This window comes from Haematobia irritans, chromosome 4, assembly GCF_050003625.1.
Source record: "Haematobia irritans isolate KBUSLIRL chromosome 4, ASM5000362v1, whole genome shotgun sequence".
Classification (NCBI taxonomy): domain Eukaryota; kingdom Metazoa; phylum Arthropoda; class Insecta; order Diptera; family Muscidae; genus Haematobia; species Haematobia irritans.
Window position 1 is genome coordinate 175,623,198 of NC_134400.1, and position 72,089 is coordinate 175,695,286.

Sequence of the window (72,089 nt, forward strand, 5' to 3'; positions counted from 1 at the left end):
TATGCCACATTTTTGAGAATGTGGCATACTTGATTAAAATTTTTTCATTTAAATCAAGAAACAATCTTCTACTTTGGGAAGTTTGCTCCAATTTGGATTTCTAAACAACATTTTTAAGGACAAAATTATTGTATCCAAACCAAATTTGTCATAATGCACATAGCCATAGTATAGGGTATCACAAAAATCTAGCAAAAATATATCATAAGAAAATCAACGCTGCCAACATCAATGAAGAAAACATCTGTAAAATTCTGAAAGGAGCAGTAAACTATTTCAGCTTTTAATACTTTTTATGAAGACCATGATGACAAAGACGGCGACGATGATGATGATGTCTATGAAAAGCAAAAAGTATTCTTTTATTTTTTGCCATCAGTTTCATTTCTATTCAAATTGGAAAAAGAAATAAAAGAAATGTTGTCATAATATTTTGTTACCAAATTTAGCATTTGTTCCTGTTTTGCGAATGCACGATATCTGTTGTGGACATTGTAGTGCATGAAAGGATACGAGTTGATAAGACAAATACAAAGTTGTCCTTATTTACATAAAATATAGACATTGGTCCTAACTAAAAAGGGATGGCCCAACCATAACGCGTACCTTAATGTGAAATTATTTGTATGTCTTAATTTAACATTTCTTTAATTTTTTGCTTTGTGTAGGTCGAAACTTTGAGACTTAGAAATGTCCCCGCAATAGGAGATAATCCACCGGTGAACATCTTTTTGGTGTTTAATCGAAACTGGGATATAACCCATGATCTATTGTATACAAGACGAGCATGCTAATCATTGCACCACAATGGCTCAGCTTACAAAATGTCATATAAGTGCTATCTTTTTTCAATTCGTAGTCCAATATTCGTGTTTTCAAGTGGAATTCAAGGGACCTGACTGCATATTCCCATATGCAATACTTTTAGGCGGTTGCATAGAAGACCAATCATTCGACATATCCTGAACTCGTTGTCCGATATAATTTGTCGTTTTGTCGCAGATTTTAGCCTTGATTGCAGGCCAATGAAGGCTAAACTACCATTTATCGGTAGTTTAGCTCTTCGCCACCAGCTGGTTGTGGTTTATGCTCAGTCCCATCAATGTCATTTAAAAATTTCAACAATCCCACTGCGGCGGGTTCTATGCACCGGATTAACCCGATGGGTCCAACTCATCGTCTAGCGGCTACCACATCAATTACGTGTTGTTTCGTTCGTATTTTTGTGTTGGACAAGGTACATTCCGGTGAGCCTTCTCCGTTTGTTATTGGTCCGAGCCGGGATAGAGAGAAACACGGACCATGGTACTGTTCGGTCTACCGAACAGTAACCAGTGCCGGCTTAACGTCGTTGCAGGAGTATAGTCATACTGACTACGTGGCATGATGCTGTGCCAACGACAGCAGGAATGGGTCATCAGACAATGCCCCTCCGACATCTCCTGTACAACAATATTCTCCATCATCTAACTCCCAATGTTGTTGTACCTGCTCCGGAAAGTGAATCGTTTTTGAAATTTAATTGCAACGGGATCCAAGGTAAGACTAGTCAGACAATCGCGGCAATCTAAGAGACGAAGCTGAATGAGGTAGCTTGCGCCATTGTTGTGGATACAATGTGGTCCGTAAGGATCGCACAAGAAGTGGAGGTGGGGGCCTGGCTTCCATATTACACCGTTCCCGTCACTATTGCCTCTGCCAGGCACTAGTGACCCTACGTGTATATATACCCCGGGTTGGTAGCTGTGCTCCAGATTATAGCCCAAACATTGGGTTCCCCATAATTCTCCCATTTGGCAGACCCACCGATTTCATAATCTTTGAATGCCGTACGTTTATCAACCAAAAGAAAGTCAGCTTGGGAGGCTTCAGAGAATCCACAGATCGCCGCTTCAGTGAGCTCCCGTTCCGCTCACATGTTCATGTTGCCCAGAGAGTATTCCGGGACATAATCAACGCAGCAGCCGCTCGCTTAAAACCCGCAGGTCAAATTCCCCAAGTGAAGCCCAACAACAAAATGAGAACCATTCGTCGCATTCATGGTCTCCGAACATCCAATACACCACAAATTACCACAGCCGAAGTTACCAATGTCACCAACAGGGTGAAACCATCCAAGGCACTGAGCCCTGACGGATTCTCAAATCTAATACTGAAGCATTTGTGAATACTAGGGGTTTAGTACTTTACCAAACTCCTCAATTTGTCCTTGGAATCGCTCATTATACCCGATGTCTGGTTACCATACTGAAGCCAGGCAAAGACTCGAGCAAGGTAAATCATAGACAATAGAATATACATAGACGATCCACTTGTCTTTAAAAAATGTGTCAGTTCCAAAATTTAATTTTCTGACATTTCGTTTTGATTTTTTTCGTAATGAGTCGGTCGCAAACATTAATTTTCGTGCATTTGCTTTTGTGTTGTTCGTGAAGAGTAATGCTGCTCAAAATTAAATTTCGTATTTTCGCGGTTTTGGTCACAATTTTTTTGTTCAAATATGAACTTTTAATATATTAATTTATTTATAAATCCTCTGATGCATCTTTAACGTTCTAATTTTGTGAAAAATTCGCAAACCACAAAAAGGGAAAACAAAAGAGAATGTAAGTGTGCTCTTATTTTCTTCGTTTAGGATGGTCCTCGTTGCAACGAGGACCATCCTATGAAACGGCTTGGGCTGACGAGATATATTCTATTGTCTATAGTAAATCGTACAGACCGAATTCTCTTCTCTCGTCAGTAGCCAAAACACTTGAGGTACTACTCCTACCCAGTCTTGTGGAGAATTTTCCAGCTGCCAATCATCGTCATGGATTCCGCAAAGTACATAGTACGACCACGGCTCTGCATGCCATTTCAGCTTACATAAATAGAGGACTCAATCAGCTCAAGTCGCGTCATAGGATGGTCCTCGTTGCACTTGACCTTCCGAAGGCATTATATAGGGTCAACCTATTCGAGGACATCGAGAATACATCTCTACCGGTAGGAACCATGCGTGGAATTTAGGAATAAAATGTCAAGATCCCGTAGAGTGAAACAGGGAGTTCCATTGGTAAACTATACAGCGCCATTGCAGACACCTCAGACAAGTGATACGCAGTGGAATAACATACGGACGTGCCAGAACGCTGACCTTAGAACTGCACTCCTTTGGATAATCTTTATGTGGAGACAAAGATCCGGTCTGTCTACTACCATCTCATAGATAAACAACCACCACACGGGACTGTAAAGGTTGATCTAGATTATATAGAGCGCGAGATCCAACGCTACAAAATAGAGCATGTAGATGCTTCAGCATTAGCATTGAAATTCCGCCGGGGCCCAGCGCCTTGGATGGTTTCGCGCTGTTGATGACATTGGTAACTTCGGCTGCAGTAAATTGTGGTGTGTCGTCGGCTCGGAGACCACGTATGCGACGAGTGGCTCTCTTTTTCGCTCTATCACTCTCGGGATGCTCAACAAACTGTCGTTTGAAGTATTTGGCGCATCTCTTCGGATCAGTCACAGTTACGTCGCCAAAGGTGACTGAAATCCCATCATCCCTTGTAGCGGGGTTCAAGAGGGCTCTAACTGTTGACCACAATTTACCAGTTCCTGTGCCTAAGTTACATTGCTTCAGGTGCTCTAACCAACTGTTCCGCTTATGCTCGTCGACTATCTTACTAATCTGTAGATTTAGTTCTCTGATTCTAGGATCAGCAGGGTTAGCACGACGGCGTTCATCACGCTCGTCTGCGAGTCCCGCCGCTTAGGCTGGGAAGTTGGGCCTCACAATTGGGCAATTCGACCAGCGGGTATGAAGCGAGCGGCTGCTGCGTTGATGATGTCCCGGAACGCCCTATGGGCAACATAAACATGAGAGGGGGACGGGAGCTCACTGAAGTGGCGATCGGTATATTCTCTGAAGCCTTCCCAGTTGGCTTTCTTTTGATTAATAAACGTCCGGCGTTCAGAGGTTATGAAATCGCAGGGTCGGTTGATGGTGAGAGTTATGGGGAGGTGGTCCGATCCCAATGAAATGACGGGTTGCCAGGAGACGTCATTTATCAGGCGACGCTAAAGATAAATCTGGCGGACTGATGCTGTCACCCATAATCCTCGTGGGGGCCTCTTCTTTCACCGTGCAAAATGTGGAGTCATCTATCTGCTCTGGTCATTACCTAGGAGAAAATGCCAAAGTTCATGGCGGGCATTAAAGTCTCCTAGAACCAATCGGTTATGCCCGCACAACAACCACTCAATGTTTGGGCTATAACCTGGAGCACAGCTACCAACCAGCGGTATATACACATTGTATAGCTCTATCTCGGCAGCCCCAGACTTGACTGCTACCCCCATACATTCCATATACGGGTCACTAGTGTATGGCACAAACGGGATAAAGGGTGATACGGTCAAATCAATATAAACTTGACGTATTTCTTTCAATTTTGCCTGAACACCCCTCATTTTGAAGGTGTGTGTGTATAGAATGTTGCTCCTATTTTGATTTTGGAATTAACTCTTCAGTTGTCAAAATGCCGTCCAAGCAAGAAGAGCAGCGTATCAAAATTTTGCTCGCGCATCGCGAATATCCGTGCTACTCGCACGCAAAGCTTGCAAAATCGCTAAAAGTTGCCAAATCAACCGTTGCAAATGTAATTAAAGTGTTTGGGGAACGTTTGTCGACAGCCAGGAAGTCTGAATCGGGGGGAAATCGAAAACCGGAAGCCGCTGAGACGACAAAGAGAGTTGCCGGTAGTTTCAAGCGAAACCCTAACCTCTCTCTCCGAGATGCCGCAAGTCTACAACCGTGCATCGAGCCAAAAAACGAGCTGAACTATCGACTTACAAGAATGTAGTGACTCCAAATCGCGATGATAAACAAAATACGACGGCCAAAGCGCGATCACGTCAAAGCCGACTACAAGCAGCTTCCGGGACAGGAGTTTTATACGGCAAAAGGAAGGGGAAAGGTAGCAGATATTTTCAAGCACATAAAACTGTCAAAGTTCGCAAAGAAATATCTGGTTTGGCAAGCCATCTGTACCTGTGGCTTGAAAAGCAGCATTTTCATAGCTTCCGGGACTGTCAACCAAGAAATTTACGTGAAAGAGTGTTTGAATAAACGTCTGCTGCCTTTCCTGAAGAAACACGGTTGTTCCGTACTGTTTTGGCCGGATTTGGCATCTTGCCATTACGGTAAAAAGGCGATGGAGTAGTACGCCGCCAACAACGTGCAGGTGGTTCCCAAGGACAAGAACCCTCCCAACACGCCAGAGCTCCGCCCAATTGAGAAATACTGGGCTATTGTCAAGCGGAACCTAAAGAAGACCAAAAAAACTGCTAAGGACGAGCAGCAGTTCAAGGCAAACAGGCTTTCTGCGGCGAAGAAGGTGGACAAGGTGGCTGTACAAAATCTGATGGCAGGTGTCAAGCGTGAGGCCCAGCAATTCGGATTTGGAAAAGCGAAAGCCTAACTGAATATTTTTTCTGAATTTTATACTAATTGAACTTGAAAAAGAAATTTAATTTGATTTTTTAAATAAACGATTTCACCGATTTACACGCGTTTTCCCTTGACCAAATTTTGACCATATCACCTTTTAGGTCTATACTGCACCGAACAGTGTAATATGAAAGCCAGATCACAATAGCGTAGGCTGCAGGTGGAATTCAGCTTAGTTTCCTGGATCGCCGCGACCCTTATCCTTTTCTGATTCATAAAGTCCACGATCTCGCTAATCTTACCCCGGAGCCCGTTGCAATTAAATTGCAAAAACGATGTACTATCCGGAACTGGAACAACAATATTGGGTGTGAGATGCTGCGGCGGAGTATATTGTTGTACGGGAGATGTCGGGGGAGTCGCATAGTCAGACGACCCGCTGCTGCTATCGCTGGCACAGCATCAGTATGACTATACTCCCGTAGCGATGTTAAGCCGGAGCAGTTCCGGAAGTGCATCCACTCCAAGCACCGCTTACACCTGACCGAAACCGAACGGTGGTGGATCAGGTTTCGGCAGACTGAACAATACCATGGTCCGGGGTTCTCCTCTATCCCGGCTCGGACCAACAGCAAACGGAGAAGGCTCCCCGGGATGCACCTTCTCCAACACAAAAAGACGGACGAAACAACACGTACACTGATGTGGCAGCCGCTGGCCAATGGATGGGGACCATCGGGTCGATCCGGTACACAGAACCCGCCGCCGTGGGATCTACGCTTCGATAACATAAAAATGGATGAAATCACAACAAACTGTTACAACAACAACAGAGCCTGTAGAACAGGCAACAAACCAGACAGGTCTAAACAGGATTCATGAGGATACTGTAGTTGAAGCAGTGAGAAGCTACTAGGTTAATCATATTCTCGGAGTCGACACAGCCTATAGCACCGGAGGAAAAGGACCTCCCACGGCAGACCAGGATAGTTTTGGCCTATCTAATATCAGACAAATGCAGCCGCCTCAATTCCTACCTATCAGTGATTGAACTTACCCGACTCACCACCAGATCATTCGGGACACATTCCAGCTTAGACGCAGAGTTCCTTGATCTAGATACAAACTGAAGTACCTAAGCGCATAACGAAAATTTGATGTAATCACAATAAACTCTTACAACAACAAAAATTTCAAATTAAATTTTACATATGTTATTTAAATAAAAATGTTTATTTGATTTTTTGACTTCGAATAAACGCCGTTAGACAGATGTTAATTATAAGCCATAACCGACTCCTGTTTCATATACTCTATCTTAGTAGTGGTTGTTATTTTCACATTTGCTGTAAAATGTACATAAAGTCACTGATGCAGCGTACAAACATAAAACAATTTGGAATTTCATCCTTTATTTCATTTGAGACACACCCATCGTTAAAAGGACGGGCAAGAGTGCAATTGATTTCAAGAAAAATAATTACCTGTCATTTTGGTGTCTTCGCCTTCTCCTCCTGGTTGCCAAACTGAAATCTGTCATAAACTGTTAACGATCACTTTTTTTGTTTGTCTGAAGTCAAAGGACTTCTTAGCACGCACAAACACACAGACACTTATACTATTAAAAACTCCCATACAAACTCAGAATCTCAAATTGTGGTGGTTCCCAATATTCTCGGGAAACAAGTTTTCCTGATAACGAACTAAAAACACAGAGAAAAAATAAGATATCTTAGGAAAGAAAAAAAGTGGTGACGGCAACAAAATTAACAAGAACAAAAACAAGATATTACACGCCAAACTTTCGTGCGAGCGTTCGTCCGTCTGTCCATTCATTCATCCATCCACGCTGCTATTAGGACCAAATTAAAACTACATTAAAAACTTTCACGTTTATAACCACTTTGGAAACTTCGAATGCCAGATGCTGACCAAAAGTAAACATTATCTTAAAACACGTTTCCAGTGATGTAAAATGAGGAGCGAAAATTGGGCAAGAGCTTTTATCCCTAAGATGTACACCCAGAAAAGGAATATGCTCAGCCCAAACATAAAGTTACTTTTTCACGGGGAACATGGAAAATTGTTGTCACAAAAATGTTGTTGTCTCCCCAAACATAACACGCTTGCATACATCATTTCCAAAACAAAAAACAAACATGTTACATGTTTCTATGCTTTTGAAATATGTTTGGAGTGATCATATTCCTTATCTGTGTGTAGTAAGCACAGGGTATCTGATATGTATTGCAACCAACTTCAGAATGATAAACCGCTTGTCTGACAGATTTATTCTACTGACAGTTCATTTTATCTTTTATAAGCTTATAAAAACAGTTTGATCTATTGCATTCAGATCAATAGGTATTTTTGATGTGGACGAAAAAACAGTAACAAAACCAGAAATTATCCGAAAAGTGCAGACCAGATTTAATAGAAATCCACGCCACAGTGGTAGAAAACTTTTTCGTGAGTTGAACATTACGTGAGAACCCACGAACACATATTGGAAAACCAGAAGCCATACCAAGCAACACCAGAACTCAAGCGCCTCCCATGGTAATGGCCTGGACCACCACCGTAACGGCCAACGGGGTCAAAATAAATGCCAAATATTATCGGAAAAGTGTATTGAAGCCCTGGGCACACAACGATTTCGGCCGCAAACCATGGACATTCCAAAAGGACTAAGTACGCCTCAACCATGGATGGTTTAAAACGGAGGTTCCTCGCTTCATTTCAACCGCACAATGGCCACTAAAATCTCCGTATACAATCCATTGGACTTTTGCGCCTGGAGCATTTTGGAGTGTAAGGTTGCGCTAAAAAATATCTAGGTTAGGTGGCAGCCCGATGTATCAGGCTCACTTAGACTATTCAATCCATTGTGATACCACATTGGTGAACTTCTCTCTTATCACTGAGTGCTGCCCTATTCCATGTTAAGCTCAATGACAAGAGACCTCCTTTTTATAGCCGTTCCACATTGCAGTGAAACCACTTAGAGAAGCTTTGAAATAGAGGTGTGCACGTGACACGAAATTGTCGTGATTCACGAAAATCTACGAGTTACACGTGAATCACGCCGATGGCAACGTCGTGAGTGTGCGTGAGCATGAATAACAAACCAAATGTTGTGCGTGAGCGTTAGTCACGAAAATAATTTCTTCGTGAGTGTGCGTGAGTAACGAATTTTGGAAAAACACGCTCACGAAAATAATCCCTCCCACGGACATTAAATGCTTACGAGTTAAATTCATTACATTTTTCGTGACACCTGGGATGTTAAGAGTTTAATAACGCTCTCGTTATTAAACTCTTAACTCTTAATCATGCTCATGTTTTCAGACACGTCGCTAAGGTAAATTACTAATAAAATTATTCGTGAGTCACGTCATTTTTCGTGAGGTACGATATTTTTCATGACTCACGGTATTTGCCATGAGTTACGACATTTTCGTGCGTGAGTACAAATTTTCTTTTCGAGAGTGTGCGTGAGCGTGTGTCCTACCAAACAATATCGTGCGTAAGTAAAATTTTTCCGTACACACCTCTACTGTGAAACACTCAGAAATTTCACCAGCATTACTGAGGCGGGATAATTCTCCGCTGAAAAACTTTTTGGTGTTCGGTCGAAGCAGGAATCGAACCCACGACCTTGTGTATGCAAGGCGGGGATGCTAACCAGTGCACCACGATGGCTCCCAAAAAAAAAAAATATCTGAGTGTCGATCATCTCAAGACTTCTCCGGAAATGGGCACAATAACGCAGAAACACGTTCGTGCAGCGTGTGATGCCTTTGTCGGGGAGACCTCACATTTCCCGGGAAAATGGCATACCATGATCACTACATGATCTGTATTGATTCTTTTTGACCAATATACAAATATCAGTACTGGCATTTTATATCCAAAAGTCGGACAAGGGTCAATAGACTACTAAACTTTTTTTCTTCTTGAAAATATATTTGTAATGGAAATACTACTTTCACCGAACATTCCAAACGATAATATTCGATATTTTTCTAAGGCATATTATCGGTAGGGCCTCCTAGTTCAAAACTTTTTGTTTCTTTCAATACAATTGAATTTATTTTCAAACTCACACATACCCACGTACAATCGCAAATAGCAACTCTTACGAATTAAAGTGGTCAACTTTAAAGGATATTCCAGATAAGAAGGAAAAAGGAAGAAACGGGAAATGAATGTAAAAGTAAAGTGGTTGCTTTCAGAGAATTTGTGCGTGTATTGCATGTACAAGCAACGTGCAAGAGGATGTGTATATGTGTAATACAGATGTAGTAAAGCTAAAAATAAAAGTTGCCAACTAAACATTAACCACAAACCCAAAAGGACCGACAAGCAAATACATTAAATTCCATTTGTCAGTTTAGAATGTGTTCGAACCAAATTTTAAGGACGAAGTTAAGTTTTGCCTAGGCCACTATAATAATATAGAAATTATAATGTAATTATAGCCTGAAATAAAATTTTTGGCATCAGGCACAAAATTTTCTTATAGAAAACCTTTCGGCGTCCGATATAAAATTTTCTTATCAACATTTTTTTCGGAATCCGAGATAAAATTGTCTTAAAGATTTTTTTTTTTTTGAATCCGACATAAAATTTTGTGTAAAAAAAACAATTTTTAGAAAATCTTTTGTCTTCCGACATAACATTTTCTTATAGAAAATTCTTCGGCGTCCGGCATAAAGTGTTCTTATCAAAAATTTTTTGGAATCTGAGATAAAATTGTCTTAAAGAATTTTTTTTTTGGAATCCGACATAAAATTTTCTGTAAAAAACAATTTTTTGAAAATCTTTTGTCTTCCGACATAAAATTCTCTTACAGAAAACTTTTTGGTTTTCGACATAAAATTTTCTTATAGAAAATTTTTTGGCGTCCCGCCGAGATAAAATTGTCTTAAAGAATTTTTTTTTGTTTTTGGAATCCGACATAAAATTTTCTGTAAAAAACAATTTTTAGAAAATCTTTTGTCTTCCGACATAAAATTTTCTTACAGAAAACTTCTTGGTTTTCGACATAAAATTTTCTTATAGAAAATTCTTTGGCGTTCCGCCATTTTCTTAAAGAATTTTTTTTGGAATCCGACATAAAATTTTCTGTAAAAAAACAATTTTTAGAAAATCTTTTGTCTTCCGACATAAAATTTTCTTATAGAAAATTTTTTGGCGTCCGGCATAAAATGTTCTTATCAAAAATTTTTTGGAATCTGACATAAAATTTTTGTGTAAAAAAAAAACAATTTTTAGAAAATCGTTTGGCGTCGGACATCGCATTTTCTTATAGAAAAATGTTTGTCGTCCGACATAACAAAAAATCTATAAGAAACATTTTTGGCGTACAACATAAAAAAATCTGTAAGAAAATTTTATGTTGGAAACCAAACAATTTTCTATGACAAAATTTAATGACATAAAATTTTCTTATATCAATACCAGATGCCCATAAATGAAAAAGAAACGCTTTCGTATATTATGGTAAACGACATATTTTCTTGTAGAATTTTTTTGTTTTGATGTCCCACATAAAATTGTCTGTAAAAAAATAGAAAATTGTTTCGCGTCCGACATAAAATTTTCTTATAGAAAATTCTTATTCTTATTTTCTTATAAAAAATTAAAAAAGAAAAAGTTTTGGTGTCCGACATAGATTGAAGTGGAAGTGCGATTTATTTTCAGGCTCACTAAGACCATTCAGTCCATTGCGATAAAAAAATCTATAAGAAAATTTTATGAGAATACCAGATGCCCAGAAATGAAAGAGGAACGCTTCCCCATTATCCTTCGTATATTAAACAGTTTAGATGTGTGTACCAAACACGGTGTACTCGCTAAGACAGAGTTAGTACATCAATCAATAATGGGCAAATGCTGTTGTTAGAATTCAATCGTTTGGATTTTATTATATTCAATTGGAGATTTTATTCAATGTCCAGCACTCCCACAGTCAATTACAATAGTACCATCACACAAAACTATAACCAAAAAGTTCGAAGAATATGAAGAACGAGAGAATAGAGAAAATCTGGATGGGGACTAGTCTTGGGCAAAATCGTTCACCGTAGTGATTCGGACTCATCGTTCCTTTTGTACAAAGGAACTAGTTCCTTCAAATCGTTCCATCGTTCCTTTTCGTTCCGGATTTTTATATTTGTCATCACTGTCGTCTACTAAAGGCAGACATGACATTGTTTGTTTACTTTATGTAACGAAGTTCGTGGTCAATTGAAAGATACAAAAATATGGAAAATTGAGTGAAATTACTTAAAATAGTTTATAGTAAGAAAAAATAATGAAAGGAATGAAAAATTGAAGGAAGCAAAATTATTCATTGCAAGTAATTAAAATTTTTTGTCGTTTTCAAAGAGCCTGAGATAGAATTAATGATTCTATTAAATATCAGCATATCAATCAATGATTTAAATACATACACGCCAAAAATGAATGAATTGGCAAATAGCTCAAACAGAAGTAAAAAAATCAAACTGCGATCCGCGGAACGAAGGAGCGTAAATTGAAAATAAAACTAAATGACAAAAGGAACGATGAGAACGAAAGAGATGGAACTAGTGACAGTCGTTCCTTTTAGTGAACCGTTCATTGGAACTAGTTCGTTCCGGAACGACACAAGACTAATGGGGACAAAACTCTCAAGAATCATACACTGAAGAAAGTATTGACCTAATACGGAAGATCATACAACCTATAGAAATAAAATTTTGACAAAATTTTCTATAGAAATAAAATTTGAACAAAATTTTCTACAGACATAAAATCTTGACAAAATTTTCTATAGAAGTAAAATTTTGAAAAAATTTTCTATAGAAATGAACTTTTGACAAAATTTTCTATAGAAGTGAAATTTTGACAATATTTTCGACAGAAATAAAATGTTCTATAGAAATAAAATTTTGACAAAGCTTTCTATAGAAATAAAATTTTGATAAAATTTCCTATAGAAATAAAATTTATACAAAATTTTTTATAAAATAAAATTTTGACAAACTTTTCTATAGAAATAAAATTTTGACAAAAGTTTCTAAAGAAATACAATTTTGACAAAATTTTCTAAAAAATAAAATTTGACAAAATTTTCTATATAAATTAAATTTTGACAAAATTTTCCATAGAAATATAATTTTGACAAAATTTTCTATAGAAATAAAATTTTACAATTTTGGGATTATTTGTTTGGCTTGAGGTCATGGACTAATGAAAAATGCTGGTGTTAATGTTTTTCATTACTTTTTTATTGAAATATTGCTGTTCTCGGATATTTCGATACACCATCGGTGATCATCTTCAGCGAGATATTATCTATAAATTGTAATAATTTAAATATTTTACAACATTAACTTTAACAACGTTTTGAAACAAAAATATAACATTAATTGTATTTACATTTTACAAAGTAATAGACTTTCTCCTTACAATGCTCATGTCTAACTGATTTATTATCTTAATTGTGTTTGTGATTTTGTATTAGATTTCTGTAAATCTGTGCACAGTGGTCTGTGTCGGCTTTGAAGTTTATGCGTTCCTCAGGGGGAGTATTTATTATATGTAGCATCTCCAATGTATATCTCCTCCTAGTATTCTCTTCCATTGTCAGTATTTCAACATTTTTGAAGTTTGGTATGTGTCCTGTGGTTTTGCAATGTCCCGTTTTTTGTTCTAAGGGCTTGTCTTTCATCTTTTGGTCGGATTTGTGGACAGAAAGTCTTGTTTTTGATTGGGTTTTAGTGGTGCCAACATTAGCCATCGGACATGGATTGTTTTCGTCCCCATCGCATTTTATTTTATATACTACATTTGATTTGTCTTCCATTTTTATCTTAGTCTTAGTTTTGCTGAAAAATATGACCTTTTCGTTTTGTTACATTTTGTAATTATCCTTGTTGTATATGTTTGATTTTTCAAATCTTTCGGAGAAACCTGGTACATATGTCATCTTTTTGAAAACCATAGAAGTGGCTTCCTGCTTGTCATCATTTGTATCTTTTTTTATTTTTCACATACTTTAGAAGATCGCTAATTGTCTTATTAATAAAATTTTGACAAAATATTATATAGAAATAAAATTTTGACAAAATTTTCTATAGAACTAAAATTTTGACAAAATTTTCTATAGAAATAAAATTTTGACAAAATTTTCTATAGAACTAAAATTTTGACAAAATTTTCTCTAGGAATAAAATTTTCTATAGAAATAAAATTTTGACCAAATTTTTTATAGAAATACAGTTTTGACAAAATTTTCTAAAAAAATAAAATTTTGACAAAATTTTCTATAGAAATTAAATTTTGACAAAATTTTCCATAGAAATATAATTTTGACAAAATTTTCTATAGAAATAAAATTTTGGCAAAATTTTCTATAGAAATACAATTTTGACAAAATTTTCTAAAAAAATAAAATTTTGACAAAATTTTCTATAGAAATAAATATTTGACAACATTTTCTATAGAAATAAAATTTTGACAAAATTTTCTATATAAATAAAATTTTGACAAAATTTTCTATAGAAATATTTGACAACATTTTCTATAAAAATAAAATATTGTTGAAATTTTCTATAGAAATAAACTTTTAACAAAATTTGCTATAGCAATAAAATTTTGACAAAATTTTCTATAGAAATAAAATTTTGACAAAATTTTCTATAGAAATAAAATTTTGACAAAATTTTCTATAGAAATAAAATTTTGACAAAATTTTCTATAGAAATAAAATTTTGACAAAATTTTCTATAGAAATAAAATTTTGACAAAATTTTCTATAGAAATAAAATTTTGACAAAAGTTTCTAATGGAATACAATTTTGACAAAATTTTCTATAGAAATTAAATTTAGACAAAATTTTCTGTAGAAATAAAATTTTCTATAGAAATAAAATTTTGACAAAGTTTTCTATAGAAATAAAATTTTGACAAAATTTTCTATAGAAATAGAATTTTGACAAAATTTTCTATAGAAATAAAATTTTGACAAAATTTTCTATAGAAATAAAATTTTGACAAAATTTTCTATAGAAATACAATTTTGACAAAATTTTCTAAAAAAATAAAATTTTGACAAAATTTTCTATAGAAATAAATATTTGACAACATTTTCTATAGAAATAAAATTTTGACAAAATTTTCTATATAAATAAAATTTTGACAAAATTTTCTATAGAAATATTTGACAACATTTTCTATAAAAATAAAATATTGTTGAAATTTTCTATAGAAATAAACTTTTAACAAAATTTGCTATAGCAATAAAATTTTGACAAAATTTTCTATAGAAATAAAATTTTGACAAAATTTTCTATAGAAATAAAATTTTGACAAAATTTTCTATAGAAATAAAATTTTGACAAAATTTTCTATAGAAATAAAATTTTGACAAAATTTTCTATAGAAATAAAATTTTGACAAAATTTTCTATAGAAATAAAATTTTGACAAAATTTTCTATAGAAATAAAATTTTGACAAAAGTTTCTAATGGAATACAATTTTGACAAAATTTTCTATAGAAATTAAATTTAGACAAAATTTTCTGTAGAAATAAAATTTTCTATAGAAATAAAATTTTGACAAAGTTTTCTATAGAAATAAAATTTTGACAAAATTTTCTATAGAAATAGAATTTTGACAAAATTTTCTATAGAAATAAAATTTTGACAAAATTTTCTATAGAAATAAAATTTTGACAAAATTTTCTATAGAAGTAAATATTTGACAACATTTTCTATAAACATAAAATTTTGACAAAATTTTCTATAGAAATAAAATTTTGACAGAAGTTTCTAAAGAAATACAAAATTAATAAACTGCCTGAATGCGGAATGTGGTAATTCCGAAACGTGCGTCCATCCAACCATCTTGCAGTCTATAGGGCTTTGCCCAAATAAATAAATTTGACAAATATTCTTTTCTCTGTTGGTTAAGCTACACTTGTAGTTTAGTCAATGTATGGTTTTAAGCTGCAATAAAAAACAAAAACAATGTTGAATTACAATTTTGACAAAATTTTCCATAGAAATATAATTTTGACAAAATTTTCTATAGAAATAAAATTTAGACAAAATTTTCTGTAGAAATAAAATTTTCTATAGAAATAAAATTTTGACAAAGTTTTCTATAGAAATAAAATTTTAACAAAATTTTCTATAGAAATAAAATTTTGATAAAATTTCCTATAGAAATAAAATTTTGACAAAATTTTTTATAAAATAAAATTTTGACAAATGTTCTATAGAAATAAAATTTTGACAAAATTTTCAATAGAAATAAAATTTTGAAAAATTTTTCAACAGATATAAAATTTTGACAAATTTTTCTATAGAAATAAAATTTTGACAAAATTTTCTATAGAAATAAAATTTTGACAAAATTTTCTATAGAAATAGAATTTTGACAAAATTTTCTATAGAAATAAAATTTTGACAAAATTTTCTATAGAAATAAAATTTTGACAAAATTTTCTATAGAAATACAATTTTGACAAAATTTTCTAAAAAAATAAAATTTTGACAAAATTTTCTATAGAAATAAATATTTGACAACATTTTCTATAGAAATAAAATTTTGACAAAATTTTCTATATAAATAAAATTTTGACAAAATTTTCTATAGAAATATTTGACAACATTTTCTATAAAAATAAAATATTGTTGAAATTTTCTATAGAAATAAACTTTTAACAAAATTTGCTATAGCAATAAAATTTTGACAAAATTTTCTATAGAAATAAAATTTTGACAAAATTTTCTATAGAAATAAAATTTTGACAAAATTTTCTATAGAAATAAAATTTTGACAAAATTTTCTATAGAAATAAAATTTTGACAAAATTTTCTATAGAAATAAAATTTTGACAAAATTTTCTATAGAAATAAAATTTTGACAAAATTTTCTATAGAAATAAAATTTTGACAAAAGTTTCTAATGGAATACAATTTTGACAAAATTTTCTATAGAAATTAAATTTAGACAAAATTTTCTGTAGAAATAAAATTTTCTATAGAAATAAAATTTTGACAAAGTTTTCTATAGAAATAAAATTTTGACAAAATTTTCTATAGAAATAGAATTTTGACAAAATTTTCTATAGAAATAAAATTTTGACAAAATTTTCTATAGAAATAAAATTTTGACAAAATTTTCTATAGAAGTAAATATTTGACAACATTTTCTATAAACATAAAATTTTGACAAAATTTTCTATAGAAATAAAATTTTGACAGAAGTTTCTAAAGAAATACAAAATTAATAAACTGCCTGAATGCGGAATGTGGTAATTCCGAAACGTGCGTCCATCCAACCATCTTGCAGTCTATAGGGCTTTGCCCAAATAAATAAATTTGACAAATATTCTTTTCTCTGTTGGTTAAGCTACACTTGTAGTTTAGTCAATGTATGGTTTTAAGCTGCAATAAAAAACAAAAACAATGTTGAATTACAATTTTGACAAAATTTTCCATAGAAATATAATTTTGACAAAATTTTCTATAGAAATAAAATTTAGACAAAATTTTCTGTAGAAATAAAATTTTCTATAGAAATAAAATTTTGACAAAGTTTTCTATAGAAATAAAATTTTAACAAAATTTTCTATAGAAATAAAATTTTGATAAAATTTCCTATAGAAATAAAATTTTGACAAAATTTTTTATAAAATAAAATTTTGACAAATGTTCTATAGAAATAAAATTTTGACAAAATTTTCAATAGAAATAAAATTTTGAAAAATTTTTCAACAGATATAAAATTTTGACAAATTTTTCTATAGAAATAAAATTTTGACAAAATTTTCTATAGAAATAAAATTTTGACAAAATTTTCTATAGAAATAAAATTTTGACAAATTTTTCTATAGAAATAACTATTTGACAAAATTTTCGATAGAAATAAAATGATGACAAAATTTTCTATCGAAATAAAATTTTGACAAAAGTTTCTAAAGAAATACAATTTTGACAAAATTTTCTAAAAAAATAAAATTTTTACAAAATTTTCCATAGAAATATAATTTTGACAAAATTTTCTATAGAAATAAATTTTTGACAAAATATTATATAGAAATAAAATTTTGACAAAATTTTCAATAGGAATAAAATTTTGAAAAATTTTTTATAGATTTAAAATGTTGAAAAAATTTGCTATCGAAATAAAGTTTTAACAAAATTTTCTATAGAAATAAAATTTTGACAAAATTTTCTGTAGAAATAAAATGTTGCAAAATAAGATTTTTTTGTTTGTTAGTTTTTTGGTAAATTTTTCTCACAAATTTGGTAGATTATTTTTGACTCGAGTGGCAAACGTTACAGAGAATCTAAAAATGACTGCAGAAAAATCAACATTAACTTAAAGATTGGATTCAGCCTTTTTAAACTGCTACAATAAAACGCCAAAAAATTCTATGGGCCAACGGTTTGAGTTTAATAAAAATAGATTAATAAAAACACGTTTATTTTTTTAAACATATTTGTGTATTGTAATAATTGCATTTATTTAAATCTGATTTAAAATTTATTGTGAATAATAGTAATAAATATTATATTGTAAGCTTACAAAACTATTTTTTTTGGTGTGAACATATATTATGAGTGTATTTATGTAGGTATGTAGATTATTTGTTTGTTTTCTTTTATGTGTATTTTTATAATATTATATGATAGATGTATATTTTTTGTTGTTCAAGTTGACATTAACCCCTAGGGTTAACAAATAAAATAAAATGTGTATGAGTGTGTAATAATATATAACTTAAATGAAGGACAAAAAATCCCCATACATATTCATGTATGCATGTTTACTTTATGTGTAAGTATAATAAATATAAATAAAAATAAATTAATTAAATTAAATAAAATAAAAATAATTCAACAAGGAAACAATTCATTATAAAATTGTCTTAGTCCATAGACTTTATTTTTTGGTATTTTGACTAGGAAAATGAAGTAACCTATACTTATGGTATTATGGTTTCAGTTTGCCATCTATGCCAAACTGTCATTTGATTTATTCCATCGAAAGATGTGGTCGTATCGTAAACTAGGTTTTTGTTAAAGATCTGTATGTAGGTTATTGCATGTAAATGTATCGTTTCGTTTTACATTTCGTATTTTACTTTTTTTTTGTTTTTATGCTGGCAAGTTTAAAAATTTTTTGGTTTAAATTTTTCTATTATTTTGGTAAATTAGCTATGTAAGACTAGTACTAGTATTGAGTATTATTGGCTCAATGCTTACTGGCTGGCTGTAAGATAGACATGGCACAGAAATCCTCCCAGACATCGTTAAGCTAGGCACATGCCTTTACTTCGTGGGGAACTCAGGCCAATAGTTGATATAATATCTGTGTGTTGAGCCTTCGAAAAGGCGATCCAACCAATTACTAAGGCCATCCAATAAATTACCTTCTAACAGAACCTTAGGCTCGTTATCCTCGGAATCATCTGAATTAGCAGGATTGAAAAATGCCCCTATTTCTGGATCATCGGGTCGCTGTATAAGTTGTCGGGTGATTTTTTCCATTCGTTTAACGCCACGTGTTGTTTCTGGATGTTTGGCATGATACATACAAAAATATTTACGATGACCATTCAATGCCAATACCGTACCCACACAATTACGAGGATTTATGTGTAGGGTCTTTGAATCACCCAGACCTTGACGCAGCAGTTCAGAATACCATGACAGACCCTTATCTATTAGCATATGGCCAAACATTAAGGTTTTATTTCTGCGATAGGGCCATACAGCCTTGTGGAAAGGCGGTATTAGCTTGGGTCTTGATTGTAAATCCGTAATGAGTATAATTGTTCTACAACCTGGCTTCAAGAGCCTTATAAGGCCATTGTATTTTTCTGCTCTCAATTCATGCAGTCTTAATTCGGGTTGTTGTTGGCATTTCGCCTTGGCACCTGCCTTGGGAGAAAGTTCCCCTTTGGCTTTTAGGTTCTCCTCTTCGGCACGAACAAAGTAGACCATGACATAGCCTACAGCAAACATAAATGCAATGGTACCCAGCAAAGAGAGTGCAGCCAATACATGCTGCTCCTCAATGGTATCCACTAAATAATCATAGATATTGAACACTTTGTTTATCCAGTTGTGTATGAAACCTTGGGCATGTTCATCTAGAAGGTTCTTCACAAATGCCTCATAGCTCAAGGCCTCCGATGTTTTCAAAAGCTTCTGTATGGTATGATCAATTTGTTGTTTGGTATGGTTTATGAGGTGATCAGATGATGGATGATCTTTTAGGTCCAAACTGGCATCGTGCACCCATTCATATTTGATATGCGAGGTATCGCGACGCCACAACACCACTATGCGCAATAATTTCTCATTATCCGACCCCTGCGATATGGCATTGATAAAGTCCAGTTGCTTCTCTTTGTATATGTAGGCAAATCGCACTTTTTCCAAGCTGTAAGCACTTTGCAGAGCTATATTGCGCAAAGCCCCACGAGCAAAGTTGTGCTCCTCTGAATTTTCTGTTATAAGAACAACACACAGCCTTTTACGTGGACGATTCCATTCCGCAGGGCAAATGCCTTCAAGAATTTCCTGGGAAGATAGGCGTGGCAGCATTAAATATTGATTTGAAGCTATAATGCTGTTCAAGGTCTGAGTCGGTATATCAGCCATAGAAACGCTGGCCACTGGCCTTTCCACATACTCATTAAATATCAACAAAGTATCTAGATTGGGATGAATTTGGAAACGTTCCCGAATTTCTTTGCAATTTGCATTATCCAAGTGGACCAAACCAAATTGTACACGATTGCGAAATTGAAAGGCTGCCAAGAGGTAACGGAGACGTGTTTGATTGCGTGGCTCCAAAATTAGAGCCCTTACTTTGTTATCCATCCAACCGTTAAGGAAATCATCAATATTGCTGTCATCAACTTTAATCGCCATTCGGTAAGGCAATTTTCTTCGTATAAAGTCCACTACTTTCTGTGGACTAATTGTGTTCTCTCTATACACATAGTTATGCCCATTCAATACAAACACCATGCTGGGCAAGTCATTAAGTCCTGCATTGCGGAAAAGTCTTTGCTCATGGGCAGCATTTACTGTGGCAAATTGTACTCCCAATGGCTCTAGGATGTCTATGAGTTTCTTGAAAGCACCCACTAGACGTGTGCATCGGAAACACCAGTCGTTATAGAACATTAATATATACGGCACACTACGGCTCTTCTCAAGTATGGTTTGCTCATAATAATTCGTAGTCACCGACAGCTTGTGATAGATACTAATGTCGTGGTCGAAGTGGAATTGCTTGCCAAAGAATTCCTCCAGTGGATCTGTAGCAAATCGACCATAATTGCTGTAATCGTGTTTTTGTTTGTACATATGCGAATCCTCGTTGGTCACACCATGTTGGTCATATAGCCTTCGCCGATCTGAGTCACTCAATAACTCGTAGGCCTTTTTAATTTTCACAAATTTCAATTCAGCATCCGGGTGACTATTTTTATCTGGGTGCCATTCTTTGGCCAGCTGCTTATATGCTTTGCGTATCTCTTGACTACTAGCGTGCCTAGTTAATCCCAGAACTTTATAAGGGTCCTCGGATGTTTGGGCTACTACGAAACTTACGATTATTATCAGTAAAAGTATAAAATGCTTGTGATCAATCTGGAAAAGAGCCATGACGGGCTATTTTCGGTGCAGAGAAAAAAAAATAATCCACCCAAAAAAAACCACTGCCAGTACGATGAATGAAAAAATTACTGAACAGAGTTGTATTTCAATTTATAGGTTTTGCAACATCCCTGTACTTAAATGGTATCTTTAACATGACATTCGTATTTGTTTTGATTTTAATTTTCGTAATTTATCTACCGATGTATTTATTGGAATTTTATTTTTCTCAACCACAAACAATGTATACTTGTTTTAAATTGTTCCGATTCTCAGAAAATTTGCGGAAAACTTGGAAACTAATCTTGGAACATCACATTTTCTTTTAGAAAGCGAAGAGCAAAACAAACAGTACATAAAACACCAACGCACATACACAATCAAACGAACATATTTGTTTACAGGTGAAAACGTATATGGGACGTTCAGACCAGGAGTTATAGAAAAATAAAGGGTGGTTAAATTGTAAGGGCCGATGTTGAATGTGAACCACACCTAAACGCCAAGCTTTTTTCCGAATTTTATTTGACATTTCTCTATTTCAGACTTACTCAATTTGAATCATGGAGAGATATACAATCCAACAACGTGTTAAAGTTATCCAGACTTATTATGAAAATGGGCGTTCATTTTCGAAGAAAATCATCTTCAGTGATGAGGCACATTTTCACCTCAGTGGATTCGTCAATAAACAGAATTGCCGCATTTGGGCGAATGAGAATCCAAGAGTGATTGTCGAAAAACCAATGCACCCACAAAGAGTGACTGTTTGGTGCGGTTTATGGGCTGGCGGCATCATCGGGCCGTATTTTTCCAAAATGAGGCCGGTCAGGCAGCTGCTGTGAATGGTGTTCGCTATCGTGAGATGATAACAATCTTTTTATGGCCGAATTGGAAGATATGGATGTGGACGATATGTGGTTTCAGCAGGACGGTGCCACTTGCCACACACCTAACGAAACAATGGCTCTTTTGCTCAACAAATTCAATCGCCGTGTTATCTCACGTAATGGCGATGTCAATTGGCCGCCAAGATCATGTGATTTGACTTTTTTCTTTGGAGTTATTTGAAAGAAATGGCCCTGCCAACATTTTTTGAATTTGGGGGCGCTTCTGAGAATCCCCACTACGTCGAAAACAATCATATACGATATCTAAAACTCCTCGGAAAAGCACCGTCACTATTGAGAAGTTGTACCACGCCAAGTTACTACAAAAAAGTATCGCATGAGTGCAATTATTAGGTGCCCTTCTGGATACATTCAGAAGGACGCCAATAAGAGCCCTTCAAACAATCAGACAAAGTGCATTTTAAGATAGTTGTAAAAGAATCATTGTGGTCAAGTAATAGATGTTTATTAATTTTATTAAACATTTATAAATTCTCAAAAATAAAACTTTTATACGACTATCATATCACATTTAACATATTTTTATGCATTTATAAAAGATTGATGTTGAGTTACAAGTTGCAATTTTCATGTTGTAGCGTCTATCAGCTAGTGCTTTTATTCCCAATGGAGGCAGCGTGTCTTGAAAAATATTTGAAAAACTATCACTTTATTCCATTTGGAAAGTCAAAAATTGTTCACCAATATACCTTTATCATTTTTATTTATTATCATTTTTATTTAAATAAATTATAGAAGCTAGTTGTGCTTGGTGTTTCACAAAATATAAAGTGGATCTTGTAACAATAGTGATGGCAAAATACTTTCATGCGAATAATGATGACGAAATACTATCACAGTTGGCGATTGTTGCAGTGTCACTTACGAGTCTGTGGTAGCGATGAGGATGAAATGGAACTTTGAAATGCTAGCAGGGGGTGTACGTCGATAAGCCAGCAACAATTCAAGTGCTAAAGGATGAGATAATTCGGCACATTAACGGCATAGAACCTCCATTATGCCTCAGCGTCATCGAAAATTTGGACCATCGGATGAAGGTGTGCCCCCGAGGTCGCGGCGCCCATTTGGCCGATATTTTGTTCCATACATAATTGAGTAATACCAATATATCATAATAAAACAAAATTACAATAATTTCCTAAATAGTTTGTGTTTTATTCAAAATCAACATCGGCCCTTGAAATTTTAACCACCCTTTATTTGAATACTACGCTCACACTACCCTCGAAAGGCAATTTACATTTCCATACAAAAGCGAGAAATGGCAAAAAAGGATATTTCATGTATAACAGATTGTTGCTGTATGTCGAACGAGCTCTATCGATCGACTGAAATCGAAGCAAACAGCTGAATTTATAACCAAAAGTCAGCTGCATTTCAGTCGATCGACAGGGCTCGTTCGACATACAGAGACTGGCAGTAATACTACGTTCGCACTAGGCACGAAATCTCGCCTTTAAGCGTAGTACTAAGATCACGTTTTCGCACGAAAAACTGTTATACTCCATATAAAAAATGTTAGCGCGGAATAAATGCGAAATATTTGTTTTAAGCATTTTAAAGCACATATTTATACAGCCCTGGATTTTTCGCACGAAAAAATAGGTAGGCATATTATTTCGCATAAATAAGGTAACATCCCTGGGTTTGAGATCCTACATACGGAGATAGATGAAGATATTCGTTTTTGGCAGATACGAACTTAGTACTAAGCACTAAAACTAAAATGTATTTACAAATCCCAAGTTGTTGTACCGACAAAATAACGAGATTTCGTTGATTCGAGGATTTAGCAGCTGTTTGTTGTTTACAAGTAGAAAAAGTAAACATTGGGACACTTGTCAGTTCATGGTGAATATTATGATTTTAACATAAAATTAACCGAATTCTTTTGACTTAAGATAAATATATAAAAACAAACACGAACCCATATGAGCACACGCACATATACACTCATCTACAATGAAAATTGGGACAGGGTTGCAAAAAGCGAGAGAAAGAGATTTTATTAAAATCCTCTACGAGCCAGCTGATATTTGATTTTTGCAAATCTACTGAAATCTAGGAAGATTTCGGCTAAAATCCCACTTTAAGGCCGGTACTCTGTTCGGTTTTCGCGTTAAAACTCCATATAAAATCAAAAAAAAAAAAATGCGAAAAACTAGCGAAATATTTTCCATTTGTTGTATTTTGTTTTTGTTTTTTTTTTAGTTGAAAAACTGACGTTTATAGAGTGGCGCCATTTGCAATGTGAATTAAGAAATAATTTATTTATTAAAACTATTTGTGTGGTTTCCCGGCCAACATTTTTTGAATTTGACGGCGCTTCTGAGAATCCCCACCACATCGAAAACAATCGTATATGACATCCATAACTCGTCGGAAAAGCGACGTCACTATTGAGAAGTTGTACCACGCCGAGTTACTATAAAAAAGTATCGCATGAGTGCAATTATTAGGTGCCTTTTTTAATAAATTTAGAACGACGCCAATAAGAGCCCCTTCAAACAATCAGAAAGAGTGTATTTTAAGATAGATGTAAAATAATCATTGCGGTCAAGTAAAACACGATTGTTTAGGATGTTTATTAATTTGATTAGACATTTATAAATTCTTATAAATATAACATTTATACCACTATCACAACACATTTAACATAATTTGTTTCATTAATAATTTACCGATTATTTAGTCATCGCCGACAATTCGTATCGAGTGGACACTCTGTAAGATTCTTAACAAACACAGACATTCCATCCGGAAAAACTTATAATCTGTAATGCGTCTTACAGAATATCAAAATTCCGTATGGATTGTCTGTGTTTGTAAAGAATCTTACAGTGTGTCCAATTGATACGACAATTCGTTGATGACTAAATAATCGACACGACCACTGTCGTCCGGATAAACTTATACAGCCGTATTCATAAAAAGTTGATTGACGTTTATGAACGATTGATAAATTATTTCGTGAAAAATAGCATTCATAAACGATTAATAGCTTACCAAACCTTTAACAAGTCTTTGGTAAATTGTCAAAATTTATTGTAGGATGTACCCTTCTTTAACTCTTTGATAAAATTGCAAAATGCTTTTTTTGGGCAATACCTATAAATTTATCGCTGTTTTATGCTATTTTGTATATATAATGAAATGATTAGTCAAGCTCGAGGTCTTTATGTTTTTATTTATTTATTTATTTGTCGATATTTCGCCTTAATATGTAAGGCATTTTCAAGGCAACATATCAAAATAACATAAAACAAATACGTAATAAGCCAAGCATGTTTACATTCTTTTACATTGAATTCTCTTTTTTCACTTACATTAACAATAGTACAAAAAACACAAACAAAACTTAAAGTTTATTTATCAACCTGTTCGGTCTCCGTTTGTTTTGTCACTGACGTCTTCTATGCGTTATTGGACTTTGTTCATTCGTTGAACCAACAAGCGATAGTTGCTTGCACATCCCTCTATGTCTGCTTTGTGGTTCATACGTTTTGTTGTTGTTGTGTTGATGATGTGTAATGTTTCTAATGTAAGTCTCTTATTGTAATTTATCTCGTTATCTATCACTCTCACTCCTTCTAAGTCTGGTTCATGCTTTTTTCTTGCACAGTGTTCTGCTAATGCCGTTTTTTGGTTTGCATTTCTGTTTCTTAATTTTATATCTGATTTGTGTCCTGCTAATCTAGATTTTAGTTTGTTCTTTGTGGTTCCAATATAAATTTTTGGACATTGTGTTAGGCCATCGCCGTTGCATTCTATTTTGTAAATAACATTTGATTTGTCCAGTTTGCCAACTTTTGATTTGGTGTTCGTAAATAGAGATTGAAGTGTATTTGAAGTCTTGTGGGCAATTTTATATTTTGATTTATCTATACATTCTGAATTTTCAAATCTTTCCGAAAGTTTAGGTACGTAAATGACCGATTTGTAAATTCGTGGTTCTTTGTCTTTTGGATGAAGTTATGTGCAGTATTTATGATAATTCGTTTCGGGTGTTTGGAATAATAATTCAGTAATCTTCCCGAAGATGTAGGTTTCTGGTACCAGTCAATTAGTATGTTATTCTTGTCTCTTGATAGCCGCATATCCAAATACGGTAGGGAGCCGTTTTCTTCTTTTTCTATTGTAAACTTAATATTTGCGTCAAAACTATTGAATTAGACTTCGAGCTTGACTAATCATTTCATTATATATTGATAAAAGGTCGAATAAAAAGAAAATTAATATTTTGTATATCATTATATGCCAATGCGTATAAAATGGGCGATCTTTTCTTATAAAATCCATATAATCCAAATAAGAGAACTGCAGAAATAGACGTACAAAATTCATACCAACCAATATTATGTAAATTTAACGTCATCTTAAACTTCCTTTTGTTACTTTAATGAAAAATGCGTCGAAAATTAGCTCGAGAAATTAAATAGATGAATTCCATTATATTTGTGATGTGTTTTTAATAACAATTAACTTTATAACTTTATATTCGAATACAATCCGGTTCGATTAATACTAATATTGATACTAACATATTGACTAATTATAAAATGATTGTATATTGTGAGTAATACATTCTGTATAAATTAATTTAGCCTGAAAAATTATGTTTCGCCACAAAATCATTAAAATGTTGAGACTTTATTTTTATTAAGATCAACCGGTTATAATTCGATCTTCATCACCACGATTAAAATGACAAGATGTAACGACATGTGTTGCCACCTGATCACTAAAAACGCATGATGACTATAATAGTGTTATTAATGATTAATGAATACCTATTTTTATATAAGGCTTATAGAATAAAAAGAGCGTGATAGCTATCACTGGTTTAGAGTGCACGTTAATGATTTTTTATGAATAAAGGTGGAATTACATACAATGCGGTCAAGCGTGCGTACGTTGTATTCGAATGCTTTGACGAATACGATTCTTCCATTGAGTTACACAGAATGCATCGGAACACCAATGAATTTGCTGATCATATTCCTTGTCCCTGTGCTTTTTATTATGATTTTGTATTCCACGCACTTTTTAATGTATAGAATATTATGTTAAAATACATATCAATCAATAATTCCTCGTCAATATTTTAGATTGACTTTCGGTTCTTGATTTGTTTACATGTTGTTTAATGTTGTCAACGCATTGAGAAGTTAAAAGTTCGTCAACTTTATGCGTCATATGCATACGTTACTTTTGTCGTGTGACTCAAACAACAGTAGTTTCCACATTTTAACTTTTTTTGACAATAATATATAACGTACGCACGCATGCTCGCATGGTATGTAATTCCACCTTAAGGCCGATAGACTGCAAGGCGCATGAGACGCATAATGTGAACGTAGTATCATTACCACCCTTTATGTTTTGTGTACGCAAAGCGATATGCTAAGCGTAGCGCATTTCACCGAAAACTATTTTCATTTAGTTGCTGTCATACATCTTGTACCCAAATCTAATGTTTGACAGTTCACAGTCATAAGAATCCGAAAAGAAGTCGAGTGTATTTTTGCCATTGCCTGAAATGTAGAAAACTTTTTAGAATTTTATACGAAAACGCGTTAAAATTATAGAAAAAAGTGCATGGTATCAGATAATCGAGAGTTTAGTTTGTATTTCTTAAACAGGAAGACACAAAATCATGTCGACGACATCGATTGTGCAACAATTCGTGACGGGACTCAAGTCCCGGAATCGCGGCATGCAGAGCAAAGCAGCACAGGACCTTTTCCTCTATGTCAAAACGGAACTTCGAGAAATGTCCCAGGAGGAATTGGTTCAATTCTTCGACGATTTCAATCACCAAATCTTTAGTATGGTGATGTCCACAGATATCAACGAAAAGAAGGGGGGTGTTTTGGCCATAAGTGAGTACAAAACGATATTTAGTCAGCATGGTGGTAAGCCGGTAAATTGTGAAATTACTTTCATGCCTCTTTTTATATTTCAGAGTGCCTAATTAGCGGTGATGTTGTAAATACCATGAAACGCATAACTCCTTACTATAATCACTTGCGGGATTTGCTGCCTTGCAATGATGTCTCTGTTATGGAAATTGCTGCTCGTACTTTGGTGAAATTAGCCAATTTGCCAGGTTCCAAGGGGGCTGAATCGTTTGAATTCGATATAAAAAGAGCATTTGAATGGCTTAGCGGTGATAGACATGAGGTAATTTTGAGTTTTGAGAAAATTTAAATCGTACCTAAAACGTATCCTTTCCCATTTCAGTATCGCCGTCATGCTGCTGTTTTTATTTTACGTGAATTGGCTGTGGCTATGCCCACATACTTTTACCAGCAAATTTCAACGTTTTTTGATCACATTTTTAATGCTATATTTGATCCTAAACCTGCTATACGTGAGTCGGCGGGAGAAGCTTTACGAGCTGCCCTTATTGTAACTTCACAACGTGAAAACACCAAACAATCAAGTGAACCACAGTGGTATAAAATATCCTATGCTGAAGCCTGCAAAAGTTTCAATGAAGATGTTGCAGTGCAACCAAAAGAATCCAAGGGTATGACACGCGATGATCGTATACATGGTAGTATGATTATATTCAATGAACTATTTCGCTGCTCCAATGCTGCTTGGGAGCGTCGCTACAATACTTTGAAGGCTTTATTACCAGATACATTATCGGGTAAACTTGGCGATGGTTCAGCAGCTTCATATGTGACAGTTGCCAATGGTAGCGGTAATTCTGGCATCAGCAGCCATCAGTTGACAACAATTGTACCACGTTTGAAAGCTCCTTTTATAAAGAAACTTGGTTCAACACGTTTGGTAGAATTAGGTGATGGTCAGCAAGGAGGTGGACACAAATTTAATGGGGTAAGAAATATCTCTGCCTATGAAAATAATACTATACTTGTCCAGTTATCTTTTGGCATGAAAATCTACATTCTTAAGATGGATGAATACCAAGTTCGTATTTCACTGAGAAAATCATAATTTTTACCACATTTTTTTCTTTTAAATAAAATTAATTTCCTTTCTACTCATAATGAGATGCGACAAGTGCATATGATATTTCCATACGTTTTTAATTTCTATTTTCACATGTGACACAAGAAATACCCACCTTTAATTAGACTGGGTTGGGATGAGTTAGAGTGACAGTCCGTAATTTAAGGCTTAGATACCAACTCGAACATGAAATGATAAACTCATTCTAGATCCATAAAACCAATACAATACAAAATTTAAGTAACATTTGTAAAACCAAGATTTTCAGCAGGTGTAAAACAAATTTACATCTTAAAGTTGTCCAAAACTTTTGAGGGTCATTCTACCGAAGACTTAGGCGTCCTACATACATCCCGTAAGATATAACGGAAAACTTCCCTAATACCATTTTATGCCTTTGGGGAAGTAGCTAAACATATAACTTGTTATCGCCAACGCCACCTATATTTGAATAGAAATGTTCTATACGAATACCTTAACATGAAGCCATATATTGCTGCACAAAACGCAGAAGAAGCGAGACTTATAGTTTTTAAAGATATTGATTTTATAGGTCAAATTTTATTTTTTATTGAAAAATTTGCTAATATTTTGTTTCTATAGAAAATTTTGTCAAAATTTTATTTCTATAGAAAATTTTGTCAACATTTTATTTCTATAGAAAATTTTGTCAACATTTTATTTCTATAGAAAATTTTGTCAAAATTTTATTTCTATAGAAAATTTTGTCAAAATTTTATTTCTATTGAAAATTTTGTCAAAATTTTATTTCTATAGAAAATTTTATATATTTTATTTCTATAGGAAATTTTATCAAAATTTTATTTCTATAGGAAATTTTATCAAAATTTTATTTCTATAGGAAATGTTATTTCTATAGAAAATATTGTGAAAATTTTATTTCTATAGAAAATATTGTGAAAATTTTATTTCTATAGAAAATTTTGTCAAAATTGTATTTCTATAGAAAATTTTGTCAAAATTTTATTTCTATAGAAAATTTTGTCAAAATTTTATTTCTATAGAAAATTTTGTCAAAATTTTATTTCTATAGAAAATTTTGTCAAAATTTTATTTCTATAGGAAATTTTATCAAAATTTTATTTCTATAGAAAATTTTATCAAAATTGTATTTCTATAGGAAATTTTATGAAAATTTTATTTCTATAGGAAATTTTATCAAAATTTTATTTCTATAGGAAATTTTATTTCTATAGAAAATATTGTCAAAATTTTATTTCTATAGAAAATATTGTCAAAATTTTATTTCTACAGAAAATGTTGTCAACATTTTATTTCTATAGAAGATTTCGTTGAAATTTTATTTCTAGAGACAATTTGTAAAGTACTTCTTAGTTGGGGAGGAATATTCTGCAAAATCTACCAAAATCAAAATTTATACCAGTCTGTCAAACAATAAAAAATCTACCATTATCAACAGTATTATTGAGAGGGGATAATCCACAGCTGAAAAACTTTTTGGTGTTCGGTCGAAACTGCGATTAAACTCACGACCCTTTGTATGCAGTGGCCATTCTAACCACTGCACTACCCTTCCGATTTATAGTACAAGTTGGTCTATTTTGGTTCATAACGCCATTTTGTTAACGATCTCATGTCCGACATATGATGATATTCTCGATAAGTCTGTTTTTATTCCACATTCATTCACATCGTCTAGCAAATTTTATTTTCACAAAATACAAAACGAAAAGTCGAAGTCGACTATTCTTCAATTTCAACAAATTGAGCTAATTTTGACCAAAATCTTCCAAAACCCAAACGCTGCTATGCCGCACAAGAATGATTGTCAATGGCAATTCGTTTGGGTGATGAATAATCGTCTCATAGGTCTCTCCAACACGTTCCAATGTCATCAGGATCTATTTGAGTTATATGATTCGATTATAAAATCACAAAATAAAATAAAAAAAAACATAATTTTAGGATTCATAGATCATTGTTAAGGATTCTGTGACGAAACTTGTTATTGATAGGAATTTTCTTTTTACTTTCAGTCCAATGTCTTGGAGTCATCATATGCCCGTGAAGTTATCATGGAACATTATACTATTATTTGCGATAACATCATGGAACAAAGATTATCAAAATCGCCTTATGTACAACAGGCACTTCTTCAAATTCTTCCCCGGCTTGCAGCAATAAATCGAGAAGTCTTCGTCCAAAAATATCTGTTGAAATGCATTAGTCATTTGCTAACGGTGCTCAAAAGTAAGGAAAAGGATCGCAATATAGCATATATAACAATTGGATATATAGCTGTGGCCGTAGAACGAGACATTGACAAACATTTAAAGACCATAATGTCCGCTATTAAAATGGCTTTGCCACCCAAAGAGGCGACAAGTAAACGTAAAGCTACAATTGATCCGGCAATATTTGCTTGCATCACATTGCTGGCAAATGCAGTTAAAGCTGGCATCACCGAGGATATACGAGAGATATTAGAGCAAATGTTTTCGACAGGTCTGTCACCGGCATTGACTGTTTGTCTGAGGGAATTGGCTGAGAATGTTCCATATCTGAAGTCCGCTATAGCAGAAGGGCTTATTGGCATTCTATCACAGATATTGATGAATAAACCGGCCGGCTATGGGGCAATGATGTCCATGTCAATGGATTCATCCATGAATTTATCTCAGGATGCGGCCACAATTGTTTTGGCTTTGCGCACTTTGGGAACATTCAACTTTGAGGAACAGAATATGTTGGATTTTGTGCAAAGGTAAGATGGTCATATTATGTATTTATCACTTCACCACTAATCATCTCTATTCTCTAGATGTGCCGACTATTTTATTAATCACGAACAACAAGAAATTCGTTTGGAAGCTGTGCAAACGTGTACGCGTCTCTTGAAACTTGCCGTTCAACAAGCCGACAGCAGTGAGAATTCCAAAACCCTAAGTGATACTGTGTCCTATGTAATTGAACGTTTGCTTATTGTGGCTATCACCGATGTAGACTGCAATGTACGTGTGCGCATACTTCGATCACTCGATGAAACATTCGATGCAGAATTGGCCCAACCAGAATCTCTGAGCGCTCTCTTTATAACCTTGAACGATGAGATTTTTGAGATACGTGAATTGGCCATGGTTACCATAGGTCGTCTCTCGGCCATGAATCCGGCCTATGTTATGCCTAAACTGAGGCGTGTTTTGGTTCAATTGCTAACTGAACTTGAACACTCCGGCATGAGTAGGAATAAAGAACAAAGTGCTCGTATGTTAGATCACTTGGTGATAAGCACACCTCGTCTAATATCGTCATACATGAATCCCATCCTAACCATTCTGGTGCCCAAGCTTCGTGAGTCCGAATCAAATCCGGGAGTTATTCTGAATGTTTTGCGTGCAGTGGGCGATTTGGCCGAAGTGAATGGTGGATCAAATGAAATGGAATTGTGGGCCGATGAATTACTTTCAATTTTATTGGAAATGTTAGGTGATGCTGGATCGCCTGACAAAAGAGGTGTAGCTTTGTGGACCCTTGGGCAGTTGATTAGTGCTACTGGTCGTGTGGTGACCCCCTATCATAAATATCCTGTTTTGATAGACATTTTGATTAATTTCCTAAAGACCGAGCAAAGAAAATCCATACGTCGTGAAACTATAAGAGTTTTGGGATTGTTGGGTGCCATGGATCCGTACAAGCACAAAATGAATAAAGGATTAATTGATAGCCAAAAAGATAGTGTATTGATATCCCTATCAGATTTTAAAGTTGAAGAGAACCAAGACATCTCCACTGCCGAACTTTTAGTAAATATGGGAAACATATTGGATGAATATTATCCAGCTGTGGCCATTGCCGCTCTAATGCGTATTCTCCGTGACCCCACACTATCCAGTCGCCACACAAGCGTTGTTCAAGCTGTCACCTATATTTTTCAGAGTTTGGGCATTAAATGTGTCCCATATTTGTCACAGGTTCTGCCCAGCCTATTGGAGAATGTACGAACAGCCAACAATAATCTCCGAGAATTTCTCTTTCAACAATTGGCCATTTTGGTGGAGATAGTCAGGCAACACATCATTACCTATATGAATGACATCTTCAAGCTTATCAAAGAGTTCTGGACCAATAATACCCCATTGCAGGTTACACTGATCAATTTAATAGAACAAATTGCTGTGGCTTTGGGAGGTGAATTTCGCAATTATTTGGCTCAACTAATACCCCAAATGCTACGAGTTTTGCAACATGACAACTCAAAAGATCGCAATGTGACAAAGCGCTTACTGCAGGCCCTACAGAAGTTTGGAAACAACTTGGATGACTATTTGCACTTAATTGTGCCACCCATTGTGAAACTCTTCGATTCACCCTATGTACCACAACAAGTTTCTCTATACGCTTTGGAGACGATTGACAATCTGGCCTGGAATTTAGATTTTACCGATTTCTCTTCACGTATTATACATCCGCTGGTACGTGTGCTCGACACCGATGCCGAATTAAGGGAACAGGCCATGACAACATTATGCTCTTTGGTAATTCAATTGGGTAAAAAATATTTGGTATTTGCCCCATTGGTTAATCGCACCATTGCCAAGCATAGAATTGCCAACTCCCAATACGAGAAATTAATGGCGAAATTACAATCCAATTCCACAATGTGTATGGATGAGGAATTCTTGATGAGGCAAGCAAAGTTTAAGCTGAATACTGCGGGAAATGTTATGAATGATGCCAATACAACCATCAAGAAGCTAAATGTTTCCACTAAACAATTGTGCATGGCATGGCAGGTGAATCGGCGGGTATCCAAAGACGATTGGGTGGAATGGTTGAAGCGTTTGTCCATAGGTCTGTTGAGGGAATCCCGATCACATGCTCTACGTGCTTGCCGTGTATTGGCCGAAGACTATGACAAGCTTTTGAGGGATCTTTTCAATGCGGCCTTCATATCATGTTGGACGGAATTGTCGCCGGAACACAAAAATGAATTGACTCAGTCCTTGATACAAGCCCTCCAAGTTACAGATATGCCCGAGATCACGCAGACAATATTAAATTTGGCTGAATTTATGGAGCACTGTGACAAAGATCCAATTTTAATCGATCCAAAATTATTGGGCACTCGAGCTATGGCTTGTCGGGCCTATGCAAAAGCTTTGCGTTACAAGGAGGAAGAGTTTATGACTCATCCGAAAGATCCGCTTGTCTTCGAATCGCTGATTTTGATCAATAATAAGCTTCAGCAAAAGGAAGCTGCCGAGGGTCTTCTAACAACATATCGCAATTCAGTGGGCAGTGATGAGCTAAGGGTCCAGGGCAGGTGGCATGAGAAGCTGCACAATTGGGATCAAGCCCTCAGTCACTATCAGAGGAATTTGCGTCAGGGCAGTGTTGATTTGGAATCGCGTTTAGGCAGTATGCGTTGTCTGGAGGCTTTAGGAGAATGGTCGCAGTTGAGCAAAGTATCCAAGCAAGAATGGGATAAATTTACCCCGGAAACTAAATCCAAGGCTGCTCCATTGGCTGCTGTTGCCTCATGGGGTTTGCAAGATTGGGAGTCAATGCACGAGTATGTAAAATGTATACCTGAAGATAGCCAGGATGGCTCCTTCTATAGGGCTGTGCTAGCCGTACATCATGATGAATTCGAATTGGCCCAACGTTTGATAGATGAAACTCGAGATTTACTCGATACTGAGTTAACATCGATGGCTGGTGAATCCTATGAAAGAGCCTATGGAGCTATGGTGTGTGTTCAAATGTTAGCCGAACTGGAAGAAGTCATACAATATAAACTGATACCAGAACGTAGAGAACCCCTAAAGGCAATGTGGTGGAAACGTCTACAGGGTGGTCAACGTATGGTTGAAGACTGGCGTCGTGTAATCCAAGTGCATTCTTTAGTCCTAAGTCCCCATGAGGATATTCACACATGGCTCAAGTATGCTTCACTCTGCCGCAAATCGGGTTCGTTGCAACAGTCTCACAAAACTTTGGTGATGTTATTAGGAGTAGATCCAAAAGAGAATCCTAAGGATCCCTTACCATACAAATTACCTCAAGTCACATATGCCTATACCAAACATATGGCTGCCTCGGACAATATGCAAATGGCCTATGATCAATTAAGCCGTTTTGTCAACACCTATAGCAGCCAATTGAGTTGTATGCCCGACACTGTTCACAAACAGGAAGATCATCGCCTACTGGCCCGATGCTATCTACGTTTGGCCACTTGGCAAAATGCGTTGCAAGGTCTAGATCCTGATGCTGTGCAAGGAGCCTTGGAATGTTTCGAAAAGGCTGCAGATTATGATCCCAACTGGTATAAGGCATGGCATTTGTATGCCTATATGAATTTCAAAGTGGTACAGGCCCAAAAGCAGACATTTGAAAATCTCAAATCACCCTTGGATCTACACAATTCGGCATTGCTTATGGAGAAGGAAAAAATGATGATCGAACAATATGCTGTCCCTGCTGTACATGGATTCTTTAGATCGATTAGCCTCATTAAGGGAAATTCACTTCAAGACACGCTACGCTTGCTTACTCTATGGTTCGATTATGGTCATCACTCTGAAGTGTATGATGCTTTGTTGTCCGACATGAAATTGATCGAAATTAACACATGGTTGCAGGTCATACCACAGCTAATAGCTCGCATTGATACGCACCGTAATTTGGTGGGGCAACTGATACATCAACTACTCATAGACATTGGCAAAAATCACCCGCAAGCATTGGTATATCCCCTAACAGTTGCTTCCAAATCTGCTTCAATGGCACGAAAGAATGCCGCCTTCAAGATCCTCGATTCAATGCGCAAACATTCACTCAATTTGGTGGAAGATACTATAATGATAAGTGAGGAATTGATTAGGGTGGCCATTTTGTGGCATGAGCAATGGCATGAGGGTTTGGAAGAAGCTTCTCGTCTATATTTCGGCGATCGCAATGTCAAAGGTATGTTTGACATCTTGGAGCCTCTTCATGCTATGTTGGTGCGGGGACCTCAAACTCTCAAGGAAACATCTTTCTCTCAGGCATATGGTAGGGAACTCACCGAGGCTTATGAATGGACCCAACGATATAAGACATCAAATGCCCTCACGGATTTAGATCATGCCTGGGACATCTACTATCATGTTTTCCAAAAGATTTCACGTCAATTGCCACAGTTAACTTCATTGGAATTGCCTTATGTGTCACCAAAGCTTCTGACTTGTAAAGACTTGGAATTGGCTGTGCCAGGATCGTATAATCCGGGCCAAGATTTGATAAAGATCAGCTACATAAAAACAAATCTCCAGGTTATTACATCTAAGCAAAGACCAAGAAAATTGTGCATACGTGGATCCAATGGCAAAGACTACATGTATTTGCTTAAGGGCCATGAAGATCTCAGGCAGGATGAGAGAGTCATGCAATTATTCTCTTTGGTAAATACCCTGCTGCTCGACGATCCCGATACGTTCCGAAGAAATTTGGCCATACAACGATATGCTGTTATACCCCTAAGCACTAACTCTGGCTTGATTGGCTGGGTGCCACATTGTGATACTTTACATACCCTAATAAGAGACTACCGGGACAAAAAGAAGGTGCCCCTGAATCAAGAGCATCGTACCATGCTAAGCATATCACCAGATTATGACCATTTGACATTGATGCAAAAGGTGGAAGTGTTTGAGTATGCATTGGATCAAACTCCCGGAGATGATTTATCAAAACTGCTATGGTTGAAATCTCCTTCCTCAGAGGTCTGGTTTGAGAGACGCACCAATTATACGCGTTCCCTGGCAGTTATGTCAATGGTAGGCTACATTTTAGGTTTGGGCGATAGACATCCTTCCAACCTCATGTTGGATCGCATGAGTGGTAAAATTCTACACATTGATTTTGGCGATTGCTTCGAAGTTGCCATGACCCGCGAGAAATTCCCTGAAAAAATACCTTTCCGTTTGACCAGAATGCTAATTAAGGCCATGGAAGTCACTGGTATTGAGGGTACATACAGGCGTACCTGCGAAAGTGTTATGCTAGTGTTGAGACGCAATAAAGATTCCCTAATGGCAGTGTTGGAAGCTTTTGTCTATGATCCCTTACTCAATTGGCGTTTGCTGGACACAGAGACTAAGAATCATCGCACCAAAAATCCTAATGAACCTGCCAACGCAGGTGGAGGTGGTGGTGGCAATGCTGGCGGTGGTAGCCTTAGTAATTCGATGGAAGACAGTAATATGTTACAGAGCAATACCATGGCCAAATCAAAGGCATATGATACACAATTCCCCAATGCTCTATTGGCGGCAAATGCCAATAATGCCGATATTACTAATAGCAAAGCCAGCAAGGTCATAAAACGGGTCAAGCGAAAATTGACGGGTACAGATTTTCAGACACAAACCAGTTATACGGTACAACAACAGGTTGATTTACTTATACAACAGGCAACAAATAATGAAAATCTCTGCCAGTGTTACATTGGTTGGTGTCCATTCTGGTAAAAATCAATCTATCCATATGCAAATAGAATATGAGAGTAAAAGGAATCTAGAAGATTTCTTGCTTAATTTAATCTTTTTACACAAAAGTACTTTAACGTCAAATATTTTTTTTTTTACAAACCCTTAACCCTATTGTAATTTCATTATCAATGTTTTATTTCCTATTATATTCTACATACATATATATTTTTAAGTTTCCACAAACACACACCACGTATACAAATATATAAAAGAAAATAAAAAAATCATTTTCTATTCTAATTTTTAAATTCAAAATCATATTTTAGCATTTAAGTTAATTAATATTAGGTTATAAGAAAACGTTTTTTTTATGTTTATATAAAATTTTTCTTCCTTGTTTGAAATGTGCACCCTCTAGTCGTAGTTGTGTGCTCCGTGTTTTTTTTTTTAGAAAATCGAAATAAATGTGAAACGAATCGAAATGTTTTGCAATAGCGAAGCTCGGAAGTCCTTAGACTTAAAACAACAAAAATATGCAATTTTCTTTTGTCATACATTTATAAAAATGAATTCAATAAAAAAGCCACAAAAAATATGTATATTGGAATTTGTTTATGTTGATAATGGGATTCATCGGAAGTTATACAAACTGATATTCAAAAGTTGAAAATTGTAGGGGTTGACTCCATGACCCAGGAGGGCCATTGCATAACTGTGGCTCCCACGTAAAGTTGAATACTATGTTCCGTTTTCAAGCTGAAAACCAGCTTGTTTTTACGGTTACTTTTTTATTTAACTAATTTAGAAATATAAAATTATTTGCAATCAATTCCTTGGATCTTTTCCATCCATTATTTGGCAAGACTCGATCAAAATATAATCGTCTTCATGTACATAGAGAACAAGCGAGTAAGACAGACGTGTTACAACCAAAGCTCTTCATAAATTGGATTTTTTTTTATATAAAACCTTTCAAAACCGGCGGAAAAATAAACTCAGAAATAATATTATTTGAAATCGAACACTTTGGTTATACGATTCCTTGCGAATCATGGATATGAACTGTGGAAAATGCAATTTAATTTGTCGAGATGTTGAAGTGCGCTGCGGCGGCTATTGTGAGAAAAATTACCACATGAAATGCGTTGGCCTTTCCAAGTATGAATGTGATGCACTTTTTAAATACAAGAACTTGCGATACATTTGCGACGGCTGTATGAATTTTATTAAACTTACGAATGAAAACTACAAAAGTTTATTTAATCTTGTTAAACAATCGGAAACAAAAATGGCAGAAGAAATAAATAAAACAAACAAGCTAATGGAACAACAAGTTAAAGTTGCTAAGGCAGAGATTGTGAGAGAAATAAAGAGAGCACAAACAAATACGGGAGATGATACATATGCAAGTAAGCTTAAATCAGCGAATAGTGTACCAGTTATTTTGAAGCCTAAAAACCAACAAACAAGCGAACTAACAGAAAAAGAAGTGAAGGAGAAAATCAAACCATCGGATTTGAATATGACTGTTAAGAGAATTGCAAAGAGAAATGACGGTATTATAGCAATCAGTTGTGATAATGTGAGTGAGAGAAACGCTCTGTCAGATAAAATTAAAGAGAAGATGGGGAATGAGTACGAGGTACAGGCACCAAGGATGAGAAATCCTAAAATATTAGTAACTGGAATGAGTGAGGAACTGGAGAAATCTGTAATAGTTCGAGCAATAAAAAATCAAAACGATATTAATGATGTCAATTTGCAATGCATCAAGGTTTATAAGTCCAATAAAAATCCGCAGATTTTTAATGCGATTATAGAAACAGATGGTGAGGGATACAACAAAATTATGGGAAAAAAGAAAATATATGTTGAATGGGATAGATGCCCAGTATACGAAATCTGTAACGTTTTAAGGTGCTTCAAATGTTGGGGATTCAACCATACTGCCAAATATTGTAAAAATGATGGGCAGATTTGTGCTAAATGTAGCCAAACTGGTCATACGTATAGAGAATGTAGAAATAGTAGTAAATGCATTAATTGTGTAAAAGCTAAAGAAAGATTGAGATTGGCAGACATTGACATTGGTCATGACAGTAGAAGTGAGGATTGCCCTGTATTGATTAGAAGGAGAAAAATGGAAACAGAAAGAATAGCCTACTAGCAACCAAAGGAAATAAAAGGGATATATTTAAATATTGGCGGATTAACATCAAACTACAATGAACTGGAAATTCTATGCGAAAATCAAAAACCTGTCTTCATATGCATATCGGAAACCCACTTAACAGATGATATTGATGATAGTGAGATCATGTTAGAAAAGTACAATGTTGTTCGCTGCGACAGTACATCAAGACACACTGGAGGGGTATGTTTTTACATAGATAAAAAATGGAATTTCAATAAACTGGATGCCAAGGCCGTGGACAAACAATTTTGGTGGTTACAAATTGAAATATTTTATGAGAATGTAAAATTTTATTTAGTTGGAGTTTATCGATCGCCGAATAGACAACATTCGCCAGAAGGAAATTTTATAGCATATTTTGAGCAAGAGATGGAAAGATTTGTAGGAAAAGACTTTCTTGTAGTTGGTGATTTCAATATTGATTGGTTAGTCAACACTGCATCAAAAAAACGCATACAGGAAATTATCGAAGATAATTTTTTTAAACAAGTTGTCATGGAACCAACAAGAATTGCACACAATTCACAAACTTTAATTGACTATGTAATTACTAATATAAATAATATCAAAGTAAAAACAGAAAATAGTCTCAATATCAGTGATCATGAAACTTTACAAATAACTATCTCATCTCAAGAAGAAATCAATTACTGTAAGCCAACTAATATGCGAGTTCTGCAATTCAATAACACAATTCTGCGAGGGAAGCTAAATTGTAGTATGGTCAATGTTAATTCGATGTTTGCAAATTTTGAAGATTATTCAGATCTATTATTAAATGATATAAATTCTGCCTTGAAGAGTATGGTAATTTCAAGAACCATAAAAAATAAATCAAATCCGTGGGTCAACCAACACTTAAAATCAATGAAGCATAGAAAAATATATCTCCATAATATGGCCATATGGTATAACAAAGAGTATTCATGGAATCAATACAGAATATTTAGGAATCAATACAAGAAACAGTTAAGCCTTGCCAAAGCAAATTACATCAATAGCAAAATAAGTGAATGTAGATCACAAAAAGATATGTGGAGATCTATTAAAAAGCTTGTGGTAAAGAAGGTGGACACTTGCGTAAACGAAATTGAAATTAATGGAAAAATTTTACGTAGCGAAAAAGACATAGCTGAAGGTTTGAATTTCTTCTTCATCCAAAGCATCAAAAATATATCTGATGGAATTGATTTTATAAATTATGAAAACATCATAAACGTAAATCCAGAATTAAAATTTAGATTCGAAATTTTGGATCTAACTCAAATAAAGGACACAATGAAAACCATGAACAACAAGAAAGATCAAAATATGTTGTCAGTAAATATGCTCACCCAAAACTTTGATATAGTAGGACCACATTTACAAAGAATAATAAATTCATCCCTCCAAAATGGAATTTTTCCCAAATGCTTAAAAGAGTCATGCGTTGTACCAGTTCAAAAAGTTCAAAATACTACTAATCCTGCGGAAATAAGACCCATAAATATGTTATCTACGTTGAGTAAACTAATGGAGAAGATAGTATACAACCAATTAAGCAATTACTTTGAAGGTAATCAATTATTATATCCAATGCAATCAGGATTCCGAAAAAATCATAGCTGCGAAGCCTTACTAAATCTAGTGGTATCAGGATGGAAAATCGAAATGGTCCAACGAAAAGCTATAGTTGCTGTTTTTCTCGATTTTAAACGAGCGTTTGAAGTAATAAATAGAGACATTTTGATAAAGAAGTTAGAACAATATGGAATCAAAGGGACTGAGTTGGCATGGTTTAGAAGTTATTTAAGCAATAGAACGCAGAGAACAAAGTGTGGAAATTACATATCAGCTCCAATATCTAATGAATTTGGTGTACCTCAAGGTGCAGTTCTTGGAACTCTTCTCTTTCTCATATATATAAATGATTTAGAAAAAGTTGTTGCAAACTCAAAAGTATGTATGTTTGCTGACGATACTCTGTTGTATGTAAGTGGAGAGGATGCAGAAGAATGTGTGCGAAAAGTAAATGAAGACCTTAAAGGAATTGAAACGTATTTAAAGATGAACAAGATTAAGATTAATACAAGCAAAACGAAAGCAATGGTATTAAACGGCAGTTCTACTCAAAATATTTGTATGGAAGGAGTAGAAATAGAAAAAGTAGAAGAAATCAAATATTTAGGAGTAATAATTGACAAACATCTTAAATTCGAAGCGCATTTTAACTATATTTGTAAAAAGATAGCCAAAAAGATTTCCTTTTTAAGAAGGATACGTAATCAAGTATCAACTATTTCTGCTATAAATATATATAATACCACAATTAAGCCACACTTTGAATATTGCTCAACGATATTGTTCATGGGAACATTACAATGGAAAGGAAGACTACAGAAGCTTCAAAACAAGGGAATGAGAACTATCCTCAAGTGTAACTTTTTAACACATATAAGCGACATGCTTGATGCACTGAAGTGGTTATCTGTGAATCAGAGAATTATGATGAACGCCTTGATATACATATTTAAAATAAAGAATGGATTGATGCCAAATTACATGCGTGAATATATAGTTTACGTAGCAGATGCCCAGCCCTACAACCTGAGAAATGCTATTGATTTTAGATTAGGATTTTCTTCAACAACTTTTGGTCAAAATTTACTGCTCTATAATGGCTTAAGAATGTATAATAATATGCCGGATGAAATAAAAATCGAAACAAATTTGTATAGGTTTAAGCAAAAAGTTATTACATACGTAAAACAAAAATTTTAATTAAATGAAATCCAATTCAAGTAGATATTTATACATATAATTGTACTTAAAAATAGCATAAATATTGCTAAATAAATGAATGAAAAAAAAAAAAAAAAAAAAAAAAAAAAAAAAAAATATATTTGTACTTTTAATTTAGTGCTTTGGTGAAAAAAACGTATAAAGTATTCACCTTAAGGCGCACGGAGATGAATTCCCATTTATAAAAAAATCTTCAAATTGAAGCACTTCCCTTTTGTATATTCTTAAAAAAGTCGCATGACGTCAGAAAGGTTGCAAAATGCGACTAATGTCGCACAACGATAAAACTGACCGTAGGGTTCCACTTCTGAGAGGATTCACTGTACTTGTTGTTTTTATCAAGTTTTGGAGATGGTTTCTAGAAATAAGGAATATTAGGAATATCATTTGGTAATTCGATTTTTTTTTTGGAAGATAAATCCCGCAGCGAAATCAAAAAGCGTTTCAACGTCGTGGAGCCCTGAAAATGGCTACTACGGTGAATAAAGTGATAAAAACTCACAATCTTGGTATGCCAACTGCCGATTAAATGTACGTGAGATACCTGACATAGTAAGCATTTCAAAATATCGAGTGGGTATTATTCTGCATGATATTTTGGACATCAGCTAGTTTCGCCGCTCGCGTCTGACAACAAGTGAAATCTTGAGGCTATTTCAGAGCAGTGCTAGAAATCCGAATGAGCTTTTGCATCTTTTTATGGTTCTTATCGAAACATGTTTACGGAGAATAAAGAATAGTAATACTGTGGACCGTGGAAAACAGTTTACTGTCCCATAGGTAGGTTTGGGCAACAGTTTAATTGGATTCACAAGGTTTGAACCACATTGACTACCTGTAGATGGGGGGTAAAACGATCACAGTGTTATGGTTATTGCCTGATTCGAAGCTGAAATAAAACAAGGACGACATGGCAAAAAAGAAATTGTTCTTTCACGAGCATAATGCAATGGCTCACACCTCTCGACACGCTATCGTCGAACTGCTTGCCCATTTACATTGACTACATGGAGAAAACAATCACAGGATTACGGTTATTAGCCAATTCGACACTGAATTATGGACCACTGGGTGAAGAAAAACTTTCTTCTTCACCATGATAACGCACCGGCTTACACCCCCCTCACTCGACACAGCCAAATTAGGTTAAGAAGTACTCCACCATTCCCGGTATTCTCCTGATTTCGCTCCGTGCGACTATTCCAAAACATTACAAGTAAGCAAAGTAGAAAGTCGGGCGGGGCCGACTATATCATACCCTAAACCACTCCTACTGAAGTAGTAAACATAAGCATTTGTGGGGTAAGGTAACATTGGTATAGGTTTGAGCGATAAACCGCATTTCCATATTTAAGAACATTACGGGGTACATTTTTATGGGAGTTTTGTCACGAGTATAATATTGAGTCCATTATTAAAAAAGAAGAAATCGCTCAATTAGTGTGGGTAATAAATCAAAATTCGGGAAAATCGGGCAATATTATTATAAAAAAGTTACATGCAAGTCTAAATACGATCGGATAATACATAAAAATTTGAAACTTGAATAACATTGTTTAATAAATAAGAGTATTATGGTCAAATTTGGGAAAATCGAGCGGTGTATATATGGGAGCTTTATATAAATCTGAACCGATTTGGATGATATTTTCCAGGTTTGGTTGATACCACAGAGTGTTAGTGTGTGCTAAATTTGAGTAATCTCGGTTAATAAATGAGGCCATTATGGTAAAAATAACGTTATTAGGGACAAATTTTTCAAAATTGGGTGCTACATATATATGGGAGCTATTTCTAAATCTGAACCGATTTGAATGATATTTTGCAGGTTTGGTTGATATTACAGCATATTACCTTGTGCTGAATTTGACGAGTAAGATCGGTTAATATATGAGGGCACTATGGTCAAAAATAAAGTTATTGGAGACAAATTTTTCAAAATCGGGCGCTGCATATATATGAGTTATATCTAAATCTGAACCGATTTGGATGATATTTTGCAGGTTTGGTAAATATCTCAGAAGGTTATTGGGTAAGATCGGTTAATAAATAAGGCTATTAAAATTTTCGGGCGATAGATATATAAGGGAGCTATAGCTAAATCTGGACCGATTTCGTTCAATTTTTGCACATATAGTAGGTACTATAAAAAAATAGATTTGGCCAAATTTGAGTAAGATCGGTTGAGGAATAAGGAACTTATGGCCAAATTTGGGAAAATCGGGCGATACATATATATGTGAGCTATATCAAAATCTGAACCAATTTCGATGATATTTGACATACTTAAAGGGTGGTCAATTGGATTACTTTTTTTATTTCTATTTATTTAATCCTTTATTGTAATATAAAGCCTTCAAGGCCAATAACATTATTACAAATATAAGTTGTAGAAAATTTGACGCGGATCGGTTAGTAAATGAACGCAATCTGACCCCATTTATCGAAATCGGGCGATACATATATATGGGAGCTATATCTAAATTTAATCCGATTTTTCCAAATTCAATCATTGTACCAAAAAAAAAACGCCACATAGTAGTGGATTACTTTTTTTATTTCTATTTATTTAATCCTTTATTGTAATATAAAGCCTTCAAGGCCAATAACATTATTACAAATATAAGTTGTAGAAAATTTGACGCGGATCGGTTAGTAAATGAACGCAATCTGACCCCATTTATCGAAATCGGGCGATACATATATATGGGAGCTATATCTAAATTTAATCCGATTTTTCCAAATTCAATCATTGTACCAAAAAAAAACGCCACATACCAAATATCATCAAAATCAACCAATAATTGCGACCGGAATCCTGCGGAAAACAAATACTTGGACGGACACCAAGCGCTAGATCGACTCAGGAGGTGATTCTGAGTCGATCGGTATATATTTTATGGGGTCTAAAATCAATAATTCCGGTAGGCACATTTTTTGGCAGATCAAAGTTATTATACCCTGACCACTATGTGGTTTAGGGCATAAAAACGTTCGCTGAGTCAAATATCAGTGCACCGTCGCCAAGGACACTCCCATCCTCTAGAAAAATATTTGTCATACGGGTTAAAAAAAAGTTGAAGCTTGGCCAAATGCATCCACTTAAAAGGATTTTTAAAAGTCAATCTCAACTTCTCCAACAAGTTATTTTTATTATAGGCTAAGAAGTTATCGGTCACACCGATGAAAAAGGTACACTTCAACGATAAAATTAATGTTACATTGCACCGTATCCCATTGAAAGGAAGTGTTACTTTTCAATAATTTTGAGAAACTTGATACGGTTTTCGAAGGAACCTCTTAGTCGTCAGAAATAAATAATCAAATCAATACTACTTATTGGAAGGAGTTATAAGGAGTTTCTGGTAAAAAAATGTATTTATTATTTTTGCTTCATCAAAATTCTTTATGTTTAAAATTTTAATTTTCACCAAATTGAAGTATAACTACTAAACTTTGGATAGATGCATACGTACATAATTATTTTTTTTAACTTCAATCCGAGGACTTCCCCTACTTATTACTTGGGTAATAAGAATTCCCTTTGGCTGAATGAACTCAATAAACAAAAATGGCGAGATGATTTCATCCACTTTACAGAAATCTGCAAGAGAATGAAAATTCATTCTTCTCACACATAAAGCATGAATTCCAGGAAATTTGAATTACTTGTAGGGTTTCTCCTACTTAATAAAAATATAATTTAGAGATACCCGTGCAGTTTTATTTTTAGCGAAATTGAAATTTTATTGCAATAGAGTATAAAAATACCAGCAAACATTGACTCCTTTACCTTTTTCTTTAGAATTTGAATTGTTTTAGCAGACTTTTATGGCGAGTTTACAAACAGATTTCTTTTGGTATATTCTTTTATAGCAGCAAACATTAACTGCTTCGCATTTTTTTTTCAGTAGAACTTTGCCAGACTTTTATGCAACTATCAAATTTCTTTTGGTGTATAAAAAATTTTAAAAAAACTTGGATATTCAGTTGAAAAAGATGTTAGAATTATGGTACAACTCTTGGTTTTTATTAAAAACTTTTTACACATCACAATGCACCGTCACATACCGCATTGATTCTGCTCTAGTTATTCTCCAAAAAAAAAAAAATAACCAATATTATTTCACGATTACCGTATTGCTTTTGATTTGGCTTCCTTTGACCTCTGGCTAACAAGTTAAAAGTTCGGGGAAACCGTTTTGGATCAATTGGGAATATTCAACGGGTATTGCTGCTCGCATTAAAGGCTATTCCGGGAATTGACTTTAATGACTGCTATGATAACTGGATTAAATCTTTGGAACAAGTGTATTGCGGCCGCAGAGATTACTTTGAGAGGCAAGAAATATATTTGCCAGAATAATTAATTTTAAAATTATAAACGAGGTCTTAACATTTTTGATTCACTGTGTTATAAGAAAAAACTTTTATTGTTGGACTTATTTCTTCTCCACAATTTCTAAAAAAAATAATTTTAAAAATTTTAAACATAAAAAATTAAGACTGGCTTTGTATTACAAAAAAAAAATTGGAATAAAATAAAAAAGTAAAAAAAATTCAGCAAGTTTCCAAAAAGCAATAAATTCAAACTTCAACAAATTTACAAAAATTAACAGAAAAAAGAAACGAATCATAAATCACCAGTTGCATTTTTACATAAACATGGCAATCATTAAAGAATTCCTAGAATTTTGAAATTTCTCTTTTTGAGTAAAATTCATGAAGCAATAATCATAACGATTTGCAGATTTGATTCTCTTTGCAGTTTCATTGGCTGAATGATTTTTATAAATGGCGGGAATCATCCACATATTATATAACATCCATTGATATGGTCTACCAAGCCCATAGTAATATTTTGTTTGTAGTTTGACCAACCAATTCTTGGAAATTCTATGAAAACATTTTGCTTTTGAGCAGAGAAAAGAAACACAGAGCAGAGTATTGGATTAATTCTTGGAATTATGTCGTTTCAACCAGCAATGCCAATGATAGAACTAAATAACTCAGTTCACAGATCGATTTTTGAACATCCATCGAAATTGTATGAGTCGTATCAAGAAAATGGTACAAAATATATAAAAAGTCGTAAACAATTGGACGAACATTTATTGGATAAATTAAATGCATGTGCAGGCGAGGTAAATTGTTCCCTGAAATAAGAATCCTCAATAATTAACATAAAATATTTGATTGTAGATTTTTTTATGTTGTATTCCTGCTGATGTTAGTGCAGAGCAGATAGCTGAGATTGCTTCTCAGTTCGGTGAAATTTATGTGCTACGTTTTAAAGTGACTTTTTCGGGAGAATCAAGGGGATTTTCTTATTTACAATATATGGATCCTTCGTTAATGTCTTTGGCTCTGACCAGGTGAGTAAGGAAAATTATTGGAATACTGAAAGTCTTCCAAATGTAAATACATATATCGTCGTTTGAAAATGCCCATTGAGGCTCATGAAGTTTCTAGAGCCAAGCTTGGATTTTTAATTCCATGGTTAGATTAGTTATAGTGGCAGCCCTTTATTTTAGGTCCACTTACGACAAGTGGTATCATATAAATGAGTACTGCCCGATTCTATGTTTGGCTCAATGATGAGGGACTTCCATACAGTGAGAAATTTTAAGACATTCGGAAATGTGACCAGAATTACTGGAGAGGATAATCCACCGATGACAAAAATTTTGTTGTTTGGTCGAAGCCTGAGACTGAACCCATGACCCTTTGTATGCAAGGCGGATATGTTAACCATTGCATAACGGTGGCTATATCTTTTAAGATTTCGCAATAATTTTGGTACTAGGTAAGGTCAGGTCAGCCCGTTTTATTGCAGAATTACTTAGGCATCTCCCTCCATTGTGAAATATAGTAAAATTAAGCATTACATATCTCATTTCTTTTGATCAGATCAGTTGTAACCCCAAATTTCTGGTCATCGTAATCACAAATATAAAATTTTGATTTCATTCAATAGCTTTAAATCTAAAACTTTGCACTAATCTTCTCTTCTGTTGAATCATCTTAATTATTCCAAAAAATCATATCTGCCTTTTTATGTAAAAAATTTCCATCGTGGTGTCCATAAGTCCATAAGCACTAAAACAATAGATTTATTATTTAATATCCACATCGTGGCTACACGTGAAGTAGTCGTACATCGTACTTTCATTATCATTTTGCCAACTCTTCTATCAGGCAATGAGCCTTTATTGCAGATATCAGTAATGAGAATTGGTAACTGACGTCTTGCGAACATTAACTAGCCACAACTCAAAAATTGTAACAATTCGAAAAGGGAAATTGGTCCATATCGGCCAATAAATGAATGTAGCCACCACATAAGCCGATCCGATTTAATGAACACTTTTTTTCTGATATAAAAAATTCTCTCAGGATAATTTTAGCCAAAATTTTGAATTTAGCTTGTATATAAATCTTATGATTATATACTCTAAAGCACGACCAAAGACTCGGCTTTGTGTACAGTGTTTGAGCCACCGTGTAGATAGTTAGCTTCCCCGTTTTGCATACAGTGGGTCAAGGGTTCATTCCCAGTTTCGATCGAACAACAAAACATTTTTCACCGATGAATTATCCACTCTGTATTGCTGGTAACATTACAGAGTTGTTCAAAGTAATATAAAGCCCCGTCCTGGCTCGCCTGCCCCCTTGTCTGTGAGCTCAATAGAATCGGGGAACAGGCAGCCAATATACCTACCCTATACTTAGTGTTTGATCCCCATTTGATCTCTTAAACGTAGAAAGCCCTTTTCTGACATTTTGCTTGCGTAAGGAAATGCCCTTATTAGTATGTGAATACTTTCCCATATTCTTTAAGTATATAAGAAAACAGTTTTAATTCTATTCTCTTGCAAAATCAATCACTAGTTAACGTTACATTCCCATCAATGGTATAATATGCTAGAATTTTTATTTATTTTTTCTACGTACAAGCCACTACGGTTAGCATGCCCGCCTTGCATACACAAGGTCGTGGGTTCGATTCCTGCTTCGACCGAACACCAAAAAGTTTATCAGCGGTGGATTATCCCACCGCAGTAATGTTGGTGACATTTCTGAGGGTTTCAAAGCTTCCACTAAGTGATAGGAGAGAAGTTCACCAATGTGGTATCACAATTGACTGAATAGTCTAAGTGAGCCTGATACATCGGGCTGCTGCCACCTAACCTAACCTAACCTACGTACAACAAATTTTATAAAATAATCAGGTTAAGCTTCTTAGACATTGTATGAGAAATTTAATATAAATCTTGGTCATATTTTTTTCAGACTACCACTCTTATTTCGCAAGCACTCCCTACCTATGATTCGCGTATGCCAATCGCGCAACAATTCCGTGTTAATAATGAGAGGTGTTCATATACCTACTAATTTAGTGTGTGAATATCTACAATCCTTAATTAATTTCTATTATTTGGATAAACGGGAAGTATATCCCGGCCATTTTGAGTACAGAATAATATTCAAATGTAATGAACAGGCTGTTCATGGAAGAAGAGAATTGTTACGGGCTATATCCAATTTTGGATCTAAGGCAACGGTGATGTGGGAAAACAACTTTACACCCTATTTGATTCAACGAAGCAATCAAAAACAACGACATAGCAATGGATCTGCCAGATATGTAAATAATCATATCCAGTATATATAGGACAGTACAATTTGTGTTTTTTTGTTTTGGTTAAAACTTGAAATATTTTTTTATTTGTATTCATTCATTATCACGATATCAAATTATGCATGAATTTTTTTAATGTTAAATGTTTTACGAGTCTCAGAAATGTCTATGTATGAATTCAATTGATAAATCATTATTACTTACGATTAATTTTATGAAAAGTATTCAAAGTACTAGCAATTATTTTAAATACATACAGTGCACGTTTTTATTAAAATAATACTGTTCCATCTATTAACAAGTTCAGAATTCAAGAATCTTCCATTTGTTTAAGAATGGTATAATTTATTTAAAAATGTCATTTTAGCGGCGCTGTGTTGAACGTATCTGCAAATCTAGCCAGTATTGCCAATCCAAATTTGGATTGGCATTTGATTCATGTGAATAACTGTTATAATAAAAGGTATGTTCGAGTAAAACCGTGCAATAGGGTAAAAAATCATTTTAATCTATTTGCTTTAACCCTTGTGCGTGCACTCCTTGGGTCAATTTGACCCAACATTGATTTTAAAACGTAATATTTATTCCTATAGTTGTTGGATATTTTTTTGAAACTTTTATTTATCCATTACAAATACGAAATCTATGTTTTTAGACGATAATAATAGAAATAAAATATTTCCATAATCCGCACGTGGAAAGGGCACTTATCCAAGGAGTCTACAAGGGTTAAGGTGGGTATTAAGTTCGAGTTTAGCCGGTAAAACCGAAATTAAATCAGTAAAAACAATATAACATACACTCATAGAAAAAAGTCTGCTGAAAACAGCAGTCGATGTCTGCTGTTATATTTTTGTACTTCAGGGCCTAATGAACAACAATTTATAAAATTCATAAATTTTTCCCCAAATCATATTTAAGAACCAAAAGTAGTTTTTGGTATATTTTTGCAATGTAATATATTTACAAGCTCCTAAATACTATCAGCAAACATTTAGTTTGCTGTTATAGGTCAATTCGATAAATATTCAGATTTTTGGTCAAATACTATAGATATTCATAAAATATTGTTTTAATTATGTTAGGATAGCTCCTAAGTTGACATTTTTATTTGATTCGGCCAAAATAAAACATGTTTTGGTGTAATCGAGCTTAAAAAATAGCAGGAAATGTTTGCTATTTCAGCAAACAGTGTCTGCTGTCCCTTTTTCGGCAAACTTTCTGCTGTTTTAGCAGACTTTTCTGCTGTCCCTACTAACAAATTTCTTTGGGTGTAGACATGTTTGATGCAAATTTTATTAAAACTTGATGGGGAGTATTCCAACGCAACTTTTCACAAAGTTTATATTATTTTTAATGTATTATTAGTGAAAAGTAATCTTCAAAATGGCGATTTTAGTGGCTAAACTCGAACTTAATACACACCTTTATGTAAAATTACAATCAAAGAAATTTATTAGTAAGCAACAGAAAAATCTGCTGAAACAGAAAAAAATCTGCTGAAAAAGGGAAATATGTCATATTTTATTAATATGATAATTGTTTCTAAAACGTGTTTCTGAACCAATACAAAAATATAATTTATGAGTAAATGCAAAAAAAAAAAAAAAAAAAAAACATATGAAGTGAAACCTCCCACTGTCGCCAAAATTTTTTATATCTAATGAAATTTGTCCACTGTTGAAAGGTGTCCGCTTTTCAAAGTGTCCACGTTTGAGAGAAAATAAAATCGCACTTTGAAATGCTGCTATTGAGAATATAATGTATATAGTGACTTCTTTATTCTGTGGGTGTACACGGGCGATTTCTAATAATTTTGTTTGATGTTTAGTAAAATTTTGGGTATGCGAACGAGGCTACTAAGGGTACTAAACATCGGTACTATATCTGTTAACATTTTTTAAAAGCTGCCACAAATGTTTAGTACCAAAAAGCATAAAATGTACACGAACAGGCTTACTATAGACGGTCGTCGCCGCTTTTGGCAGTTAAATTTCGCGCTTAGATCCTATAAACTATTATTATTAACGGTGGTTAAATGAAGCGGTGATGTTAAAACGAACATTTCATAAAGTTTTTATTGGACATTTCTCAAATTCGAGCTAATACAATGTGTTCCATGTAAAGTGCAAATCGTCAAAGTTATTCGGTATAACGAAACATTAACTCGACAAATTCTCATGCTGTGTCGAATTGTGGGGTTATCCCACTCATAGGCATAGAATATCAGCGTCATTAAAAATGTAGATCATCGGATGGAGGGCAACATTGGTCGCGTTCTATAGGTTGTGGTTTATTTTGTTTCCTCGGATCCGCTTGAAATGCGGTGACATGATAGGAGGAAAGAGACCTCCACGCAGACTAGTTTTGCCCGAACTAGGATCAGGTAAGTGCAACCGTATCAATTCGTACCTATCAGTGATTGACAGCAGTGTAGCTGCCATTTGTCCCCTGCCCGAAACCTCCTTAATAGCAAAAGCCATTGTATAGGGATCCTCCTATACTTCCGTTTTCCTGAGCATTCATTATGTATCGATCGTAAATCTTGATCCTAAATATGACAATATGTTAATCCTCATTAGGATGCCCGCCTTTCATATACAAGGACGTGGGTTCGATTCCTGCTTCGACCGAACACAAAAAAAAAGTTTTTCAGCGGTGGATTATCCCACCTCAGTAATGCTGGTGACATTTCTGAGTGTTTCAAAGCTTCTCTAAGTGGTTTCACTGCAATGTGGAACGCCGTTCGGACTCATCTATAAAAAGGAGGTTCCTTGCCATTGAGCTTAACATGGAATCGGACAGCACTCAGTGATAAGAGATAAGTTCACCACTGTGGTATCACAATGGACTGAAAAGTCCAAGTGAGCCTGATACATCGGGCTGCCACCAAACCTAACCCTCATTAATGCGTCCTTAGGTAGCTCAGATGGTTAATAAAAGTCAGCATAGAGGCCAATTTTGCATTTTAAGCATTTAGAAAACACATTTTATCTTGTTATCAAAAACAAGTATATACAGCACTAAGTTCGGCCAGGCCGAATCTTAAATACCCACCACCATGAACCAAATATTAGTGTTTCCTTTGAAATTTCAGGAGGGCTTGAGGACTTGAAGACACTTCCCGAAGATAAATCTAAAGATTTCACCTATGAGGACTATATCAGATTCTGGATTTATAAGAACCATTTTTGTTTGAGTTTTAGAGGAATCATTAACATCTCTTGTAAGTGTGCAAGAAAATTATAAAATAACGTCTTGATTTGAAATCTTAAATCTGTAGAAGTAAAATCTGGAAATTGTACATTGAGTTTCAAGCAATTTGCATGATCAGTGCGCCTTCTACACCCTCAAGAAGTGAAGTCGGTCTATATGGAGGCATTACCAAATGGACCAATAAAAACTTAATCCGATACACGTTTTTGTGAGCCTAAAATACCAGAATATTTACAATTTCAGGCAAATCAGATAAAAACTACGGTTTCTAGAAACCCAAGGAGTTAAATCGGGAGATCGTTCTTATGGGGGCTATACTAAAATATGGACCGATACTCACCGTTTTCGGCACACCTCTTAATGACCCGAAAATACCACTAGATTTCCCATTTCAGGCAAATAGGATAAAAACTTCGGATTCTAGAAGCCCAAGAAGTAAAATCGGGAAATCGGTCTATATGGGGGCTATACCAAAATATGGACCGATACTCACCATTTTCGGCACACCTCTTTATGGTCCTAAAATACCTCTAGATTTCCAATTTCAGACAAATTGGATAAAAACTACGTTTTCTATAAGCCCAAGACCCCAAATCGGGAGGTCGTTTTATATGGGAACCATACCAAAACATGGACCGATACTCACAATTTTTGACACACGTATTTGTGGTCCTACAATACCTCTAGATTTCCAATTTCTGGTAAATTGAATAAAAACTGCGGTTTCTATAAGCCCAAGAAGTAAAATCGGGAGATCGGTCTATATGGGGGCTATACCAAAATATGGACCGATACTCACAATTTTTGGCACACGCATTTGTGGTCCTACAATACCTCTAGATTTCCAATTTCAGGTAAATTGAATAAAAACCGCGGTTTCTATAAGCCCAAGAAGTAAAATCGGGAGATTGGTCTATATGGGGACTATACCAAAACATGGACCGATACTCACCATTTTTGGCACACCTCTTTATGGTCATAAAATACCTCTAGATTTCAAATTTCAGGCAAATTGGATAAAAACTACGATTTCTATAAGCCCTAGACCCCAAATCGGGAGGTCGGTTTATATGGGGACTATATCAAAACTTGGACCGATATAGCCCATCTTCGAACTTGACCTGCCTGCAAACAAAACACGAACCTGTGCCAAATTTCGGGACGATAGCGCCATTATTGAAGGCTGTAGCGTGATTACAACAGACAGACAGACAGACAGACGGACATGCTTATATCGTCTTAGAATTTCTCCCTGATCAAGAATATATATACTTTATATAGTCGGAAATCGATATTTCGATGTGTTACAAACGGAATGACAAACTTATTATACCATTTTATGGTGGTGGGTATAAAAAAAATCAGAGCATGGCAGGTCTTCAACAATGCCATTGATTGTAAGTTTAAGAACGTAACCACGTAATCCAAGAATGCACACAGAATTCTGTTTCGTGGACCAAGCGAAAATTTACTCCGTATTCTCCTTATACAAAACATGTTTTATGTACGTCCCTGACCGCTTCTATAAGGCAGTTTTAAGGCAATAGTAATTTAAGGACAGAATCGAAACTATATGTAAGTGAAGCCATTTTCCCCATTGATATCCACTACAAAATGAAATATAGGTATTTTCAAGTTTCAATTTTACGATTTTTTTTATTGTTTTACATTTTCACTTGTTATATTTATGATGAGAATGATGATGATGATGGATTGATGGGTGGTGTAATGTATAGGCTGAAATGAAACCCAAACCTCAGTCTTAATGGAATATGTAAATTGTGAGACGAAATATGTAAAAACATAGAAATGAAACGTTTGTTAGTAAACTAAAATATCATTTGTTGGAAAATATGAAACGATTAGCTTAATGGAAAGAAGAGAGGTAATTTTGAGTTACTAATTACATTTTTGCTACCAAAATTATTTGACATAATAATAAACTCCCTTGAGACATTTTTTCGGATCCATAGGATTTATATGCGTAATTAAAAAAATCAATATTCTGTAGTCAAAATAAAATGCATTGAAGATGTAATTTTTCTCCGAATAATTTTATCGTTGCTTTTGGCATATAGTAAAAATGTAATAAGTAACATCATTTTTAGCGTTATTATAGGCTAGTCACAACAAACGGGTCTACTGTACAATTCAAATTCTTTAATTCTATAGCCTAATTAGTATAAGTTTTCGCGGTGATAGACTATACACGTTTTTTAAACATTGTACAATAAATCCTTGTGTAGTGTCCTTCCAAAAATACGCGGGGAAAGTGGTCCCTCTTATGACTCGGGTGTCTTCAAGTTGTATTTAGTTTTGATGTTGTTCAGCTCTTCCTGCTTCTTATCTACATCCAGACGTTTGAAAGCCTTGTTCGATTGATAATACAATACAACGAGATATCGATTGCAGACATTAAAGCCAGACAGATGGTCGCAAGCATTTTTTGCATCAAATATATCTTCATATACCACAAAGGCAGTGCCACGAGTCTCAGGAGTGTTACCACTATAAAATGAAAGAGAAAAACAAATTTTGTGATTCCATTCAATTAGGAGATGTAATTTAGCAAAGTAGACTTACACTCTTATCTGTCTGATAGCCCCATACTTTCCAAATATATCATACATTTCTTCCGAGGTAATCTTGTAAGGTAGGTTACGCACATACAAAAGGCGATTAACCTCAGGAGGCAAACGTATCTGTAAATAAAACAAACATGTTGTAAATTTTACAAAAAAAAAAAATTTTAATTTGGAAATACTAAAACAATCTGATTATTAATTAGCAGATACCAATACATTGAATACTCACATTGTTACGTTTATTCATTTTATGCTGCTAAATATCGGCGAGTATTGGCTAAGACGCTGTTGGTGATTCGCCCTGTTGACGACGAATGACAGTGAGATGTTTTATCTGCTAACTAGGGAGATTATTCCGTCTAGTTTTTCTACAAGAATGCTTGCTGTCCTTTGTCTTCTTTGTCCTTTGGATGCTTTAAAAGTCCTTTGTCCTTTTGTTTGCGTTTTTTTGGTAGCCAACAACTGGGGAACAAAAATGGTAACGCTGTCGATGGATCGCTTTTCAATTAACTTGCAAAAATTCAAAGTCGAAGTCGGTGTATATGTGCGCAGTCATGGCCGTCACACAATTACGTCGTTATTCTGAGAGCGTCCTGCTTTTCTTTAATTAGGATAAATAAGTGGTTCATAAGTTTCAACAAGGGATAAATTTTACTTAAATTGAGTCTGTCTTGAACTTGGCAAATATTTTTTTGGTCATGGAGTCCGTTACGATGAGATTTTATCAAATGAAATCATTTTATATGATCCTTAATTGTGGTTATTTAAGATTCCGCCCGATCGAAGTATATGGTTGTGTATACACAGAAAAATATCACCAAAATATATCCAATTAAAAGGTTGTCAATTTCAAGACAACGTAATCAATTAAAAATTTAATTTCGGTAGTAACCCTGCCAACATTTTTTGAATTTGGGGGCGCTTCTGAGAATCCCCAGTACGTCGAAAACAATCATATACGATATCAAAAACTCGTCGGAAAAGCGCCGTCACTATTGAGAAGTTGTACCACGCCAAGTTACTACAAAAAGGTTTCGCATGAGTGCAATTATTAGGTGCCTTTATAGATCAATTTAGAACGACGCCAATAAGAGACTCTCCAAACAATCAGAAAAAGCACATTTTAAGATAGTGGTAAAAGAATCATTGTGGTCGAGTAAAACGAGTTTGTTTAGATATTTATTTATTTTGTTTGTTTAGATATTTATTTATTTGATTAATCATTTACAAATTCTTACAAATATAACATTTATACCACTATCACATCACATTTAACATAATTTTTTGCATTAATGATGATGTAGAGTTACAAGTAGCGATTTACATGTTTCAGCGTCTATCAGCCAGTGTTTTTATTCGATGGAGGCAGCGTGTCTGTAAAATATTTCAAAAACAATCACTTTATTCCATTTGGAAAATCAAAAATTGTTCACCAATATACCTTTCACAATTTTTTGCGTAAAATCTATGTTTTCAGAACTTTTGTTTCGTTTTTATTTAAATAAAATATAACAATCTGGTTGCGCTTGGCGTTTCACAAAAAATAAAATGGCTTTTGTAAAAGTAGTGATGGCAAAATACATGTATGAAGTACATTTTGTACTTTATGATATGCTGCCCCCCATCACAGTAGGATGGTTGTAGTGACATTTACGAGTCTGTGGTAGCGATGAAGATGAAATGGAACTTTGAAATGCTGGCAGGGAATATCCCTGCCAACATTTTTTGAATTTGACGGCACTTCTGAGAATCCCCACCACAACGAAAACAGTCATATACGATATCCAAAACCCGTACCAAAAGTGCCGTCATTATTGAGAAGTTGTACCACGCCAAGATACTACAAAAAAGTATCGCATGAGTGCAATTATTAGGTGCCTTTTTAGATAAATTTAGAACGACGCCAATAAGAGCCCCTGAATTTTAAGATAGTTGTAATGGATTCATTGTGGTCAAGTAAAACACAATTGTTTAGATGTTTATTAATTTTATCAACAACTAAAATCACATTCAACATAATGTTTTGCATTAATAAAAGAATGATGTTGAGTTACAAGTTGTAAGTTACATGTTGTAGCGTCTATCAGCCAGTGTGTTTATTCTCGATGGAGGCAGCGCGTCTGGACTAGGGCTGTCACCCGGGATAAATCCCGTCCCGAAAATCCCGGGATTTTAAAATATAGAATCCCGGGATCTCGGGATTTTTTAAATAGTTTATACACCCAAAGAAATTTGTTAGTAGGGACAGCAGAAAAGTCTGCTAAAACAGCAGAAAGTCTGCTGAAAAAGGGACAGCAGTCACTGTTTGCTGAAATAGCAAACATTTCCTGCTAATTTTGAAGCTCGATTACACTAAAACATGTTTTATTTTGGCTAAAACAAATAAAAATGTCAACTTAGGAGCTATCCTAACATAATTAAAACAATATTTTATGAATATCTATAGTATTTGACCAAACATCTGAATATTTATCGAATTGAGGCATAACAGCAAACAAAATGTTTGCTGATCGTATTTAGGAGCTTGTAAGTATATTAAAGTGCAAAAATATTCCAAAAACTACTTTTGGTTCTTAAATATGCTTTGGGGAAAAATTTATAACCTACAAATTTTATAAATTGTTGTTCATTTGGCCCTGGCTGTTTTTAGCAGACTTTTTTCTATGAGTGTAGTAATAACAATCTACAGCGCCAAAAAATTGTTGTACATTAAACCAATTTAGTTTAATTAAATTTTATTAACAAAAGAACATAACATAAGAGTAAATTAAAAAGAAATTTCAAATTGCTATAATACTTAACGAACACCTAGTCCAACTCAACAAGAAAAGAAAAACAAAAAATTTTGACAAAAACATAATCTAAGCAAAAGGATTTTGCTTAGATTAGGTATATTTTCGTACACTTGTGTTAATCCTACTACATAGTTTTAAGTAACTTCTTAAAAATATCAAGGCATCCAAATTTTTATCAGGTATTGTCGACGAACTTTTTATCATTGCTTGAGGACCTTATGGGTTTGCCAGATGGCCGGGATTCGCCTGGATTGTCCCGGAATTTCGTCTCTAGGAAGTGTCCCGGAACTTTTACAAAATTTGCCAAATATTCCGGAATTTCAATTACTCAAGGCATATGTTTTATTTTTTTGGAACAAATCTACTTTAGCACAAGTTGTTAAAAATAAACAAATTTTTTTGAGTGTAGAGAAGGGATTTTAAATCGGAAATGTAAAGTAAAAAAAAATTGTCGGAAACGTCTAGTTTTCGAGATATCGACATTTGAAAATCGGTATTTTCCTTTATATCTTTGTTCAATAAAATTCCGTTTTTTTGCACATTTGGTAAAAATAGTACATATTAAGCAGAAAATATGAAGTAAAAATTTTGTCGGAAGAGCGTAGTTTCCGAGATACCGATCCTTACAAATTGGGTATAGGTGGCTGGCCTTCGGCCGGGGTTTGAGACTTTCTTCTATGGACAGGGTCCAAAGTGGGCTAACGCGAACCCAAAGGGGACAGGTTGCCGGCCTTCGGCCGGGGTTTGAGATTTTCACCTATGGACAGAGTCCACAGTGGGCTAACGCGAACTCAAAGTGGACAGGGGGCCGGCCTTCGGCCGGGATTTGAGACTTTTTCCTATAGACAGAGTCCAAAGTGGGCTAACGTGAACCCAGGACCTCTCCGGGTCTGTGTCATTCGAAATATTTTACTTTTAGGATGATTATGTGCGATGGATACTAAATCCAATACACGTGATAATGAAAACTTTAGGGGCCCGTAACTCCGATAATAGGCCTTTCCGCCAAAAAGTGGTATATAACATTTTGTGCTTAGAATCGAAAAGTCTACACGCTGGCCAAAAATTGGACCAATCGGACCACTTGTACTAAAGTAGATTTAAGCCAAAAAAAATAAATATTCCCAAAATTATTTACGTTTTATATAAAATCATCGCAGCCACCTTGGGAGAAGGTTTCAGAGGCTCCAATATATTTAGGAATTTCAAAGCTTGCTGACAATTACGACTACGCCAATTTGTCGAGTATGAACCAGGGCTGTGGAGTCGAGCTAATTTTGCTCGACTCAGACTCCAGCATTTTTCATCAGCCTCGACTCCGACTCCGGTGTCGACTCCGGGTAATATAACTAAACCTCATTTTAATACCTCTAACTAAAGGGTGATACGGTCAAAATTTGGTCAAGGGAAAACGCGTGTAAATCGGTGAAATCGTTTATTTAAAAAATCAAATTAAATTTCTTTTTCAAGTTCAATTAGTATAAAATTCAGGAAAAATATTCAGTTAGGCTTTCGCTTTTCCGAATCCGAATTGCCGGGCCTCACGCTTGACACCTGCCATCAGATTTTGTACAGTCACCTTGTCCACCTTCTTCGCCGTAGAAAGCCAGTTTGCCTTGAACTGCTGCTCGTCCTTAGCAGTTTTTTGGTCTTCTTTAGGTTCCGCTTGACAATAGCCCAGTATTTCTCAATTGGGCGGAGTTCTGGCGTGTTGGGAGGGTTCTTGTCCTTGGGAACCACCTGCACGTTGTTGGCGGCGTACCACTTCATGGCTTTTTTACCGTAATGGCAAGATGCCAAATCCGGCCAAAACAGTACGGAACAACCGTGTTTCTTCAGGAAAGGCAGCAGACGTTTATTCAAACACTCTTTCACGTAAATTTCTTGGTTGACAGTCCCGGAAGCTATGAAAATGCTGCTTTTCAAGCCGCAGGTACAGATGGCTTGCCAAACCAGATATTTCTTTGCGAACTTTGACAGTTTTATGTGCTTGAAAATATCTGTTACCTTTCCCCTTCCTTTTGCCGTATAAAACTCCTGTCCTGTCCCACGCAGTCAAACTTCGTCAGCATCGTGCTCGGATTTTCGCGATGCTCGAGCAAAATTTTGATACGCTGCTCTTCTTGCTTGGACGGCATTTTGACAACTGAAGAGTGCATTCCAAAATCAATATAGGGGCAACATTCTACACACACACCTTCAAAATGAGGGGTGTTCAGGTTTTTTAAATGCAAAATTGAAAGAAATACGTCAAGTTTATATTGACCAAATTTTGACCGTATCACCCTTTAATAACCAATATTTAAAAATGATCCGATTTGGACAATATTCAGACTTCTACAAAATCTTGGGCACAATGTAGCGTAGGGTATAAATATGAGAAATATTTATAATTTTTTAGGCAACTTCGCAAAAATGCATTTATGATTCATCAGTCGATAGATATGTATTAGAGGAATAGGAAAATTTGAGTCCGTTTTACAAGTTTTCGTCTTAGCAATGAGTATCAGTGAGCATCAGTAAGAAATAAACTTTTGAAAAAATTTTGTACAGAAATAAAATTTTCTGTAGAAATAAAATTTTGACAAAATTTTCTATAGAAATAAAGTTTTGTTGTTGTTTTTTGATTTCAGCTTAAAACCATGCATTGACTAAACTACAAGTGTAGCTTAACCAACAGAGGAAAAGAATGTTTGTCAAATTTATTTACCTCTACTTGCAGCTAAACTATCAATCAATTATCAGAATAAATTCAGGCAGTTCATTAAACCCAACAATGAACCACACTTGAACCTTCCGAAAAAAAAGGTTCCGAAACGTGCGTCCATCCAACCATCTTGCAGTCTATAGGGCTTTGCCCAAATAAATTTGACAAACATTCTTTTCCTCTGTTGGTTAAGCTACACTTGTAGTTTAGTCAAAGCATGGTTTTAAGCTGAAATCAAAACAACAACAACAATGATTAAAGAACAAAACGAATGAAATAAAATTTTGAAAAAATTATCAATAGAAACAAAATTTTGAAAAAAATATATAATAACATGTATATACAGCCGTAAGTTCGGCCAGGCCAAATCTTACGTACCCTCCACCATGGATTGTGGTCATCCACAATTAAATTACTTGGTTTGCGGCCGATGGCAAGGCATCTCATCTTTATACCCTGCGCCACACAGTGGAACAGGGTATTATAAGTTAGTGCATATGTTTGCAACACCCTGAAGGAGACGAGATAGACACATGGTGTCTTTGGCAAAAAATGCTCAGGGTGGGCTCCTGAGTCAATATAGCCATGTCCGTCTGTCAGTGAATACATTTTTGTAATCAAAGTCTAGGTCGCAGTTTTAGTACAATCGTCTTCAAATTTGGCACAAGTATGTGTTTTGGCTCAGAATCGAACCCTATTGATTTTGGAAGAAATCGGTTCAGATTTAGATATTGCTCGCCCGATATGGACTTATACGGTCCCAGAAGCCAGAGTTTTACCCCAATTTGGTTGACATTTTGCACTATGAGTACAATTAGTAGTGTAGTCAAGTGTGTCAAATTTTATTGAAATCGGTTCAGATTTACATATAGCTCCCATATATATCTTTCGCCTGATATGGACTAATACGGTCCCTGAAGCCAGAGTTTTACCCCAATTTGGTTGAAATTTTGCACTAGGAGTATAATTAGTAGTGTAGTCAAGTGTACCAAATTTTATTGAAATCGGTTCAGATTTAGATATAGCTTCCATATATATCGTTCGACCGATTTACACTCATATGACCACAGTGGCCAATCTTTTACTCCGATTTAATTGGAATTTTGCACAGGGAGTAGAATTAGCATTGTAGCTATGCGTGCCAAATTTAGTTGAAATCGGTTCAGATTTAGATATAGCTCCCATATATATGTTTTTCTGATTTCGACAAAAATTGTCAATTCAATTTCAATTTTCAATTTTTCAATTTTTATTCATCCAAAATCATTTGTGTGTTTTGAGATTTATCTAGATTATATTACAACAAAATGTAGTTTATATAATAGTAATTGATTTGTTAATTTATCTCGTTATGTGGAAGTAACAAAAATTGTCAAAATACCAATATTTTCCTTATAAAATCGCCACTGCTTAGTCGAAAAGTTGTAAAAATGACTCTAATTTTTCTAAACTTCTAATACATATATATCGAGCGATAAATTATAAATAAACTTTAGCGAAGTTTCCTTAAAATTGCTTCAGATTTAAATGTTTCCCATATTTTTTTTACTAACATTGTGTTCCACCCTAGTGCATTAGCCGACTTAAATTTTGAGTCTATAGATTTTGTAGAAGTCTATAAAATTCTGTCCAGATCGAATATTTAAATGTATGTATTTGGGACAAACCTTTATATATAGCCCCCAACACACTTGACGGATGTGATATGGTATCGAAAATTTAGATCTACAAAGTGGTGCAGGGTCCCGCCCCGCCCGACTTTAGACTTTCCTTACTTGTCTAAATTGTAAGTTAGTCTATGCGGGTTATATAGTAGGTCGATTAAATACGTATATATTCAGTTCTTGACCGGTAGTAATAGAGCCAGAATTAAAATATGGGGGTCTCTTTATATGGGGGCTATATACAATTATGAACACGAGTCTACCAAAAATGGCAGATTTTTTACTGTTTGGTAGATTGGTAGAATTCTTGATGTTTTGGAAGATTTTACAAAATATTCCTCTCCAACTATGAAATGCTTTTTCTATTGAAATAACATTTTAACAAAATTTTCTACAGAAATAAAATTCTGACAAAATTTTCTATAGAAACAAAATTTTGACAAAATTTTCTATAGAAATAAATTTTTATTTGTTTTGTTTTGTTATTGTTGATTTTGTTCTTTAAGCATTGTTGTTGTTTTTTATTGCAGCTTAAAACCGAAACGAAATAAATTTTTGACAAAATTTTGTATAGAATTTTGTATATTTTGACAAACTTTCCTAAAGACAAATTGTTGACAAAATTTTCTATAGAAATAAATTTTGACAAACTTTTCTATGGCAATAAAATTTTGGTAGATTATTTTTGGCTCGAGTGGCAATCGCGATTTTTCTATGATTGGGGATCGGTTTATTTGGGGGCTCTATATAATATAGATCGATACGGACCAATTTTGGCATGGTTGTTATCGACCATACACTAGCGAAATGTACCAAATTTCAACCGGATCGGATGAATTTTGTTCCTCCAAGAGGCTCCGGAGGTCAAATCTGGGGATCGGTTTATATAAGGGCTATATATAATTATGCACCGATATGGACCAATTCTGGCATGGTTGATAGAGACCATATACTAACACCACGTAAAAAATTTCAACCGAATCGGATGAAATTTGCTTCTCTTAGAGGCTCCGCAAGCCAAATTTGCGTATCGGCTTATATGGGTGCTATATATAATTATGGACCGATGTGGACCAATTTTTGCATGGTTGTTAGAGATCATATGCTGACACCATGTACCAAATTTCAACCGGAACGGATGAAATTTGCTTCTCTTAGAGGCTCCGCAAGTCAAATCTGGGGATCGGTTTATATGGGTGCTATATATAATTATGCATCGATGTGCACCAATTTTTGCATGGTTGTTAGACCATATACCAACATTATGTACCAAATTTCAGCCGGATCGGATGAAATTTGCTTATCTTTGGGGCTCCGCAAGCCAAATCTGGGGATCGGTTTATATGGGGGCTATATATAATTATGGACTGATATGAACCAATTCCTGCATGGTTGTTGGATACTATATACTAACATCACTTAACAAATTTCAACCGAATCGGATGAATTTTGCTCTTCCAAGGGGAAGATCTTGTGATCGGTTTATATGGGGGCTATATATAATTATGGACCGATGTGGACCAATTTTTGCATGGTTGTTAGAGACCATATACTAACACCATGTACCAAATTTCAGCCGGATCGGATCAAATTTGCTTCCCTTAGAGTCTCCACAAGCCAAATCCGGGGATCGGTTTATATGGGGGCTATATATAATTATGGACCGATGTGGACCAATTTTTGCATGGTTGTTAGAGATCATATGCTGACACCATGTACCAAATTTCAGCCAGATCGGGTGAAATATGCTTCTCTTAGAGGCCCCTCAAACCAAATCTGGGGGTCCATTTATATGGGGGCTATGCGTAAAAGTGAACCGATATGGCCCATTTGCAATACCATCCGACCTACATCAATAACAACTACACTGTTAGAAAAATATGTTTTTCATATGTTCCGATATAAACAAAATGTGTTTCGGGCACAATTTTTAAACACAATATATTTAAGTGCAAACATGTAATGTTCCTAAACTAACACTAAATGTTTGGGACATCTATGTTAATATGTTAGAATATATTATGTTTGTGGCATGAATGTTTCATAAAAATTATATGTGTGAATACAAACATATATAAATTTACAAATTTCGACTAAACATACATATGTTGTGATATTTTATTCAAAGCGACAGAGAGAGTATAGAGAGAAATAGAGATGGAAACCGGGAGACTTGACGAAAGATATCAATATAACACAGCAAAAGAGTCAAAAGAGAACAATTTCTGTGAAACCGCTTGTATGTTGTTTCGGAAAACTGTTTTATGATAAAGCCAAAAATTTGATATGTTTAAGTCTAAATATTTTTTAATTTGAATAAAGAGAATATACATTAGGAACCAAGAGAATAGACATTTGAAAAACAAACAGCATATGTTTTCGCCTTGAGAGCAGCATTTTATGTATGTGTGGACGTGCGTTGGGTTTATCATTTTGGCATTATGGGCACAATTTTTTTCTTGGTTCGTTAAAAGAAATCAGGGGTCTTCATAAAAATAACGAAAGGGCACTATACTCTTTTTAGAGTTGGGACAGTAAAATGAAATAAGGAGGAAATAGTGAAAAATTACACAGTAAAATGTAAAAAAACAAACTTTAGTTCCTCTTTATTAAAAAGTAGTCCACGAGGAGTTGACGGACACCATCAAATATAAAAGCGGGCATTAAGTTCGAGTTTTACAGCTAAAACAATTTAAAAAGTTTATTTTCTTTAAAATGAATTATTAAAGAAAAATAAAAGGAATTTTAGAGCGATGGTGTTAAATGCTAGTAAAAAACTGTTCACTCCTAAATAAATTTATGTTTATATTATAAAATTATGTATGTATGTTTATACTCGACTCCACGTTCTTCTTTTGTTAGTTTTTGAAGTCCTTCCAAATTTTAAAGTTTCGTACAAAAACAGTTTTTTATTACAAGATTGTTATTTTTGCAATAAAAAATAATATTTTGTCCAAAAATCAGTCAATTTCGTTTATATCAAGCACTGTTACTGACTATAAATCTTTATTTCGAAGTTTCATTTAAAAAAAAAAATAATATAGTATAAATATAAATGTGTAAATTAAAAAAAAAAAAAAACAAAAAAAAATGTTCGGTCGGAGCAGGGGTTGAACCCACGACCCTTTGCATGCAAGGCAGACATGCTAACCACTGCTCCACGTGGCAAACAAATGTATGTTTCTGTTAAATAATGTTATGTTTGCATGGGCTCGTGGGCGCTGCAAACTATGCTATATAAATGTAACTTAAAACGATAATTATCTACTGGTGACTATAACAGCTACGTAGCCCAGTGGATAGTGTGTTGGCTTATAAACTGTATGGTCCTCGGTTCGATTCTCCATGCAGGCGAAAGGTAAAATTTTAAAAATTTATAAAAGTGAATAATTTCTTCAACATTATTTGTATTACAGAAAAAGGTGCCAATAACTATAAAATTTCGTGGAAGTGAAAATTACGAGTATGTTAGGGAATGAGCACAATCGTGTTTGGGAAAAATTCTTCCAAGCATATAATATTTTTGGCTCAAAATGCTTCCAAACATATAATATGTTCACATAAAACAAACATATTAATGTTTCGGCAGTATGCAATAATATATGTGCTTCCTGCAAAATATGTTTGGAACATATGTTAAAGAAGCGATTTTTTTTGAGGGTGTACTTGTCCCATGTTTCAAGTCTATAGCTTTTTTCGTTCGGAAGTTGGCGTGATTTCAACAGACGAACATGCTTAGATCGACTCAGAATTTCACCACGACCCAGAATATATTCTTTATGGGGTCTTAAAGCAATATTTCGATGTGTTACAAACGGAATGACAAAGTCAATATACCCTTCATCCTATGGTGGAGAATTTTGCAAAATTTTCTATAGAAATAAAATTTTTACAAAATTTTCTATAAAAATAAAATTTTCTATAGAAATAAAATTTTGACAAAATTTTCTATAGAAATAATTTTTTGACAACATTTTCTACACTGTTAGAAAAATATGTTTTTCATATGTTCCGATATAAACAAAATGTGTTTCGGGCACAATTTTTAAACACAATATATTTAAGTGCAAACATGTAATGTTCCTAAACTAACACTAAATGTTTGGGACATCTATGTTAATATGTTAGAATATATTATGTTTGTGGCATGAATGTTTCATAAAAATTATATGTGTGAATACAAACATATATAAATTTACAAATTTCGACTAAACATACATATGTTGTGATATTTTATTCAAAGCGACAGAGAGAGTATAGAGAGAAATAGAGATGGAAACCGGGAGACTTGACGAAAGATATCAATATAACACAGCAAAAGAGTCAAAAGAGAACAATTTCTGTGAAACCGCTTGTATGTTGTTTCGGAAAACTGTTTTATGATAAAGCCAAAAATTTGATATGTTTAAGTCTAAATATTTTTTAATTTGAATAAAGAGAATATACATTAGGAACCAAGAGAATAGACATTTGAAAAACAAACAGCATATGTTTTCGCCTTGAGAGCAGCATTTTATGTATGTGTGGACGTGCGTTGGGTTTATCATTTTGGCATTATGGGCACAATTTTTTTCTTGGTTCGTTAAAAGAAATCAGGGGTCTTCATAAAAATAACGAAAGGGCACTATACTCTTTTTAGAGTTGGGACAGTAAAATGAAATAAGGAGGAAATAGTGAAAAATTACACAGTAAAATGTAAAAAAACAAACTTTAGTTCCTCTTTATTAAAAAGTAGTCCACGAGGAGTTGACGGACACCATCAAATATAAAAGCGGGCATTAAGTTCGAGTTTTACAGCTAAAACAATTTAAAAAGTTTATTTTCTTTAAAATGAATTATTAAAGAAAAATAAAAGGAATTTTAGAGCGATGGTGTTAAATGCTAGTAAAAAACTGTTCACTCCTAAATAAATTTATGTTTATATTATAAAATTATGTATGTATGTTTATACTCGACTCCACGTTCTTCTTTTGTTAGTTTTTGAAGTCCTTCCAAATTTTAAAGTTTCGTACAAAAACAGTTTTTTATTACAAGATTGTTATTTTTGCAATAAAAAATAATATTTTGTCCAAAAATCAGTCAATTTCGTTTATATCAAGCACTGTTACTGACTATAAATCTTTATTTCGAAGTTTCATTTAAAAAAAAAAATAATATAGTATAAATATAAATGTGTAAATTAAAAAAAAAAAAAAACAAAAAAAAATGTTCGGTCGGAGCAGGGGTTGAACCCACGACCCTTTGCATGCAAGGCAGACATGCTAACCACTGCTCCACGTGGCAAACAAATGTATGTTTCTGTTAAATAATGTTATGTTTGCATGGGCTCGTGGGCGCTGCAAACTATGCTATATAAATGTAACTTAAAACGATAATTATCTACTGGTGACTATAACAGCTACGTAGCCCAGTGGATAGTGTGTTGGCTTATAAACTGTATGGTCCTCGGTTCGATTCTCCATGCAGGCGAAAGGTAAAATTTTAAAAATTTATAAAAGTGAATAATTTCTTCAACATTATTTGTATTACAGAAAAAGGTGCCAATAACTATAAAATTTCGTGGAAGTGAAAATTACGAGTATGTTAGGGAATGAGCACAATCGTGTTTGGGAAAAATTCTTCCAAGCATATAATATTTTTGGCTCAAAATGCTTCCAAACATATAATATGTTCACATAAAACAAACATATTAATGTTTCGGCAGTATGCAATAATATATGTGCTTCCTGCAAAATATGTTTGGAACATATGTTAAAGAAGCGATTTTTTTTGAGGGTGTATAGAAATAATTTTTTGACAAAATTGTCTGTCAATATTCAACATAGTTATATAAGCATATGATCTTAAAATAAAATTAAAAAATAAAATCGATTGTTCGAAATATTTCAAATACATTGTTATGGTGGTGGACATTAAAATGGATCGATTCAGCTTATCTAACATTCTAGGAAACATAAAATGATCTCCTCAATTGGAAGTTGCTTTTCATTTACAGTCATACCGTACATTGATCGAATGAATACCGCAATAGAAACTAATTTGCGTAAAAATCTTCAGACTCCGACTCCACAGCCCTGGTTTGCACTGAATGAAGACTCCAATTTATTAATAAATAATGCTAAAAAGCCACAAATTTAACGAATTTGAATTAGTTTTTCGAGATCCCGAAAAATCCCGGGATTCCGAAAATCCAGGGATTTTCGGGACGGGATTTATTATAAGATAAGAATTTATTTAGCCATCCTCATAGACTATTGAATTTCTTTGTGCATGACATGACCTGTTGGTCAATTTAAAAATGAATTTTAAGGTCTTCTTTTAGATCTCTCCATTCGAATTAATTTCAATTTATGAACAAGAATCCAGTGTAATATCATGCTACCAACTTAAACGTTTTCCACGCTTTCATAGTTAAAGGTTGTTTACATGTTTTCAGTTGTTAGGATTCATAAGGAACATCGAGAAAACCACATTGTTCTCAACTTAACTTTTCCCAAACGGGTTTCTGCATGCGGTGGCTGTTTTATAAATTTCAAGGATGCTTCAATCTGAGTCAAATAAAAACAACAACATAAAATAGATTAAACAGCAGCACACGATGATACACTCAAAGAAAACTTGCGTACATAATTGGATGCATTTTGCATTTAAATGTTGATGTAAGTAAAGCCAATGTTAAACTCATTGCCAAGGCCCACTTCGTCGCTTTAGAGATTACATTAGAGCCCATCATTTGAATGCAAGGCTGAAAAACTAATCATTGCATAACGGTGGCTCTATGTGCTAAAACTACCCTGCTCTACCGTGGTACCGCTAGATGTTAGACCTGGAGCCCTTGCCTCATCTAGTCTTTTTTTTGTAACGCTCGAGCTCATCATCTATGTAGTGAATATCGATCTATGTTTCCTGAGAGATGGATGCTTATCCATAAGGCCGGTATGCACCTCTAGCGAAAGATTCCCATAAGAAATGCATTGCTATTTATGCTAACGAAATATTCGGTAGGGTTCAATTTCGTAAGCTGGTACGCACCTCTAATGAAAATAACAGGGTTTTCAAAAGCATATTTTGGCAGCAAACATTTAATTTATTACAATCATTGTGTGCGTAAAAGTTTTAAAAGTTCTGTAAATAATAAACAATTTATTTGAGGTATATTTGGAACATATATTAACAATTTTTAAAAGCGATTAGCTGGTTTAAAATTTGAGTACACAGCCCTGTTTTTTTTGTTGTATACTTAAATAAATTTTTGCTACCGAAAATTTCGCTAGAGGTGCATACCGGCCTATAACAAGAACTGCATTCTTTCTGCGAAAACAACCAAGGAATTACAGTTTTGACAGCATATGTCTTCGCACTTTGCACAGTTATGTTGGGGGATCCTGATTGCCTTTTTTAGGCATTGCATATAGAGTGGTATGACCAAAATAAAGTTAGTGGTGGATATCCTCAAACTTATTGCAGTGACTTAATTGGAAAGATATAGGAATTTTCATTGATGTTTTTTTTAGAGTACACCCAACAAAGGAAATTGTCAACTAAAATATTTTACTAATTGCAAATTGAAGAAAGTTAATTAAAAATAAGATTTTTTCTGTTAGGTTAGGTTGAGAAGAGGATTCAGGTAGCCCTGTCTCATGTAGGGTGACATCCACCTAAGTCAGTATTGGGCTTGTTGAGCGCTCTAACTTATTGTTTCCATCGTACCCTTCTTTTATTCCAGGAACTCTGTGTCCGTTGTGTAATTACATTCTTACACTGGAGGAGTGCCGTCTCTCTAGTCTTAAGCCTCCTTTTCTCATTACACATTCTTACACTCTTATGCGACGTCAAGACTATACGTTTATCCGGACGACTGTGTTCGTGTCGCACATATCCCAAATATTGGCTACTCTATAAGTTATGGTCGAAGACATAATCGATATTGCTACTTGTTTATTGGATCGATAACACATTTATATTATTTTTTATTATATTTTACTTACGTCCGACAATTCTTAGCGTTCGGTCACACTGAAAGATTCTTTACAAACACAGACATTCCGTCCGGAAGAACTTATAGTCTGGACGGCGCATTACATAGAAGGAGTGCCATCTATCTAGTCTTAAGCCTCCTTTTCACATTACACATTCTTACACCCTTAAACTGGAGGAGTGCTTTCTCTGTAGTCTTAAGCTTCCTTTTCTCATTACACATTGTTATATTTTTACCCTGGGTGAGAGCCGTCTATATAGTCATAAGCCTTCTTTTCTCATTACACATCCCCCCTTCTTATATTGGAGGAGAGCCGTTTCTCTAGTCGTAAGCCTCCTTTCTCCATAACCTACTCCTATCACCCCTCTTACAGTGGATGAGAGCAGTCTCTCAAGTCGTAAGCCTCCTTTTACTATTACACATTCCCCCTTCTTACACTGAAGGAGAGCCGTCTCTTTAGTCGTAAGTCTCTTTTACACTTAACCTACACCTATCACACCTCTTACACTGCAGGACAGCTGTCTCTCTAGTCGTTAGTTTCCTTCCAGTCCTTGTATCCAAGCTGGGACAGGTCCCGAATCACATCTTCACGGATGTGGTTAACTTTTTGCATAGTAAATGCAGATCAATAACAAAGGTAGTGTTCCAAGGTCTGATCATTCTCAAAACACGCCGTACATGCACCTTCCTCTGCTGTTCCAATTCGGCGCAGATTTGCTCTCAATTCTTAGGTTAGGTTAGGTTATGTGGCAGCCCGATGTATCAGGCTCACTTACACTATTCAGTCCATTGTGATACCACAGTGGTGAACTTCTCTCTTATCACTGAGTGCTGCCCGATTCCATGTTAAGCTCAATGACAAGGGACCTCCTTTTTATAGCCGAGTCCGAACGGCGTTCCACATTCCAGTGAAACCACTTAGAGAAGCTTTGAAACCCTCAGAAATGTCACCAGCATTACTGAGGTGGGATAATCCACCGCTGAAAAACTTTTTGGTGTTCGGTCGTAGCAGGAATCGAACCCACGACCTTGTGTATGCAAGGCGGGCATGCTAACCATTG

The 72,089-nt window shown here is 34.6% G+C and overlaps 4 protein-coding genes across 4 annotated transcripts; 2 read left to right on the forward strand and 2 right to left on the reverse strand.

Moving 5' to 3' along the window:
• Nucleotides 1-17,921: 17,921 nt before the first annotated feature.
• l(3)80Fg (dnaJ homolog subfamily C member 16 l(3)80Fg) lies at nucleotides 17,922-21,209 on the reverse strand. The gene has a single exon (XM_075304759.1). The coding sequence runs from the start codon at nucleotides 21,122-21,124 to the stop codon at nucleotides 18,773-18,775; it is 2,352 nt and encodes a 783-aa protein (XP_075160874.1). The 5' UTR covers nucleotides 21,125-21,209; the 3' UTR covers nucleotides 17,922-18,772.
• Nucleotides 21,210-27,532: 6,323 nt separating this feature from the next.
• On the forward strand, nucleotides 27,533-37,998 carry mTor (serine/threonine-protein kinase Tor). The gene is made up of 5 exons (XM_075307973.1): nucleotides 27,533-27,908; nucleotides 27,992-28,209; nucleotides 28,270-28,875; nucleotides 31,029-31,756; nucleotides 31,814-37,998. The coding sequence occupies exons 1-5, from the start codon at nucleotides 27,683-27,685 to the stop codon at nucleotides 37,503-37,505; spliced, it is 7,470 nt and encodes a 2,489-aa protein (XP_075164088.1). The 5' UTR covers nucleotides 27,533-27,682; the 3' UTR covers nucleotides 37,506-37,998.
• Nucleotides 37,999-47,203: 9,205 nt separating this feature from the next.
• Nucleotides 47,204-50,363, forward strand: tut (tumorous testis). The gene is made up of 3 exons (XM_075305197.1): nucleotides 47,204-47,585; nucleotides 47,644-47,816; nucleotides 49,735-50,363. The coding sequence occupies exons 1-3, from the start codon at nucleotides 47,409-47,411 to the stop codon at nucleotides 50,114-50,116; spliced, it is 732 nt and encodes a 243-aa protein (XP_075161312.1). The 5' UTR covers nucleotides 47,204-47,408; the 3' UTR covers nucleotides 50,117-50,363.
• A 4,971-nt stretch (nucleotides 50,364-55,334) lies between these two features.
• Sf3b6 (splicing factor 3b subunit 6) lies at nucleotides 55,335-56,383 on the reverse strand. Its single transcript, XM_075305667.1, has 3 exons — nucleotides 56,114-56,383; nucleotides 55,883-56,001; nucleotides 55,335-55,807 (listed from the first exon to the last, which is right to left on the reverse strand). Exons 1-3 carry the CDS (start codon nucleotides 56,129-56,131, stop codon nucleotides 55,582-55,584), a joined length of 363 nt encoding a protein of 120 aa, XP_075161782.1. The 5' UTR covers nucleotides 56,132-56,383; the 3' UTR covers nucleotides 55,335-55,581.
• Nucleotides 56,384-72,089: the final 15,706 nt, after the last annotated feature.

What these genes read in the sequence shown, in the direction of transcription:
- mTor (XM_075307973.1), top strand. Translation starts at nt 27,683, where the DNA reads ATGTCGACGACATCGATTGTGCAACAATTCGTGACGGGACTCAAGTCC. An exon ending in GGGGGGTGTTTTGGCCATAA is followed by an intron (nt 27,909 to 27,991) that starts GTGAGTACAAAA and finishes TTTATATTTCAG; the next exon opens with AGTGCCTAATTAGCGGTGAT. An exon ending in GTGGACACAAATTTAATGGG is followed by an intron (nt 28,876 to 31,028) that starts GTAAGAAATATC and finishes TTTTACTTTCAG; the next exon opens with TCCAATGTCTTGGAGTCATC.
- tut (XM_075305197.1), top strand. Translation starts at nt 47,409, where the DNA reads ATGTCGTTTCAACCAGCAATGCCAATGATAGAACTAAATAACTCAGTT. An exon ending in TAAATGCATGTGCAGGCGAG is followed by an intron (nt 47,586 to 47,643) that starts GTAAATTGTTCC and finishes ATTTGATTGTAG; the next exon opens with ATTTTTTTATGTTGTATTCC. An exon ending in ATGTCTTTGGCTCTGACCAG is followed by an intron (nt 47,817 to 49,734) that starts GTGAGTAAGGAA and finishes TATTTTTTTCAG; the next exon opens with ACTACCACTCTTATTTCGCA.
- Sf3b6 (XM_075305667.1), bottom strand. An exon ending in GCTATCAGACAGATAAGAGT is followed by an intron (nt 55,808 to 55,882) that starts GTAAGTCTACTT and finishes TTCATTTTATAG; the next exon opens with TGGTAACACTCCTGAGACTC.